This window comes from Corvus kubaryi, unplaced genomic scaffold (genome assembly GCF_017639235.1).
Source record: "Corvus kubaryi isolate FWS band 111438036 unplaced genomic scaffold, C.kubaryi_AGA036_p1.0 37391, whole genome shotgun sequence".
In the NCBI taxonomy this organism is placed as follows: Eukaryota; Metazoa; Chordata; class Aves; order Passeriformes; family Corvidae; genus Corvus; species Corvus kubaryi.
The window spans coordinates 7,436,852-7,503,113 of record NW_024581130.1 but is presented as its reverse complement, the minus strand read 5'-3'; the positions used below and the strand labels follow the sequence as shown (position 1 = coordinate 7,503,113).

Below are 66,262 nucleotides of genomic sequence, written 5' to 3'. Positions count from 1 at the left end.
CATTGTCTTTATTCTCTACCTCCCTTTCTTCCAGGACAGCTCTTTGCTTATTCCCTCTTCAGAAAGGGACTTTTCTGTCACACAGCCTAGCCTGGCTGGAGATTAGGGATTCTCTCTGCCCCTTCATCCTTGAATATTTCCTTTTAATTTCACAGTTTAAATTCCAATTGTGTAATTACATTCTGCCTACCCCAAATTCCTCTGTAATTTCAATTGGACACGGTGTCCTTCACTCTCTAGGCAGAACTCTTGCAGTGCTGTGGGGCACTGTTAATAGGCTGCCACGCTCCACTCTAGTCCCATTTCATGTAAATGGGGAAAGAGAATGGACCTGGATCCCTTTGAACTAAAACTGCTGCTCCATATAGGCGAGACAGGGGTTGCTACAGAGTGACAAGGCAATCTTGCCCCGTGGCAATACACTGGGCAGTTTTTACAATACCTCAGTCTGAACAGATTTTTGGAGTAAAAGTCTAAATCTGTCTGGAAGTATTTCTCCCCCACAACACCATACCCTTTGATCACAAATAAAGCTGTGCAGGGACACCCAAAACACTACTTCACTGAATTTATGTGGCCTGAGAGTACCTGCTCGCACCGTTTAACATGGCAGAAGTGCCATAGTGATTTAATTTAGGTCCAGGCAGTTGTGTAGCAATGAGAGGGCACACAGCACAGATGCCTAGTTCAGTAAAATGCTTTACAAGAACTGGCAAGTCCCATGCATTTTATCACCCAACCCTAATACTTCCTGCAGATTTTGCTGTGTCAGCATTCCCCCTCAATCCTTACTCTGATGGTGATCAGCTGAGTCCCACATCCCAGTTTGTTTTATCACAACATTCCCTTTTTGTGTGTTGGCATCTGCTTCACATCAATGTGAAAACATTTCTACTTCTCCTGCTTCCTTCTTGCTTTCAAGTTCCTTCTTCACTGTGACACAGGTACTTACTTGGTCAGTGTGCCTGTGTGCAGCCCTTCAGGTATCAGAGACATTTACCTTTTATGCTTCCACCAGTTTCTGCTGTGGTCGTCTGTGGAAACTCAGGGAAGAGAAGGGAAGGGAGCATGTGTGGGTTGGAGAATGCTCCTCCTTTGCCTTGTCTCATAGAACAAACTTCCTCTCTCTGTACAAATTCTCTGGCAAGCTCATGGAAGGGAGTTGTTCACCAGGTTTAGAGTGATGTTCTACACAGGTCAGCAAAAGGATTTAGTTTACTCTAGGAGCTGGAATTATTTGATGTTTGATCATCTTCAGCCACAAGCCATATTCTTTTCATCATGTGTACACTATTGTCAGAGGAACATGGGGCTGATTTCGTAAACTGGCAACAGAGTCCTTTAACAAAGTTCATTTCCTTTCACTGCAAGAGTACCCTGGGTAGCCCTCCTACCACAGAATAATAAATCTTAACTTGAAATAAACATCCAGCTCTTGCTGGCAGTGCTGTATCTACACGGAACCTCAGTTACTTTGAATTTTGATGGGACTTCTGCTTTATATATTCCAGACGTTTGGTCCTGCTCCCAAGAGATATCTTTATGCCTGCTCCCGTGTTGGCAGACCCGAGGCTGCTGTTTGCATCTCTAACAGCAGATAGATCAGGTGAGATCAGGGAGACCATATTTCCATGTTTCCTTGCTTAGCTTACACTGTTAAAAGTGAGTTGTTGTTAGGAGGAAACAGAGCATGTAATAACTTGAGTTGGGTTTTATTTGGCTTTGAGTCATAAATCTTAAAGGAAAGGAAAGAGCCATCATGTTCATCCCCAAGTTTGTCATACAATCAGCAAGGGGCAAGGCAGTAGTGTGGGCAAGAAAATGAAACATGTGAAGGTACAAGTGCCAGCGGGGGGAAGTCACTGTTGCTTATTGTCAGTTTTGGTGTGACACAGAAAGTTCAGCTAATCCTCTTAGTTACAGAGACACACGGGTGGGGGGAGATTGTTATCTCAAGCAATTTGCTGGCTCTACTCCTTTTTTCCTTCGACTTTCTTTTCGCCTAATTGAGCAGCATTTCTTCCTGGGACTCGTTTGCAATAATCCTGGGGCCTCATCTGGGAAAACACTGAAAAATATAGAAAGGAGAAGCAGCTCGAGCAAGGCAGCGTCTATCACCGTGAGTTTCTCTCTTCAGAAAGGTATCAGGTTTGGCTCCAAGTGCTGAGGATTAAAAATAAGATAAAGATTCCAAGTGAAACAGAACAGTCTGTTGATCAGGGCAAGTGATCTCTCCGAAAGTTGTATCTCATCCATGCGCTAGAAGGACAGGTAATTAACAGCCATTCAGAAAACGAGAACCTTGGCGGTCTGAAGGTGGAGCAGGGGCTGAGAATTCCACTGCAGTGCATCAGAAATGTGTTGATTCCATTTTCATTGCCAAAGGGATATATCTGCAGTAAATCTAATCAAGAGTCAAAAGGTGAACGAGAACAATAACTGGGGAGGTTTTTTTTTTTTATTTATCCAGGAGATAAGGATTCAACGACAGGCATAGAATGAGAAAAAGGCGCCTCTTTCTGAGCAGACAATTATTCCACCCACGCTCCCTCATCATCAGGGTTTTAATATTCTATTACTAAGGCTATTTAACAGTTTCTCAGCCTCAAGGCTGCTAATGTTTGTGCAGATACTCTGCCAATTGCCACAGGTGTCTTTTTACAAAAGACCTGAATAATTAACATGGGATAGTCCTGAAGATGGCTGTTGCCAAGAGCCATTCTTCAGTAGACTCCACGCCTTCTTCCTGGTGCTGGAGCAGGGTTGGTATTACCAGTAGGATACATTTAAAAACCCGATTTCCATATGCAGATAGAGCCTAAGTCCCTGAAGGCACAGATTGTTTCTAGGGAAATAAAGGCTCTGGTTCCCAAGTCCCAGTGGTTCCCCCTGGAGAAGTTTAAGATACCACTGTTCAGCTGGCTGCATTACTAAGGTGCTGGAGGTAGTTATCCCAAAGAAGAGGTGGCTGAATGAGTGGTGTGGCCAGTGCAAACTGTTTCAGCTCGTAGCCTGATACATTAACTAATGTAAATCTGATTTCAGCTGATACCAGTTTATTGTGATATCCTGGACTGAGAACTGCAGACATGAGTGATTTAATTCAAGATCATATCAATGTATTTTGCTGTGGTGGCTAAAGAATTTATTACTTCTAGCTGTGGAGATGGGTTACCTTTTCAGCTGGAATGGCTAAATCAAGCAGGGACTGCCAGAGCCATCAGATGAGAGAAAAAGGGCCAGAGTGGACATCAATCACAAAGCAGTTGTAAAACAAGTACTATAGTGCTTTCAAGAGAAAAGATGTTCTGCTGATGTCCTGCTAGCACTGGACAAGGAAGTGAGGAGCTTGGTGTGTATGTTGTATCTAGACATCGTTTTTTTACTTTGTCTTAAGTTCTTCAGTCTCTCTCTAGTGTTGCTAATATCCAGGCCTTTGGGATGCCTCTGAGCTCACAGGTCCAGAGGCCATGTCTGGACCTGGCCTGTGACACAAACATGGCGCCTATTGCCGGTTTCCAAACAAAGGAAACCCCAAGTCTGGATCGAACAAGACTCACTGTGTGTTCCACCAGGTTTTTGACTCGGGTACTTGGAGAATAAGGGCCCCAGCATGTGCTGTGTCTTGTACCTTGAGGTCACTTTGGTGTGTTTCTATGCATACCATAGATCATGTTATAAATAAAGTATGTAATTCATGCTATTATGTATAAAACTGGAATATAATCAGACCATGTAGAGACAGAGTTTCAAAATCCCTTCACCAGCCTGGCTGAGAAAATTTTCACAACACTAAAAGAAGTTCTCTCACAGATCTAATCAATAAGTGAGGATTACACCTAGGTGGGGTTGGATCTTATCACCGGGACATTTGCACCATGACGACTTGATCACCACCTTCTGATATCTACATCGTATCTGATAAGGAATCGGACATTCCGGGAACTAAAAGTAACTGTTCTGGGAATGGCCCACTCACCACCCAAGATGGACAATTCATCAGACCCAGGAAAGGCTTTGTGCAGCCCAACTCCAGGACAAGAAAACTTCATGAATATGCTAAAATTATGAGAAGAATAGAGTTAATTCGGACTCTGCCCAAAAACTGTATAAGAAGGGACCAGCCAAAGCAGCAGTCGTGAACTTGGGAGGTCTGGTTGGAGCTGCTTTTCTCGATCGCGGCCTTTGAGACCGATATTTCAGTCGCATAATAAATGTTATTTCTTTATAAATTTTGATTGGGCAATTCTGTTTATCACAATCATAACTGCATTTCCTTATTTCACGCCCATATGGTGAGAATAAATGCATTCAGAAGTGTAATTGCCAGAAGGTGAGAGCATCTTCGGTGGATTTCTTTTAGTTCCTTTGTCTCTTAAAATACATTGGTAGAATTTGATCAAAACTAATATTTGCTTTTTTAAACTGTACTAATTTATGGTTAGATTGTGTGTGGGAGCAGGGGCAGGAAGAAAGGAACTTGTACCTGTGCTACACACAAAGCCCTTGGACCATGAGAAGCACAGGGAATGCTCCGTGATGACTTATCTGGGAGTCTGCAGTGCTTCGAAAAGCACAAGGAGGAGTAAGAACAGGGCAGGAATTGCTGGATTCACGGATCTCTCTCTTCCTTGTGCAGGTCTGCACAGCTAGCTAGTTACATGCAGGACGATAGCATGCTCTTTAACCCTCTCAGTGAGCATTTCAGTTTGTAACACTGAAAATATATGGAAAAGTCATGTTTTTTCTGAATCCACCTCTGTAGTATTAGACTGCAGCTCTGACAGTGAGATAGCATTCACAGTTGCAGAGACTGTGCAGAAATTAGACATTTATAAAATGCATACATAATGAGTTAAAAAATATGTTTAATAAATATTCTTGCAGTTAGATGTCAGATAGATGAGTGTTAGATTAATAAGAAAATGAATGTCTAAAACCACTAAAAAGAAAGACAATTGCAGCTGAATATCGTGAATGAAAAAACATTTACCACTCTGAATAGGACCATCATATTTCCCAACAGCAGAACCCCGTCCTCCCCTAATTCCCCCCTCCTTTTCCCCTCCCTCCTCAAACACATACGCATACACTATGGGAGGAATGACAGCTGTTCTTCATGGAATGACAGCCCAGGGATATTGCATCCTCCCTTAAAAAAAAACCAGGCAAGGTACAGAATAAGGTCAGTGAAGGGAGACAAAGGGGTCTCCCAGAGATGGCAAAGGGTAATTTATTGACAGATGAGATAGACGTTACTACAGAAAAATATTAAATGGATTCTTTTCCCCTGTCTTTAGAAGGGAAGAAACGTGGGAAGGGTTAGGAAGGACAGATGCCAGAAATAGAGACAAATTTCCCAGGAGAGGAAGAAGAAATCCTGAAGGAAATTAGGATCACAACACAGAAAAAAAAGAAATTTTAAAAAATAGTCAGAGCATCTAAAAAGCTATGAAATTCTGTCCTAGAATTCTGTATGGAAACAACAAAAAAGGGCAGCGGAGAAGGAACCCCACCGGTGTTGGCAGCCTCGCTTCAAAGGCATTCAGTGAGAGAAGGAAGTGCGGGTAAAACACAGCACCTGATTAAAAGGCAGTGTTTGAAAAGGGCTGTCGGGAAATTACAGAGCTGTGCATGCTCCCGACGTCAGCAGCGAGGAAGATTCTGGGAGCACGAATCAAAGGGAGGCTGAGGGAGCATGTGAAGCATGGAGATTTTATTAGGGGCAGGAGTGAGAAAAGGTTCGTGTAGTGGGAGCAGCCAAGCTCAGGAGATGGGAGGAAAGGAAAGGCCAGGTCTTCTGGTGCAATAAACTGGCATAGTGCTGTCAACTTTGACAGTATGTCAGTTCTTGCTGCAAGGAAAGAATCCAAGTGAAAGGCTTAAATAGTGGATGCTATGAATATAGTTTTTCTGGCCTAGAGAACTTCCCCTAAAATAATTGCTCAGAAGAGGGCAGGAAAATCCAGTGTACCAGTGCACTCTGGTTGGGGTTCTGTAACTCCATGTTGCCTCTAGCCAAGGACATATTTCTAGAGCTTGTAACTTCAGAAAGTTCATGATTTTCACCTGTAAGGGCCAGGCTGACAACAACAGAGGAGTCACTAAAGAAAATTTTCACAAAGATAAAAGCAGCAGAACAAAAGAAATTTGAAGGAGAGCAGATTTAATTTACATTCACAAGCAGGAATAGATTTAAGCCAAACAGTATTTTATTCTGCTCTTTCATGCAAGGAACATGATTTTCACAGTGTGTAACTCACTCCATATGGTAGAATAAGGGACTAGGAAGACTTAAGTGTGTCCACTGTAATGTGCCACATGCAGTATCTTTCTGATCGTGTCACTGTCTACATAAATCTTGGCAAGACCTCTCCCTCAGAGCAGGTTCTTCTGCCCATTAGCTAACCTCACCTAAACCCCTCCCATTCCAGCAAGCACACATGATGGTCTCTTACCATGTGCAAGTCCAGCAGAAGCACAGGGCATTGCGTTGCCCTGTGTTGTCAGCTGCCTGCTTTCCAAACTGACAGTCAGGTTAAAAAGTGACAGAATTAATGCTAAACACAGGTTTTAAATTATCTAGATGGGGAGCATTCATCCCGTCTCTGTACCTGCCCATGCTCACGGCTGAAGGGAATAATAGCCAGGCTACATTGGATTTGAAGCTTTGATACTCCAGAGGCATTTGCAATCTTTTGAGCCTTGGGAGCCTTTGAGCCTAGGACAAAGCAAAAATAAAAGCTGTCGTTTTGCTGAGTTTCACTGTTAAATGCTAAGGAAGTGTTAAATGCTAACATAGGCTTGTACTTCCAGTAGGTGATTTAGCCCAGCTTTCTGCTGGCTAGGAGGCTGCTGCATGCTTAAGTGCAATCTGCCACACAGAGCCAGAACCAATCTGATTGTTTCTGAATTATTTCTCAAAACAGAAAAACAGAGGTAAAGCTGCCAGTTTTGCCAGGAATGTATGTCCCATCCATGTGATGGCTTGTATTTATATTTGAAACCACCTGTACCATTGGTGTGACCCAGATCCAAAAGATGATTGAAGCACTGTAAAATTCAGTGCAGCATATTTTAGGGACAGTCTGAAATTACACTGGGTTATGATGGATAAACATGAAAATGCAGTGAGGAATTTCTCCCTGAAATTCACAGGCCTGAAGCTACCTTCGGTTCTTACACCAACCTTATCCACAGACAAGACATAGCCCATAAGCAGCAGGTGACAAAAGGCAGAGAGTGGCCTTTTTCAACTCAGTAGCTCAGTGTTCAGGCCATCTCAGAAGACAGCATTTTAACTCACTGAGAGAACCTGAATCTGGGTCCAAGGAAATGTCAGGCTCTTTCCCTGGGCTGTTGATTATTCTGTTAAAGAGTCCCAAATCAACTATCTCCTTTTGAAATGGTTATTTAAGTATTCTTTGGGCCAAAAAGGCACAGCAGTGCTGCTTTGCAAAGTAGCAGCCAGGAGCCATGACTTGGGAGGGGAAAAGCCTGCACTGATGAATGCTTAACTCTTTCATATCACACACTCTGGAAAAAGGCCTGAAACGTATGTCTGCCCCTCACAAGAAAGGCCTTAATCACCAGTTTAGAAAAGTTGTGCTGGTGCTCTCTGGAGGCCAGTGAGTGTGCCACAGAGAGGTGAGTGCCACAGAGAGGTGAGTGATTAACTGTGATTTAATTAGTGATTTAATTGTGCCACAGAGACGTGAGTGATTGCTCATGGAGAACGACTTTGCTAGCAAGATGAATTTAGCCCTATCTTTTGAAATTTCCTGCAGACTGCTGCTGCAGTATCCATGTACAACACTGGGCTCAGTTTCTGGGTCTCACATACACTGACAGATGCAATCTCTTTCTCCCAGCCTGGATCTGTTTCGTCCATTTAACTTGCAAGTCTTTTAGGGTGAGGACATCTAGAATTGTGCTGCATGCTGTACACACTGCTGTGAGGTCCTGGTGCTAGTTAAGACCTCAGGATATTAATGTAGTGGCAGTAAATAACTACATCCTTAGCTAGCTATCAGACCAAAAGGATGCTGAGAAATAATAAGTCATAAAGGGGAAATATTTGAAGGTGTTGAGTATGGGCATGGATATAAGATTTAAAAGATTCTCACCACAAAGGGCAGGAAAAGCACAGCATCTCCCTGCAAGGTTTTGGAACGATTCTCTGGCAGAGCTCTTCTGTAGCGTTGTGACAGGCAGAGGTAGCCATGCTGCTTGTAAAGAAGGGTTGTGGTCTTAAAGGTAAGCTATACCACCATCAAGCCAGTTCTCTGCCAGTTGTGGCATGGAACTGGCAACAGTTCTTGGGGAAAAGTGAAAAAATGAGCTGAAGGCAAATCTCTGTTCCTGCTTCCCATATATAAAGTGGATGTTATGTTCCCTATTAACTTCAGCAAGCAACACTGAAATTCTCTGGCTTCTTCAGATAGAACATGCCTATTTTTGAAATTCAACATTTGTACTTTCTCCTTAATTGGACAATTTTTTTTAAAACATGGAACTGTCTTGTCAGAAAGATTTCTGATGGTCTCTGCCTTTTTTCTTAGTGCTTTTGCAGTGAATAGCTATGATTTTTTCTTTTTTTTTTTTGCAAAATACAGACTATTTCACTGAAAATTTCGAGGACAAAAATCATTTCTACTTAGCAGTAGCATTAAAGCCCTTGAACTGGGCCACATTCTGCTGCCAATGCAGTTTCGAGGACACTTGGAAAATATTTTGAGCAGCAGGGAAGAATAGCGATTACCACCTCACAGTCTTTCAAAGGTGTGAATATTGTGGGTTATTTTCCCTTTGACTGTTTATGGCCTATTTACAGTATAATCACACCAAATCAGGGTTATAACATGGCTTTTTTCTTTTAGTGAAAATAGAATCCAGCATAATTTTTTTTTATTTACTGTAGCTCCCCCTAGAAGCTAAGGCATTTTCAGGCATTAAGCAAGAATGATCTCTTCTCCAAGGCATTCATAACTGAAGGAGAGACAAGGAGAAAGGTGGCTAGGAAAAATATTAGGCAAGTTATTTACATTTTCTGTACACTTGCAATAGCTATGTTGTTGTAAACATGGCCAAAAAATGGAATTATAAAGGGTACTTAATTGTGGACAGAAGAGAGATTTGCCACAGAAATAAGGGATTATTTTACCAAGTGTAGGCATCATCAGACCAAGATGTGGACACATGTATAAGGTTAGTTCAGTGAAATAATGTTCTTATCACCCTATACATACCAGGCACTGGCACTGTGTAACTGGATTAGGAGAAAAGAGTTGTTATAGAAGCATAGAATGTTTGGGGTTGGAAGGGACCATAAAGATCCTCTTGTTCCAGCCCCCCTGCCATGGGCAGGGGCACATTCCACTAGACCAGGTTGCTCAGAGCTGCATCCAGTCCCATCCCCCTGACCTTGAACACTTCCAGGAATGGGGCATTCACAACTTCTCGGGGCAACCTGTGCCAGGGCCTCACCACCCTCACAGTAAGGAATTTTTTTCCAATAGTTAATATAAATATACCCTTTTTCAGTTTAAAATGGCTACTCCACTTCCTGTCACTACATTTCCTGATAAATAAGAACAACAATAACCCCTTTTGTTTTTGTTTGTTTGTTTGCTTAAGACCCTGGCCTTTCTATGATTCAGCTCCTGGTTTGGCCAACCCAGCTCATGCTAAGGCCTGATGTGTGCTGGGAGCAGCAGCACTGGATTGAAGCAGAGCCAGGTAGGCAGGACAGCTGGGCAGGAAGAACTAAAAGGCCTTCATCTAGCTATGGTGCAAATAGTGATTTTAGCTGAATTAGAAGGACCAGCAACCCTTGCCCCAGGGGCTGGACATCTCCTTCCAGCAGAACTGCATCCTTGGGAGGTGACTTGGGAGCCTGCCCACTTCTGATACGTGTCTAACGGAAGCGGAGGGGGTGTGGAAATCTTTAGTGTTGGCCATTAAGACAAGCTTAAATGGTATTACTCTCCAAGAGGTCCTTCAGTGTAGATTTACTGGCAGATTTACCACTATACATCCCAGAGGATAAAAACCAAGGCAGATCCTCAGCTAGAGTAAATGTAAAAGAGCCAACCTGGCTCCGTGTGACGGACAAAAGGGGACATTGAGAAACTTGGTCAGTTACTACTGAGCATAAAACATGATGGAAAATGCGTTTAGAGAAGGAGCTATCTCTGAAATGCCAACTCTCCTTTTGTGGCAATGGACAAGTTTTCCTAATTTACTTCTCATGACCCTCTGGGATCGGTGTTTGGAGACTGGGTGACACCATATGGTTCAAAAGGCTAATAACCAGAGAGCCAGAGCATGCAAGTGCTGTGAGCTCAGGGATATGCCCAAACCTACCAGCACTAAACCTAGACTGTGAAAATTCTGGAAGCTACAGTGGGTGCTACTGCCATTGCTGAGGATCCCAGTCCCAAGATGATGGTTGCAGTTAATGATCCATCCCTACCTTACAGCATTCCCCACTGACACAGCAACCCGGATATCCACAGTAGGTGAGGACACTTACAAAGGGCAGCCTCTGCTTCACAAGCAGTCAAGTTTCTATTGCAGGCCATAATGGGAAACCCACCAACCACCCTCTGGTCAGGGCAAAGCTGATTCTGTCTAAAGGACAGACAATACACCTGACCTTACTTTTGGGTGCCCTTAATATACTGGGCATGAATGTAATGAAGGGTCAGTCTTGGGGGAAATGGGAAATAGGGACATCACCCTTTCTGCCCCAGAGTTTATCTCCCACAGATGAATCTCTGACTGCTAATCTGCTGCAAACAGCTGCTCCTTTACCCCATAGTAAGGCAGTTAATATTCCACAATACACATTACCTTCTGGTGCTATTTGTCCTGTTACTGAATTGATAAAGGAGCTGGAAGAACAGGGCATTATTGTCACGTCTCATTTCCCCTACAATTCTCCTTTACGGCCAGTAAAAAAATCTAATGGCAAGTGGCAACTAACAGGAGATTACAGAGCCTTGAACACTGCCACTGAGCTGCTCACTGCAGCTGTTCCCAGTATGAATGATACCTCAGCGTGGTATCCAGGAGATCAGGTGCGATTTCAATGCCTATCACTTGGAAAACTTCAGATCCCTTTGCCACGCTTTTGAGGGAAAGGAATATGGGAAACTGTGGATATTGTGGGAGTGAAATTAATCATTACTAAGACTTGGATATGATCCAACACCTAGCTCTTCTTTCCCTCTGCCTAGGAATTGTTGAACTCCTGGACAAATAAACAAAAGCTGTCATTCAACCCGCACACAGTTGGAAAGTGTCCCTCTAGAAAGTACGTTTAAGCATTCCCTGGAACTTTGTTAATGCTTTCTGTGGTATAGTGCTATCACCCACGATAATGTTGACAATGTCTAAAAAGCCAAGAGCCTTCATGTGCTGGACAATTCTAATCCTCACCTTGGGGCATCTGGCACTGTGTCACATAAATGTTGATGCCCTATGCGATGGCCAAACAAATCCACAGAAGCTGGGCTGTGCTCGACTTGGGAGTATGAGCAGGCATCTCTGTAAGATAGGGACAAGGACCTAGGCAGGAATATCTGACTTTGGATTCCTACATCATTTTTAGGTAGCAGAAAAATAGCCTGATTTTCATTGGTGTTCAATGTCTAAGAGCCCCAAATTATGCCAATATCTTCTCAGAAATGAGTAGTGAACTTCAGTGCAAGAAAAAGCTCCCTTAGACTATAATGGAATCATTTTCTCAGGACTGCTGCCGTACTTCCACTGCTTAAAAAAAAAAATATATATATAAGGGGAAATATTGATGAACAGTAGTTTCAACCAAGAGTTGACTTTCCTAGTGTGCTCCAGGCTGAAATCTCTGAAAAGCAAAAATGCTCACTTGCAAGCTATCTCCACAGCCCAGATCAGCAGGCAGCAATTAGTTTCCCAGGCACTCACTCTTCTTTCCATCTTCCTGATGGATATTTCTTCTGAGTTTATGCTCTCCTCCCTCGCCTTCTCTTCAGCCTCTCTGCCTCTCTTTCCAATAAGGCTATGATCTGTCACAGACTCTCAATGGACAAGACCTATACATCCCATCACTGTCATATGCAGTTACATGAGACAGGCCAGGATGAAAAGCGGTTTGGAAGGGAGAGAAGCCGTCATGCTTCAGGGCATAGAGTTGAACTCTAACCAAGGAGGAGAGATGAAGGAGGGCTTTGGGCCAGAAGGGGAGAAAATTTTACTCAGGGCAGGTTATTCCATAATTGCCCACTTAAACTTTCTTTATACCTTCTGAGGTGAATCTGGTTCTGGCCAACATCAGAGACACAAGGGGTGGATCACTGGTCTGATCCAGGAGGAGAATGAGTTTCTTCATTCTTTCTGCCAGTGCGCTGAGTTTATAACATTTTCTGAAACCACAATGAAATCCCTTTCCAAGCATGACCCTTGCTCTGCCAGTGATAGCCAAAACTCCTTCCTCTAGCCCCGTCCTTCACACTTCCACATGCAATACAGAGAAGCCAGTACAAAGCCAGGTCAAGATGATAAGAACAAAGCCTTGAAGGCTGCTTTTAGATACCAGCTTTACTTCAACAGAGGAGGAAATTTTCAAAGAGGTGAACTCTTTCTGTCTCTCAGGCAGGAGTCTCCTGGGAGAAGAAGAAAACAGCTTTCATTTTAGCGAGTCATGATATTTATGGCCCTTTTATGGGTTTTGTTTGAAAATATAAAAGTAGATGGACTTAAATCTGTTTCAAAAGAAAGGAGATAGGAAGGGGAGAGACAGAGCATATGAAGGGCACGTGGGTCTGAATCATCTGCCCACGTTCAAAAGAAAATCAAACACCTTCTTTGTTTTAATATGGACCTCTTCTGCCAGTCATGAGGATAATATCTGACCTTTTCTTGCACAGACCCTTTTATCCCTAATGACATCCAAATTTTTTAGGTACACTACCACCAAGAACACTCGCCTTGGGATGAAACATGACAACTATTAAATTATGCAACTGCAGCACCATGCAACAGTTCAGGTGCGATTGCTTCCAGGAAGCAGACTTTCAGATCACATCTCCTGCAGAACTGAAAGCTTTATACTATATTCCTGAGGGGCAACTGTCAGCTTCTGCTTGCTCACATACCAGTCTCATGTGGGCTTTTATCCATCCTATTTGTGGTGTCTGTTCAGCAACTGAGGTTGCACCCTTTGAGGGCCTCCTGTTTTTCATAAGTGGAATCTCCTCTGACCCTTTGCCTCTAGGCAATACTTTTGATCCAATTCACAGACTGAGGAGCACATGCCTCGAAATTATTGAGGGAGGGAAGTTTAAGTTGAAGAACTGGGGTTTGCTTTTAGTTTTGAATGTAGTTAGGCCTGTGGTCATTTTATGCGCTTTGGGAATGAATCTTCATAGGTTATGACAGCTACTGGGATATTTCTATGAGCAAAAGGTACAAAGCTCCCCATTAATTGGCAGGTTCATAAAAAGTTTCATAAAGCTCACCTCTCAAGCAAGGAGGGAGAAATGTTCTGCCCAACTAGTGGATGACTTCTGACTGAATCTGAGTTCTGCAAGGAGTCATTGCAAAGATCAAATTGCTGGGATGGTCCAGGAAGACAGAGCAGTCATCCTATGGTTATTGCCAGCTGGTGTTTATTGCATCTTTCTTTAATATGGTGCCCTGCAATAATCAAATGGAAGATCACAAATAGGCAAATCTTTAAAATCAGCCATGTTCGTGGCAAGAGGTGCCCTGAACTGTACAGCTTTCTGACCAGTTGTAAAAAGTTCTTGCCACCATGGTTGTTTTCTTATATTGCTCAGAAATCCGAAGATTAAGATATTAAGCTGCAGGTCGATGCTGTTGGCAGTTGGGTGATGCTATAAAAATTACCAGTTCCTTTAAACGTTTCTGTCTTCTAATTAGTATCACCTAAGTCTTGTTTCAGTTTTATGCCCACACACATGCCCTTCTGACTGGAGTCATCCTTCCTGTCATGGCTACTTGTGCAGAGTCCTTGGTAAGTTTGAATCAGGTTTTAAGATTTATTGATCTGGCCTTGTCCATTCTGTGGTGTATTCTTTGATTTAATTTAATGACCATAAAGCATTCAGGCATGTTGGCATGAAGGGTGCACTGGAAGAAAAAAAGTGATTGATTGATTGATTGATTATGTAGAGACACTGTTCTCTTCATTGTTAACAATGAAGCTAGTTTTCTATTACACACATTTGTGTCTTCCAGGGCACACATCTCTTAACTAAAAGTAAACCAGTTTACCTGCAGGTATGAATCAGATGTGGAAGCAGTTGCGCTCTTGTGTAAGGATTAAAATTGTCTATTTTAAAGATACATGCAAATAAAAATGAAATGCAATCCAGAGGGGAAGGTTCAAAGCACAGACAGGATGTCCCTTCTCCTTCTCTCTAAGACAGTTTTCACATTGCCACACTTGGATAGTCCTGGGAAGAACTGAATTCATATTGTTGCCTGCTTTTATAAGTCACAAATAATGTTTTCTCTGTGTGTGTTTGTGTGCATGTGTACCCTGTGGCAGAGGAACAACAGTCACAGGAAAACACCAAGCTCAGAAGCTACTGAGTGGTTGTGACAGGAGGATAGATAGAAACAACGTGAAATCAGCACCTGAATATGTTGAAATGTACCAAAGAACAAAAGGCAGCCTAAGCAAAAAAAAAAACAAAACCAGAAAACAACAAAACCAACCAAAATGACAGGGTGTTCATTCGGGCAGATTATGCTGGTATTGGCAATACACAACCTAAATACATGCACTGTGAACCTTTCTCAATTTATTACACGAAGCACAGGGTGACAAATATTATTGACATTTAAATTATTACTTCTGGGCAAGTAAGTTAGAACCTTGATGAAATGACTGGGGCAATTCACACACCATTTAGACCTGTGCTCTCACCTCTCTAGAGAACAGTTTATTTGTTACACATACTTCCCATTCTGGAAGTTTTCTTCACAATTAGAACAGCCAGAGATTTGACCCACTTTCATTTTTCTAAATGACAAGTGAAATTCCAGAGAATAGGCAGGTAGCTCTCAAAGAGATTTTGCTGGATTACATGAGTATGCAGTGTCTGTTTCCAAGCCCTAGACTATATTAATCACATGCTTTCAGTATCTTTGTTGGATTGTCTATAAATTTAGGAAGGTCATGGATATCATGTTTTCACATTATAATGTCTATATTGAATGTATTCCAGCTACACCTTTTAAGGAAAGGCAGGCAATGCAACATAACCTCCCCAAATAAAACTTTTTGTCTCATAATTCACCTAGCTCTCCACCACAGCTAATGTGTAAGCATTTTTCAAGGAGCTGTAAAGGAAGGAAATGGTGCTAAACTCCTTTTAAAATTATCCAGTCTAAGCTAGTGCCGCACGCAATAAATCACATTGTCCTGAAATTCCTAGCTGGGGGAAATGGGCCATGGCCCCGCACCTATCAGTATTACGATGCAAAATGCAGCTCTTACAGTAGGAATAACGTATTTCTGGCACATTTCTGCTTCCTTCAAACTTGCTTGTACCACACTGAATTCCCAGTCCAGCACCAATGTCATTTTATCATTGGTGTCCCACTAATGTCTCTCACTCTTTCCATTTCTCGCAGTCCCCTTCACATTTCTCACAGATGTGTAACTTCTGTAACTCTCCTTTCTTCCCACAGAGGTTGCCTCATAACCTTTCCCCAGATTTTTATACATCTAAACAAATTAATGTTTTGCACCAGCCTCTTTGGCTTACATACATATCTTCCTGTCTCTGACCACTGCAGGTCCCCTTCTTAATTTGCCTATTGTCTTCAGATCTCCTTTTGAACATTTATCTCCTAGCTCTCTGGCTTTCATGACTTTCTTATTTCTTACTTCAAGCAGACCAACATCAAATGGGTTTCTCTCTCATCTATCCCTCCTTAACTTCTTTGCTTCCCACATCCTCTGAGTTTCTACCTTCTTCAAAGGACATTAAGGAAACAGAGTAGCAGAAATGAGAGGACAGCTGTGGAAAAACACAGAAGGACCTACTCTGACTGAGAGACTTAGAACTAAGATGGCAGGTGAAATTCAAGGCTAATAAATGTAAAACATTACAAATAAGAAAACTTAACAAAACAATGAACTCAGAGCTGACCATTGCCACCCAACAACAAGATTTGGTGTATATTATAAGTAGTTCTATGACAACATCACTCTAGTGCTCAGCAACAGCCAAAGAAACATGCAGACTGTTAGGGGTCAATAGGGAAGGAACAGAAAAGAGAAAAAAAAGGTCAATATGCCGTAGGATAAATCCCTGCCACACCTGCACCCTGGATACTGTGTGAGGATTTGGTCCCTCATCTCAAACATGACAAAGCAGAACTAGAAAGGGTTCAGAGAAGAATGGCCAGGATAATGAAGAGACATGGAGCAGCCCCTATATGAGGAGTTAGTAACTCAGGCTGAAAACCAGAGAGCTAAGGATGAGACAGAATGACAGAAGAGGGGGTAAAATCTCATGGGACATGTAGATACTAAACAGATACTATGTTGGCAATTAAAGGCTAGTGGGCAAAGGGCTCAGAACAGGCAGAAAGAAGATGGCTTAGCATTTTGTGTACAGTAACTTGTGGGACTTCTTGCTACAAGAGATCACAGAGGCTAGTGGGTACAAGGCTATAGTGGTTATAACTCAAAAATTACTAGGCAGTTCCATAGAAGGAAAATCTATTAAGGGCTATTAAATACAAAAATATCACACCTGGCTTAGGAAGTCCTTGAGTTGCAAATGATTAGAAGCTGCAAGATCGTGCTGGGGAAATAACACTTTTATCACTGTATATATTCTTCCCTAGGTATTCGCTGTTGTTCTCTATCAGAGACAGGATATTGAGCCAGATGGACCTTTGCTCTGACCCCATACAGCCTTTCTGATGTTCTTGTGTTTATATTCTTAACTGACCGTATGGATGCTCCTTGCACTTTCACCTTCCACTATACAATGCCAAAAAACCCCTCTTGCCTACAGCAGCAAACTGAGAGGGAGAAAAAATATCAGTCCCAGCGCATCTTTGCTGAAAAATCCTTCCTAGATGAATTTGGGTACTTATTTACTCTTTTAATCTAGTGTCAGACTGGTGTCATTGCTGAAAAACCATTCACTCTGCAGCTCTGGTCACCTGAAACAATCTGTGCAGACCTCTCCCCTTTCAGCAATTCCTTATCTCCTTCTAAATTCTCATCTTAAAACCTGACTTTCTAGCCTGCCTTCAACCCCTCCATTTCTGTCTCTCCTGGTTATTGGTCTTATGACTGAATGCTTTAATATTTTCACCATGCAAGGTCTTTATGTCACTGTTTCATGTAATTTATACCTGTGAGCTGGAGCCCTTCCCATCTTGCTTTCAAGCACTGGCCATATACTGCATGGAGTCCAAAATGATCCCCACCCCCTTATTGCTTTGGGGGTTTGGCTTTATTAACAAGGATATAAGCAATAAGAAAATAAAGCTCAGCTATTTCTAAGGCTTCTCCCTCATGGCTGCTCAGCCAGCATCTTAGATGGCCTCTCCCCAGCAAACCATTTTTATCTCCCTTTTACACAAGTGAACTAATAAGCCACCTACCTCAATGAGTCAGCAGAACCCACTTAACCCTTTCTCACAAGGGTCAAAACTCGCTATCAGGATGGTCTGGCTCAGACTTGTTACAGAACCATATTCTGCCCCTCGGTCTTGAATAATTTATTTGTGCAGCAGACCTAGATTAGTGTTTAAATCAAAATGCTGCCCAAACAAAGGCTGTGCTGTATAGTGCAAAATGAAACCAATTACTACATCATCTACTGCTCGTCTTTTACAGCGCGAGATGCCCCCTACAGTACTGCAGAGGACAGGCTTGTCTGCTGGGAACATCCAGGCACAGGAAGCAGCAGAGGGATTTTTCTGAGGGAATCAGCCTTTGATAAAAAAGTAAATTCAGTGCCAGAAGGTATTGCACACTTCCACTTTGATCCATCAAAACTTAAGACCTTTTCTAGGGTGAAATTAAAGCAAGCTCCTAATATGTCTATGCAGAGCTGTTTTCCACAGAGCAACTTCACCAGGGAGGAAGAAAGAGGAAAATGCCTATCCTAACACACACTGCAGAAATGCAATATAAATTCTCAGAATGTGGCTCAAGGCCTGGAATTTCACTACTTTAAAAAATAACAACTCACAGAAATATGCAGAAACAAGGGATGCATTGTATTATATATTATTTTATAGTAGAAGAGCATTATAAACCTTAGAGCATCCTCTGCATGCCTGAAACATTAACATGACCATGTTCCTTATGTATTTCAGAAATGTAATCTGCGTTTACTTAAAAACACCCCAAACCTCAAAACAACTCACACAAGTAAGTTATTTCTCTTATTTTTTCTACCTCTGTTACTGTTCAATCACCTGATTTTGAGCCTCCATTCACCTGACAATAAGTAGCTATCATTTACCCCAGTCCTGGCTGTCAGAAAGAATAATCTTTATCTTCAGAGAAGCAGGGATAATGTCTAATCAGTGAGTTATAGTTGAGAGAAATGATTCTAAGTTTAGGAAAATTGCCAGCTGCATTTTGTTATCAGTAACCATTATTTAGATAGCACTGCTGATGTGTGTAGCGCCATACAGACAGGGACAAAGAGCAGGCCCTTGCCCTGTGGAGCTTGCTGTCTATATTACACAATTAAAATAGGGAGAGGTACTAGCATAATGGTAATGGTGAGCTCTAAGCATCACAGTGGGAGGGAGAAGAGATTACAAGAAAAAGACAAACTTCCTGCGAGAGAGCGCTACTACATCATCCCTCCATTGTCATTTTATATTCAGCTCTGCCAGAGGGCTTTGTTGGTTCAAAATACAGTCTGTACAGAAGAGGGAACTGATAATTCCAGAGTCAAAGTCAGTAGAAACTGCCCTATGTGCTTATAAGAGACAGGTGGAGGATGTTGACTGGTGAGAGCTGGGTGCTGTGGTGTGTGAAGACACACAAGTGATGCTGTGGCAAGCTGGTGGGTTATGTCAAACGAGCTCACAAGGCTCTGCAGGGCATGGAAAGACCAGAGGCTCTTAACCTGGAGTACTCAGTTAACATGGACGCTGGGCTTCTTCCTCTGTAGCTCAGGATACAAACAACACTTTAACTGTAAGGTGCCATTTGAACCCACCACCACCTCCAAAAGTAACCTTCCGGGTGCCACCTTCACAGACACACAGTTTCTTCTTAGGTGCATGGTGCCTTACACCCATGGTCTAATTAAACAATTTTATTATGAGGTCAAGTTTGTGTATAATGCTCTTTTCTTTCAAGGCAATCATGTTGAAAATTAATCTGACTATAAACACAAAAGCCCAGATTTAGCTGAGCTGCATACATGAACCAAAGTGAAGTCAATACTCAGAAACCCAGCCTAAACTAACACTAATCCTAACTCTATCTCTTTAAATACATCAAAAAATGGTTTTTAGAAGGCTGTTAATATTACTGCATTTTTCCTTTGTTGACCAGAAGTTATTAGCAGGAACCAACCATACTGGAGCAGAGATAACTCCATCTAATAGAAAACAATGGTACCACAGGAGTACATTCATTACTGCACTGAACTTCTAAAAAGGAGACGTCTTCTTTTTCCTAGTATTCCACTTTTCTTCTGTTACTTAGTGAAGTAAAACAGAACATGTATTCCCCTGAACTGTCTTATTTCTGTAGACATTTGTAAGGTTCAGAAAATGGAGCCTACCTGGTAATATCTTCTCAGTTGTATAAAGTAAAACTGATTAAGAGAAAAACATTCTTTAAGTTCCTAGAAAAGGCTGTTGGCTTCTTCCATTTATGATCAAAAAGATCCTAGAAAAAATATGTCCAGTCTTTAACGACACTAGGAAATTGAAATAACCAAAATGGGATGTGATTGGTCTTTTGACTTGAGGTGCCACCGTTACCTGCTTTTGCTGCTGAAACATCGTCTGGCTCCTAATGGCTTCTAACATTGTGCTCCTACCTACATTGATCATTTAATACCAGCATCTTCTTTCTGACAAACCACAAACACTTGCAGAACTTGACCTCTTCCCTTCATCGCTTTTGATTAAGAAGAGAGCTACCTGCAGGAAATGCCCTACAAACCACAAAGGATTATCAAAAATATAATGATGAGTGAGTGATTCAGGGACTCTGTGGCTCTGCTTGTGTTCCTGTAGTCTGATCTTGGTCACTCTTCCCTTCTCCGCTGGAGCTTTGCTGTAGTTTCTTCTAGTCGGCTTCTCCAAGCAGCAATAATGGCATCATCATCCATCTCTTCCTCCTCTTCTTTACGCATGCTTCGCCTGTACTGAGAGACCTGCCTGGATGCAAACCTTTCTTCACTTTGCTCCACTTTTGCCTCCTTCTTTCCATCCTCTTCAGACTTTGAAAAGCTCTGGGTGAACTTTCTCTTTGCTCCATATTCTGACACGTCTGACCTGGCCTCCTCTTCACATGCCTCCACATGATGAGCTCTAACTCGGCTCTGTGTAGATGGTTCAGGGGATTCAGAGTCAAAGGGTGGTTCAGGTGACCGGCTGAAAACATGCAGCTCTGGGCTGTTTCCTCTGGAACTTGTCTCACTGACCCTGGACCTTGTGAACTTGTACATCTTTTTGTCCTCTTTTGCAGAAGCAGAGGAAAATCTTGACATGGTTCTCAGTGAATCTCCTGTTGACTCGTAGGAAGAACAGCTATCTAGCTCTTTTCTTTGGGATCTGCAGAATCTGTAACTGGATGTCTCAGAATCCATCTGTCTAACTTTGGATGATCTGCTATATTTCTCTCTAGCTTTTTCAGTCTGATCATAATATGGTGGTGGTTCTCTTTCTGCTTTCAGGCCATTGAGCCACTTGGTAATATCAGTATCTGTCTCTGACTTTGGTGCACCTGAGGGTGCAGGTTGACTGGACAGATCAAAAACTGCATCAGTTCTGTCAAAATCTGCTTGCAAGGGGCGCCTGTGACTGTTTGTTGTATTCTCTATGTCATCTTCTATTTCATTTTCCTCTGCTTTGGTCACCTTTTTTTTAAATAAAGTGCTGCGTTTATTGTCTCTGATCACCTTTTCAATTTGATAGTCTGCCATTTTTTCTCTCATTTCCATTTGCATCTCCTTCTCCTTCCTCCTGAGTTTCTTTAGGTCAACATCATCAGCAAAGAGGCTGTAGAGTGGCTTGCTTGTCTGGGTTGTCTTCATGTTTGAAGTAGCCCCTTCTGTCCTTGCACTCACGGACGTGTTGCAAGACAGCACAGACTGAGACTCAGCCCTGCGCAGATCCTGCTGGTGGAGCTGAGAGGCAGCAAGGGATGAGCCACTCTGAGCACTGAGAAGAGAAACCTTGTCATCATCTGCACGCCTGCCAAGGTCTCCTGACAGGGAGGCCATGGCAGACGATGGACGGGACAGCATCAGGATCTCATTTTGCTTTTGAGCAATGGTTTCACTGACCACGTTAGCGATCCAGTTCTGAATGCTTGCCATGGATATTGTGTCACCTGGGCCAACTGGGAGATTGGGAAGGGGTATATTTGGCATCTGTGGCTGCATTGCTCCTGTACAACGCCTGGCCTGTGATAAAGATGAATGATTTGTTTGCATGCTCAGGGCAGAAGCTGCATCGTCGGCACCACTTGCAGAAGGTGCTGAAGGCCAAAAAGCTGACAGGGGAATACTCCCACTCATTGTACTCTCTGTCTCCCAGCTGCACATGGACTGGCTTTCTTCTAAAATTTTCTTTGAACGTTCAAGGAGCTCTATACGCCTCTGCTTCTTTTTAGCTGAAGCAGAATCCTCAGTTTTGGCAAATTCCACAAATTCCTCCTTGCTGCTTTCACTGCCCACCTTCTTCTGCCGCTTCATTTTCCAAGCCTGGTAAGCAGTCAGATCAATATCTGACAAACTCTTCCCTTCTGCTTCCTCCTGACCTGCCTGGCTGCCATCTTCTGCTGGAGATGGTGCAGACGATGGTTCTAAATCCTTCTTGTGAAAGCCAAACTGGATCCTCTTGACCTTCCACCTTTCTAGAGGAGTCAACTTGTCCTTGTTCTTTTGGCAGAAATTGTAGAAGGAGCTACAGGAGGAGTCTGAAAACACACTCTCCTCATCCACATCCCTCTCCTTTCTTCCCGTTTCTGGGGATTGTCTCTCCCCACAAGTTTTATTCCTAGAATGATACCTCTGAGCAGCTTCTTTCTCAATCTCCAGAAGCCTCTGATTCCACATGTCCCAAGTGCTCTCAGAAGACATAGAGCCTGTGCGGCTCCTCCTCATCCTGCTAAAGCCACTGGTTTCCAGCTGTTTTTTTAGGGTTCGGATCTCAAAACTGCTCACGCTCTCAGCATCACTGAATTCACCTGATGAGTAAGGTCTTCCTCCCATGCCGTATTCACCATCCTCCTCCCTGGCTGTACCCTCCATTTGGTATTTTTCATTTCTACACTGCCAGTCATGGATCCTCCATTCCACATCCTCATCAGATTGTTCCTCTTCCTGATCCAGATGCTTTGGAGATCTTCTTTCATGGCGAACTCCTGTTTCCTTTGCAGACAGGCCTTGTTTCCTCCTCCATTCCTCATACAACTGTTCCTCTTCCTCCTCAGTGATCAGGGTGGAGTGTTTGGAAACCCAGCTGGTTTTTTCCACTGATGAAGAGCTCATAAAACTACCCAGCATGCTGCTGGTGTCCTCTTCTTCTACTGTGATGGAGTGGGCTTTGGCTCCCTTGATGCTCCCTGAGTCCCCAGCTCCAGCCAGCTGCGAAGAAGTCCCTTCATAGGCAAGAGGACTTTGGCTTGGAGTCACTTCCTTATCTCCAGAACGCTCCAGCTCTCGCTCCTCCAACAGCTGCTCATTGAGCTCCCGCAGCTGCTTCAGGAAGCCGTCGTTGGGGTAGATGGCACGTTTCTTCCTCAGGGTCATCAGAGCTTCCAGGATGGTCATGTGGTGGTAGATCATCAGGTAGGCAGCCACCAGCACAGCTGAGCGGCTGATCCCCATCTCACTGCTGACAAGGATTCTCCCTACAGATAGCGAGTATGAAAGGAATCAGCTATTTCCAATAACAGACAGGATGCTCTGGTATGTAGCACAAAAGCATTCTTTGAGTAGTGTTAAAAACTACACAGATTATATGTTTCAGTGACTGAAACCAATACTAAATATTTGATAGCTTTACCTTAATAAAAATCGAGATACATATGAATAAAAAGCACATTTGTTTCAAAAACCAGGGGTGGGCACATTTCCAAACAATCTAAATAGTATTTGTATTTTCACCTATACACTTCACTTACCCAAATAGTCAAAAAGCTTACAATAGGTATTAGAAAGGCAAGTGAGACATTCTTGACTTGCTGGCTGACATGGGGCAGACATTTAAGCTTCCCATGCTTGTTTCTCAATATGTAAAAAGAGAGGTATTAGCATTAGCCTCCAGGAAGGTACTGGGAGGATAAGCAAGTAACTTATTTTTTCTATAAGGCACATTATAGGACTTAAATAACAATTTTATATTAGTTTAATTGTATTTTTGCCAGAATCAAGATCAATTTTGCAAGGTACCTTCAAACAATTACATTGTAGCCTGGCTGGAGGTCAAAGTCCTATTACATCTTAGAAGAGTAGAACCAAGCAACTATCACAAAAGAGCTGATTTTGACTCTGACAAACTGATCCAGCTGCTTCAAACTACTGGGACCCACTGTCCTGCACCAGTGACTGTATGAGCAAGAATCAAAACTCAGGATCTGCTTTATTTTATGGCATTGACTACCTCTTGCAGAAAACCAAGCTTTGGCACAGAAAAATTATTTGGGGTTTAAAGCTACTTGTATAGCAAATTACAGCTAAAGAAAAGCTTGTAAATACAAAGAGAATGTAAATGAGGCTTTGCTAGCTTGCAAACAACTGAAATTACTGTCTCTAAATGTGTGATAAACTCCAGTTTAATCAATCTGTTTGCACTGAAACTTAATGAAGCCAATTTAAGCACCACCGTTCTGACTGCTGATACGTTACCACAAGAGTTTACCTAATGAACCTCTTCCTACAATCCTGAAATCTCTTTTATACCTTTCTTAGCATCAAAAGTCTTGGTTGCCTTCCAAGTGTTTTACCAGCCAGCAAAACCAATCTAACAGCTCACCAAGAGGGGAAGCTCTCCTTCATCTCACTTCTTCTAAGGCTCCTCTGCCTTGGTGCATCCTCCTTGCATTGTTGAGCTATTAAAACTGGCTCAACGCTCCTTGTATACGAACAAAACTTTACACTCTTCTTACTGTCACTTCTACTAGAAGGTAATCTGTTGTCTCTCTACAGAAATTAGGTTAATTGACAATTTATACGAAGAATATCAGTGATATCACAGATCCTGGTGCTTCTTTCAATACTGAACTGCAAAAAGATATTTTTAACTGTCCACTGAATTTGCAACAAAATGACCAGTGTGCACTGGAGGTCCACAGAATAACAGTTGCCATGGAATTAAGTCCAGCAAATCTGACAGCAGCAGGGCTTCTACTCTTTGCCATAGTCGTGGTCTTTCAAAGCAGCTGCAGGAGCTGACTCGCAGCCACTTTGAACCTGAAGCCGTGGGGCTGCTGGGGCTGCCTTCTCTTACCAGTTTGCTCCCTCCTGTTTTGAATGAGACCTGGCAGAAATGGGCAAGAGGTGTCCACTGTAACCGCATGCAGAGAGCAACGGCTCTGCCTTCTACCCCATTACAAATGTGGCAGCAGCTGTTTATCAGAGTAAGGCTTCCCCCTGTTAATTCCCAAGCTGGAACCACTGCAATCTTCTCCTCTTACCTCTGTAAGTCAGCAGGGCTTCGTCAAGGAACTCTGCAGCTGGGCGGAAGTGTTTGGAGATATCCATATCTGGAAAATCATCCACTTCAATGCCCAGGTACTGGATATTGAGACCGTTGTAGAAACTTGGTCCTGTGTAGACACCTGTACCATGAGCTGCATTCAGGACATGGGTGATCCCCAGTCTCTTCAAACGGCTTTTGTTCACTGCAACGCTTCTGCAGAAAGGGAAAAAAACACGTTAGATATCAGTGCTCCTATTCTGGGTGGGAAAGAAGCTGCATGCTACAAGGTCTACACAACTCCCAGCCCATGTTACTCATTCAGCATGAGGTACCATTCAGACCTTAACGTCCTTTGAGAGAGTTCCGCAGGTATTTCTTTCCAATACTCACCGAAAAAGGAAAACAAGAAGCCTGTATTCACCTGTAGAGCTGTATGTTCTGTTTCCGTTCCAGTTTGATTTGAAACTCGTACTGCCATCCTAGGTTCAGGCTGTGTACTTATTTATCAATTTTTATCACTCCATAATTGATGCTTTACTCTGTATCCTCTTGTAATTCTGTCTGGTCACTTACCCAGGTGTCTCAGACAGTTGTACCATGGTACAAAAGACCTAATCATGTTTACTTGACATTTGCTATGGCATTACCTTTTTAACTCCCTTTTACGTAACAATGACTTTAGTTCCAATTTTAGGCCCAGATTCCAACCAGAACAGTGGAATTTGGGCTTATTTGTCTTTTCCTCTCCTAAACTATTGAAGCATCTAAATAGCATAGGAGAGCTGCTGATTCTATTCCAGAAGTATTTACTTTCCAGTGCATAGAGATTTCTGTGAGCACAGTCTGAAAAACACTTTAGGGCTCTCTAGGGATGAAAGGTATTAGATGCATGTAATACATGTTATGCCTTCAGTGGTTCCATTTGACCCTTTAGTGGGAATCTCACTCAACTTGATGACAAAAGCCGACACTCACTTTTCTGCTATGAAGACATTAGGCCAGACTTCATCCACAGCATCCCTGGGGGTCTCCAGCCTGTCCTTCACAAGTGCCCTCTGCAAGTCCATCACACACGGCGTGTTAAACAAGCTGGTGTCATCAATCTTTTCCTTAACTCGGTTGTACAGGTCTTCCACCATCAGCTGCTGCGCAGACTCCAACATCCTGGGACACACTGAGTCTACCCTGATGTCCTTTGTCTTCAGCTCTGGAATAAACTGACATTGTAAGTAAAAGCACATAAAAACAATGCAAATATATGAGCTGTCATTACCTGTGCCTGGGACAAGCCTTGTGGCTTTTTTCCTCAGAAACATCACCCCGTTCTGTCTGCAATGTGGGCATGTACATGCTCACCTAGCAACTGCCTCAGGGTAGCAATTAGCAATGAGAAGGGCACGCTGTCCTCTCAGTCCCACTCTGGCCAAAGGCCTGGGAGTTAAGGGCACCCTTTTTCCAGGCCCAGAAGAATGCAGCTGCTGCCTACACCTTCCTGAAAAGGAAAAGTGGAGAGGGAGCTGCTGAGCTCTTCTTCCTGGTATCCAGTGATCAGACATGTGGGAATGGTTCAAAGCTGACCTGGGGAGATTCAGACTGGACACTGGGAAGCATTTCTTCTCTGAGAGGGTGGTCAAACATGGGAACAGGCTTCCTAGAGAGGTGGTTGATTCCCCATCCCTGACAGTGTTTAAGAGGTGGTGGACAGCGCCTTAATAATATGCTTTAACTTTTGGTCAGCCCTGATGGTTGGACTTAGATGATCATGTATATCCTTTAAACTGAAACACTCCATTCTGTTCTGTTCTATTCCATTCTACTCTAATTTAGTTTGTTGCAGCGAGCAATCAGCACTCAAATTGTATTTACCCCTGCAGTACACAATTCTGCCACAGATTCATTGCACAACTTCAAAGGAAGTCACCAAACCTTTCTGTAAGTCGTTATTTCTCTACTTCAGGTGGAATTTTCTCTTAAGGGCTTTTTTATCATTTAGGATCTGTAGATGAGAAAGGCAAAACAAGTGTAAGTCAGGTCTCTATAACTTACATAGTTCTCTTACCTTCCTTGATGATTTGTTTGGCAGCCACAGCAGATGACAGATGGATTGGCTCCATGAAGATGCTCTCTGTATCAGTGTCTGATACCACCGAGTACCTGCCAACCAACCACACTGTGTGTTAGGCAAATGCCCTCCACTGGGATCCCATCCCCAGGACTTTAGCCCTCTTCACCCATTCCAGAGGGGAACAGCAGGGAACTGGAGCAGTGAGCATCCTTTGATTGTAGAAGGGAAGTCCCAGCTCTTCTCCCACCCCTCATTCCCACCCTGCTCGCCAGCATGGCACTACAGGCTTCAAAGATGCCTTTGCATCCAGTGTTTGCAGGATGCAGACAGGTCTCACGGGGAGAAGCTACAGGGGGCTCTGAGTGCAAACCAATTGCCTGGTGGAGGAGTTTATGGGTAGAGAAGATCAGTGTCTGGTTTGAAACTGGGAGGGGGATGGATCACAAGAAACAGTCTCACAAGTAACTCTCACTTAGACAGACATAAAATACGGTCCTAACTAGAATTTATTGAGTAATTCAAAACAGATTACACTAGAAAACTGTTGGGTTGTCTTTCTGCCAGTTAATTGCCCACAAGCATCCTTTAAGTTACCACAAGCTGCAGTGCAAGCACTGAGATTGAAGCCCGTGAATCTCTCCCTCAGTACTTTGTACACTGGGCACTTCAGAACATGAACCTGTAGTCAGTCTCTCCACTTGCTCAGTGTTGTGTAACTGTGGGTCAGAAACCACTGTGACACCCACAAACAGCTTTGAAGGGAGTTATTTGACATAGTGTAGTAAATTTTTGTTAAGAAAAAAGCGGCCACAATCTCAAAAACAAATGTATTTGCATCTGGATTCGCCTATACAGTCCAAGAAAATTCAGTCTCTCAGTTAGACCATCTTAACAAAGTACTTTACAGAGCTTTTTCCCTGACCTACATCCTCTAAACCTCCTTCCAAAGAGATGGTACAAATCACTAGGACAAGTTTGCTGCCATCACAGAGGCTCTCTGGCAGTGCAGGCTTGCAGACTTGCAATACACTGTTTTTGTTCAATTAAAGCAGGAGAGGGAGGGTGATTAATATGCAGTCAGGGTACAGCAATGTCTGGAGAGCTGAACCGCTTTCAGGCTCCAGAATCAAAGCAGGGGGCACAGTCATCGGAAACCACTTAACGGGCTCATCCAGGTCATTTAGTTGAGTTCCAGCACTTGTCAACCGTGACGGAAAGTAATCCTTTTCTAGTTCTTCAAAGGAGTTTACGAGATGAGCAAGGGGAGTTTCAGTCTCATTTACAGGAGCTGACACAAATTTGCAGTTACACCCTGCCTTCAATTCCTTTTGCTGTAAAGGTTGCCTCCAAGCTCAATAAAAAGGTAACAGTAGGTAATAATCTGCCACCACAGCCTCAACACATTTTACCTGTAGCTGCCCTGAGCATCCGTGAAACGCAGAACTGCCCAGGCCTGGGTCCTTCAACAACCCCCTTCTGGCTGGGAAGGATCTTGCCATTTTCATCACTGTATTTAGTCATTGACAAGGGGAAAGGGAGGAAAAAAAGGAACAGGGAAGGGAAGGAAAAGGAAGGCAAGGCAAAGCAAGGCAAGGCGAGACAAGGCAAGGCAAATAAACTGGAGAGATGCTTCTGTTCATTTTGAGTGACTGATGAGCAGCAAGAGAGAGCTGAATACATCATTTTACAACACATGATTTTACTTTATGTGTGCTCAGTGATCTTCCTAAACAATTTTGAAATACATGTGGTTAAATGAAGTAAGTACTCCATCTTAATTTTTCTGCAGTGTCCCACAGTTAGCAGGAAACATTTCATAACCTCCTACTTGTTGAGGGCCACTGGGGCAGGTTCTTTTCAAACTCAATCCCTACTCCTTGCTTTCAGCTAAAGCATCTCAAAGGATACAGAAAACCCTGCAGAGCATTTGCTTTAGGAAAAGGGAACAAAGGGGTGTATTTTTCCTTGTATTAGGAGAAAACACATCTAATCATGCTGTTTTGCTTGAGGTAACTCAATTTCTGCTTGTGCTGTCGCAGTCTCCTGTTCAGTGCCTGAAGCCTGTAGCTAAAGTTGGTTCTGAATCAAACCCAAATCCCAAGACCCTTGGCCTTTCTGGGGCTGGAAAAGCCTAATATCAACATTAAAAAATCCACAAGTCCTTATAATGGACATAAAGATGAAGATGAATTTGGGGAGAGTTGAAATTAGATCAGAAGTTTCAGCATAGGTGTATGAGACGGTGAGACAGGGAAGAGGGACAACACCAGCCCACAGTAATCCTTCCTGCAGTTTATCCCCACTATGCACTTTCCCAGTGGGGTGGATTAATTAGTGCAGGAGTCCTGTCTCTGCAGGCTCTCTCGGTGCTGGCACACTGACCCCACCTTAGGAGGGCAGGGAATCCCCGGGCTCAGCTTGGCCCAAGTGCCAGCATGCAGAGGAAGGAAGGGAAAGCAGGGAAGGGCAGCACTCCCCACGTGCTGCCAGGAGGCTGTGGCAGTGCCTGTGGACTCACCGGCTGGGCGAAGGGCTGCGCAGGTAATGGGCCTGCACGGCCTTCACGTCCGGGCCCGCCTCCTCCTCCTCCTCCTCGGGCACTGCCGGCTCGCTGTCCGAATCTCTGCCGCTGGCCATGGCGGCTGCCAGGGGATCCGCTACAAGGGGAGCAGGGCAGGAGGGAGAGCCATTACACAGCTCTGCATGGGAGGCCATTCCCCGGCCGTGGGGCATAAGTAGCAGGGGGGTACAGCAGAAAGGCTCCCACACTTTGTTCCTGCAAGGAGACCTTTCCACAAGAGCTACACTGGCTCCCCTACCAGGGCGCCTGCCATTCCCAAGGCCTCATGCAGCTCCCTGGCTGCTACCCAGCGAGCGCCAATGCTCTTTTGCCTGTGAGTAAGGGTGCAGGAAGGCCAGGAAGGAAGGCCTGGCGGGGCAGAAACTCTATACTCCCCTGACCGCGCATGGTGGCTGGAAGCAGCCTACACAGCCCGAGCCGGGCTGGAAGGAGGGTCAGGGGCAAGAAACATGAGACCTCGCCTCCCTAAAATGAAATGCTCCTAAAGCGTAAGGCCAAAGGAGCTTGAAGGCTTGGGACTTTGTCCTTGTAATCTTTTGTGTGGAGGCTGCTGTTCTCACCCTGGGTGTGGGAGAGCGAGGGCACCGTAGCTCAGTTAGGAGCATGGAAACACAGCAGCCAACACTTGCCCTGGCCCAGGCAGAGGGACTCTTGCCTCAGTACCACAAGAGCCAGTGGCAGCTCCCACGGGCCCGGCAGCTGGGCTCAGGCTGGAGGATCATGGCTTCGTGGTCACTCACGGGGCAGTGAGCAGGGAGACAGGGCAGCAAGGAAAAGGAACTTACCCCCTGTGCCTGGATGGCTCCACTGGGGGTCTCTGCTGGAGGCACGGCAAAGGAGTCCACTGAAGACAGCAAGGAATGGTACCGGAGGAAAGCAATCAGCTGCTCCCCTCTCGCTCTCTCTACAGCTTCTTCATCGAGGGGCAGGACAACTGTTGGCACCAAACCTTTATCAGCTTTCTAAATATAGCTGTCCTGACACTGGCTGCTGGATTGCACGGGAAAGGAATTCAGTGCCTCACAGACAGCAGCTGGTCAAGCACTTAACTCCTTCCCTGCTGTGGGCTGGATCCTCGTTTCTCAGTTACAGGAAAGAGTCCAAAGCCAGTGAGGCCGGACCTCTGCCTTCAGAGAGCCTCCAGGTAATGGGGATCCCACCAGGCACAAACTGAAATGCAGGTATGACCTCTGATATCCTTAGGAAATGCAGTGCAGGATGAACCACTCCAACCTAACAGAAAGTAAGCTACCTGTCAGCTACCTGGACTTCTGTATTGACTTTGGCATGGTCCTACACAGCATTCTTACCTCTAATTTGGAGAGAGATGGACTTGATTGATGGACTATTTGATGGATAAAGAAGTGGCTGGATGGGATCCAGTTACAGTCAATGGCTCAGCATCCAAATGGGGATCATCAACAAGTGGTGTCCCTCAGGGTCCTGTACTGGAACCAGTACTGTTCAATATCTTTAATAACGACACAGACAGTGAGACTGAGTCACCTTCGGAAATTCTGCGAAGGACATCAGGCTGAGTGGTGCCCTGGATTCAATAGGGCCAGGGATGCCATATAAAAGGAGGAGTGGGCCCATGTGAACCTCACAAAATTCAACAAAGCCAAGTGCAAGGTCCTACATCTGGGTTGAGGCAGTCCTCAATATCAGTACAGGCTAGGGAAGAATGGGTTCAGAGCAGCCTGGAGGAGAGGGACTTGGGAGTACTAGTGGATGAACAATTCGATGTGACCCAGCTGCACTTGCAGCCCATAAAGCCAACCATATGCTGGGCTGCATCAGAAGTGTGACCAGCAGGTCAGGGGAGGTGATTGTCCCACTCTACTCTGCTCCTGTGAAACCCGACCTGGAGTATGGCATTCAGCTCTGGAGCCCCTAGCACAAAACATGGACCTCTTGGAGTGGGCCCAGAGGAGGGCCAAAAATCACTCAGAAGGCTGGAACATTTCTGTGAAGAAAGGCTGAGAGTTGGGTCTGTTCATCCTGGAGAAGGTTCTAGGGAGATCTTATTGCAGCCTCTCAGTAATTAAAGGGGATCTTACAAGAAAGAAGGAGAGAGACATTTTACCAGGGCCTCTAGTGATGGGACAAAGGGCAATGAATTTAAACTAAGAGGGTAGATTTAGATTAAATAAAAGGAAGAAATTGTTTATGAGGATAGTGAGGCACTGGAACAGATTGCCCAGACAAGTTGTGGATGCCCCATCATTCAAGTGTCCAAGGCCAGGTTGGGTAGGGTTTTGAGAAACCTGGTCTGGTGAAAAATGTTCCTGCTTGTGGTAGGGAGGTTCAGCTGGATGATCTTTAAAGGTCCCTTCAGACCCAAATGATTCTGTAGTGCTATGGTTGTATGATCAGCTGATTTAAGAGCTAGGACTGAGCCACACTCTGTCTTCTCTGACTTTTTTTTCAAAAAGGAAGCCTCTAGCTCCCATCTCTTGACCCCCCCCAGCAAAGCTCATGGGCCAGGTTGGCCCGGGACAGAACCAGATGAAAGTCTGAGCGCTGTTTATCTGTACTGGGGGCTCCACTTGTGAGTCATGCAGAAACATCCCACTGTTGATTCCCTTCACTAACAAACAAGCTCACCTATCTCATACCACAGATACCTTTGGTGCTGCATCATGCTGGGCAGGGCCTCCACATCCCCTCCTTACTTGAATGCTGCATCCCCACACAGCGGTGGGAGCTGTGTCTGTAGGGATGCCACATCATGGCAGGGAAGAGCTGTGACACAGCCACTCAAATCTTGACGTGCTCACAGCCCAGACTTGTGTTAATGCAGGTACAGGGGTGAGCAGGGAGGGAAAAGAGAAGGTGGTATATTGAATCATGGGTGTCACAGCAAGGGGAGAAAGGGATGGCTGATCACTGGCTTGAAGAGACCCTAACAGTTTCATGCACAAAAAGAGGATGAATTGTATTGATCCTGCAGATGCCTCCTCTGGGCAATGCAATTTCTAGCTGCTTCTGCAAGGCAGTGACACGTGTTCTTGTTAATTACTGCTAATTGTGGCGAGAAGCGATCTAAAGATGTTTGCTTATAGACTGCCTTAAATTGGAGAACAGAGCTTTCAAAGGACCTAGATGCTGTGGGAGCACATATACCACTGGCGCCCAGTAAAAACAGATGCTTTTAAGTCACTGAACTGCTTCTGAAAATCCTGTTTGTGAATCTTTAGGATACGACTGCAGCAGAGGATGGTGAAGGCCCTGCCATGCCCACCGCAACCCTTCAAGATGTAGAGATGCCGAGAGGATCCTGTAGGCTGCAGACTTGTGGAGAACACTCAAAGCAGGCAGCCTGGCAGCTCCTCCTCACTGCTGGCCACAGGCTGTTGGGTTTTGGGATTAAGGTGACCATACAGAGTATAGGCAAAGATGACAGGAATCTTTGCTAATGACCGTTTGCACGTGCAAACATAGCAAAAAGAGCTGTGAGTTGTTGGGCATCTGTCACTGGTGGTTAATGTATTCCTTCACAGATGAACCTGAACTGAACACGGCCAGGTTCTGTCCTCTTAGGAGGGAAAGGTGGGATCTTGTAAGATTCCTCTTTCTCTTAACTGGCAGGAGTTGCAAAGCTTTATACAGCTATATAGCTATATGCTACCTCTGCCTTATCAGAGAGCATATTTTTGGCAACACGATGAAGTCACCCTGCTTTCATATTAAAGCTTTTCATGTCAATGGCAGTTTCATTTAAATAACATAATAATATCCCCTAAAAATCCCATATATGAGCAAAAAGATTTCCCCAGAGCTGCAGCCGTAAGACTTCAAGGGTTTGCATTGCCCACAGGTGAGGGATGAAGAACCTGATATGGAAAGCTTTGGCAGTCTTGCCTGTACCTATGGCAGCTCTTTTAGCTGTGGTGCCAGTGCTTGTGAGTCTTGGCAGCTCATGCTAGACAGGGAAAGAAAATCAACCCAGAAACAAATACAGAATCTCTTAAACTGCCCACATTAAAGCAGTCTGCTCCTGAGAACCCCAATGAGAACTCTCAGGGAAAAGTGACAGGATAAAAGTGCCTAAATACCTTTTCCAACCTAGGCTTAAACAACTAACAAAAGCAATAAATACAGAGTATGTAAAACAAGCATCTTAATATCAGATTTATGTAAGTATCAGATGTTGAGGCATATGCTCTCCACGATACCTAGGAAACCAGTTTTAGCCAAGTCTCCAAAACAGAATATAATCCATCCCAGTGCAAACGTATTTACTTGTGATGCAACAGAGTGGCTGACAGAGGCAGGGTAAAAGTCTCCCCATCAGTCAATCACTTCCACACCATGAGATGAGGCAGTCCCTGTGACTACTCACTCTACCGTATTTCCCTGTCTCCCTGGCTGCACAAAAGGTGAGACCCATCATGGTTGCATCGGTTGTGAAACCACAGATTCTTGGAATGGAAGAAAATTAATGCCTATTAATTATTACTAATTAATTAATTTTATTAACACCTAAGAGGTACCATTAATTTAGATTTCTCTCTTATTCCAACTGATTGGGATTGCTGATTTTTATGAGACTGATAGAAGTTCCCATCTTTAAGATTACCATATGTCCATCACATTTAACTGAAATCAGTCAAGTGGGTTTTGAAGTTACTGGGAAGAAGAGAGGAAAGAGAGGTTGTAAAAATGATCCTGAGAGGAGGATAACAGCAAGCTGACCAAGTTAGTAAAGTGCAGAGACTGTAACCAACTTCCTTTGGTTATGTGAAGCTGTTACGTGAAGAACTGAGAATTAACACGGGAAGCGTGGGCGGATGGTGTACAGTGATAGCATTTCCGTCACTACCTCTGTTCATCAGCCCCAAAACATTAAATGGGAGCAAAATTGAAAGTGGAGGCTGGAGTAAAGATCCTGCATGTCTCTTCCTGGAGGACATGGGATAAAGTCACAAGGGTCTTAAAGTCTTTAAAGGAGATAGACATTTAAGAAACTCATCTTTGTGAGGAACCTCATCTTTATGGGCTCCAAAGACAGGAAGGGAGACTACTGGCCTTGCTCCAATTACTTACTTGTCTTAAGTAATTTGTAGTTAACATTTTGAGGTTAGTTAACAAGCTGTTTTTGGAAGATGTCTCTCCCTCTCTTTGCAGGGTCCTTGTCATCTCCTGCAGCCTGTCAAAGACGAAACACAACAGGATGAATTTTTCTACTGGCTGTCCTCATTTGGAAGATTCCTGAAGAAACAAGTTTTTGTACTCTTATGTGCTTTACTTTGGTCTTTGCTAACAGTTGGAAGATAACTGAGGTTATGCATCAAGCACAGAAGTATAGATAGATGGTCCTTTCTATCAGAGGAATTGGATTTCCAGTCACTCCTAAGTTTCATTGTCTTGGAGGTATTTTGAACAACTGCCATATTGACCAAAAGGCAAATCTTCAGTGTGGCTTTTGGCAGGTCTACCACACAAGTCTGAGGTCAGCACAAGAGCAAGATACAGATCTACTTTACTGGACTAAACACAAGTATCTGGTGTAGACAACCACTTTTGAGGAATTCTCCTTCAAAAACAACAACAAAGTTCATCAATAATGTACTGCATTATATGACTAATTTCAGCTGAAAATGATGTCTAAGAACATGATGTCCCCATCTAAGATGCCTAAAATGATCACTCACTGCCTAGAAGTGACTCTGTCCCTCAAATGGCTAGAAATAGAGCATAGATGACTATCCCAGATGGAGACATCCCTTGCTGCCCAGTGGCAATGAAGAGTTGAGACGACACACTGCCCTCAGTTAAATGTAATGTCAGATGTTTGCCTCAGCTGCCATCAGTCCCCCTTTTACTCTTCAGTCAATTATAGCAGCAGTTATTTATGCCTTCCACATCCAGAATGTGTGAGCAGTGTTGGCCTTGCAGTGCCCATGCCTCGACAGACACGTCGCCAGAGTGCTGCAAGCCGTGGGCTGGGTTATCCCACAGCCTTTTGCAGCAGAGAGGGAGAAGTGCCTTTGGTACCTGTGGCTGTTGTGCAAGCCACACTGGGCAGTGGAACAGTGGGCATAAGAGAGTAAGAATCTGGCTGACATGCATCTCACTTATATTTAGATAACCCATTAGTCATCAAATTCCCATAAACTACATATTCTTATTTAAAGTAAATGGAGTTAGGCCCCTCAGTTCCTTAAAGCCTGCATGTGGGCTGCTGCCTGCATTGTGAAATGCTTTAATACCTTTTTAAACCTGTTCCTTAATAAATATTTGAGAAAAAATGAGGTTTATCCTCCCCTGGTTGCCTGTCATCACTTGCATGACTTCAGCTGCACTGCACACGCCACTCCCAGTCCCACCACACCCTTCCCTTGCTTTATGCACCTGCACGTTGGGAGAAATGGGGAAAGGCTGTTTAATTGTGGGGGAAAGTTCACATCTGGGGAAGGAGTCCACAAGTTTACTGAGAGCAGCAAGTGATGTCAAAGCCCACTGGTGATGTGGCTTGTCATTCTGGCTGGGAGGGGAGTGGCAGGCTGGGGCAGAAGCACTTTAAAAGAGACTGAGGAAGTGAACCTGTGATGCCACTGCAAAGCAGCCCTTCAGCGAAAGTCAATTACCTACCCAGCCTCCTGGAGGTTACAAGGAAGAGCACCTTGAGGTGAAACAGAGGAGACATGAGGGGGACGGCAAGGAAAGGACTTGGGCTGTTTGTTTTCAGTGCAAGTGAGTACTTAATTTGGTTATGTCCTCAGGTGTTGGGTGGAAGGAAACAGCACAACAGCACTACAAAGTACAAGGACTCCAGTGCACTTTGTGTGTCTCTTTTTTGTTTAGTGAAGGTTCCTTTGTGTTTATGGCCAGACAAGTGTGTGTACCATCTCTGTGCTGAATGTCCAGACACACAGGCATCTCCTAAAGCTGCAAGATATGTTAGGAGTGGGGGAAAAATGCTGTTCTTCATGAAGCTGGAAAATATTTTTCATAAACAGTTTTATTGGTTTCTGTGAATACAGTATTTATCTCTGAAGAAGGAACTTCCTCCTCTGGAAGTCTCAGTTCCACTGCTTTTTATCCTGTCTCATCTTGTCATATCAATGTTCCTATGCCTTATTCTAGGCTTCAGACCAAGCTTTGTACATGGGAATTGCTTGGGGTTTTAAAACTAAAAATCCTGAAAACCTCACTTCAACAATAAGACCCACAAAAAGGAAATTCACAAAGTTTAAAGTCATCAGAAAAAGTGGATGGGATCCATATGGAACAAATGTGATTTGGGTCATGGTTTGATGATCATTATGTGATTTGTGCCATGCCATTGGTATTCACTTCCCTTTCTCATTATTCTCACCTTTCATGCTATGCAAATTAAGTATGGGGAACTTTTCAAAGATAAATAAGTATGTAAAATGAAGTTCTTTTTTTTTGCTTGATCAGAATCGCTATTTATTTCAGCAAACAAAATATTCCTCTAATTGTATTAATTGCCCTTCAGTCTGTTAACACTCAGTAAGGAATGTGAAAGTAGAAACATCACTTTGATTTTCTTCTTCCTTTGTACAAGTACAAATCTCTAAGTTAAGCAGAGGGAGATAAAACCTTTCTCAATTTCTTAAAATGTTATAAACATACAAAGTGATGACACACAAAAAAGTAATTCTAGGGCTTAAATCTAGGTGACACTGTCTCTCTAGTAGTATGTAGGCTATTTGTCCTCCCTCCTTTTCTGGAGTACTTTCAGAATTGGCTTCTCCTCCCTTCAGCCATATTTTGAACAGATTCTGTTTTCCTTCAGAAAAAAACCTCCAACCTTTGCAGAATAAACCACAATTTTTAGCCATGCTGACTATGTAGTGAAACGTGGTGAGAAGTGGGAAGGAAGAAATCAGCCTGAGTCACTGACATGCCAGAATGAAACTGCACTGCTTCCCCGAGAGAGGGAAGCTCTTTCTGGGATGCAGAAAGAGATGTGGGTGACAAACGGAAGAGCACCAGAAGCAGTGGGACATGAGGGTGACAGCAACAGATGAATAAGTGCGTTACAGGCTGTGCCTCCCGCATGCAGTGTTGGGTTCAGCTGCTCCCCAACTCCGCACCAAGTCTGGAAGAAAAGAAAGATCTCATTTATTGTAGGATTTGACTCATTCAGTTGGAAGACAGAAAAGAAGTCTTAGGGTTGGGCAGTCTCTTCTCTGCCTCAGGGCTGCGTTAATGACCTGTCAGTGAACCCCAGCCCAGCGGAAGCAGTTTCTGAGTGACAAAAAGATCAGGAAATGGGTTTTGCTCCATCTCCTAATACAGACAGCGGTGCTTTTCACCTAAATGCAGGAAAGCATCTCGATCCAGTCACAACAAGCAAGGAGAAAGCTTTCACAGGTGTCTCTCATTTGGAGAGCATATGAAAGCAGCAGTCAGAAAGAGCCCCGGGGCTATGCAAACATGGGCCTTGCCCTGGGTGCTCCAGAGCAGGGAAAGATCTGGGAGTGGCTGCAATAAAAGCATGTTAGAAATACTTTGCCCTGGTTTCCTTCTCATAACTGTCAGCAGTTGTAAATGAAATAATCCCCGAGTGAACAGAAGCCACCCCTGCCATGTCACAGAGGAAGAGGTGAAAACACACCTCGCTAATGAACTGTGGGAGCCCACAGAACAAGTCGGTTGTGAGGCAGGGCACGCAGAAAGATGGGAACTCAGGCTAAAAGCAGATCCCTGTGCCAGCTCCCACGGCACCCTGTGTAATTACCTGAATTGCCACCCTAGGTTCTCAGTGCAGTGACAACACAACCTTTTGGGTCCCAGCACTGTTATTTTCTAAGGGACCCTTGTTCACAGAGAGCCAAGGATCTGGCAGTGCTCAACTTGACAATGGCATTCACTTTCTGACCTAGGGCATGTGGCTGTGGGCTTTTCCTGTCTAAAAAAGTGGGTATTCACAACCACTTTGCAACTCAAGGTGGAGTCTAGAAACCCTTTGCTCTCTCCCTTATAAGCTGCACTTCCTTATAGATCTAACCTGGACAAAGATATGGCAGAATGAGGACCCAAAGTATGCCAGGTGGCAACTTTTCAGATGAATCCTCTCCAGGGAACAGTGACTCAGCTTTCAGAAGCAAACCTTCACCACCACATGCAGCATGCCCCTCATGGGGGAAGCCCTCCTCCTCTTTCCTCCTTACTGCACCACGTTCCTCTTTGCCATGGGAGCACCTCTGAGCAGCACTTCCTTTCTTGCCATTTACAGTTTTCCCAAATGATTCAGTTTGGTGCCGTTAAAAAAAAAAAGAAACAAAACCAAAACCTCAAACAAACAAACCCAAGCACAGAACCCACACAAACTGTTAGGAGAAAGCAGGTATTTTTAACCACGGATTCCTACAGGCATGAAGGTCACCTATGGCAGGACAGACATAAATGTCCAGTTCAATTCTGAGAATAACAAAGACCTGCCCACCAGGCAGTTCTCAGACATGATGAATTAAGAGCAAGTCAGAGGGAATTCAGTGTAAAAGAAACACCTGCCCTGCGCCCTGCGTGCTTCCCCAGGACACAAAGGGATTTCTGTTTTATTCAACTCTCAGCTATTCCTGTGCTCCAGAGGCAGGAGCTGGAGTTCTTGGAGAAAGGTGACTACTACTACCTTACTCTTTTTTTTTTTTTGAACTAATAGCTATTCTTCCCTTGTTTCTTTCAATCACTCTTTGCTTTTCTAGGTTTTTCTGTTTTCGGGGATGAAAAACATGAACAGGTTTTGATTCCCTAGCACAAAACGTCACTTTTCTGTGGATTTGGATTGAGGCAAGTTATTTGACAGTTTTCCTGATCCTTGAAATTTGACAATACCAGTTTGTTAGTTTAGCCTGAATCCTTAAGACTGCTGATGCACTTGTAGTATCTGTTTATCTGTCTCCCTCTGTACATTCTGAGCTGTCAAAGGGTGTCAGTCATGCTGAAGGAGTGCTCAGGAAAAAAGAAAGCATCTTTCTAAACTCCATGGCAATATATGTGCAGGTGAAAAAGAGAGAAGCAAAGAAGAGAGAGTAGAGTTTAGCTCTAAGCCATCCTGTGCAGACGCTTCCCAGAGCCAATCAGCCCCAGCACACAGCACCTCTTGCTCAGAGGGGAATGTCCTGGATGACAGGGAATGGGGGGTTACTGTGGCATGTAAGGGAGCCAAAGAGACTATCATGGGACCCAGATGTTGTTATTTTGGCTGAGTGCAGCATTTATTCTCTTCGTAGTTCTGGTGTCTGCTCATGCCCTCATTGTGGAAGCACCTGACAAGCAAATCCAGGTGGCAAGAGGAAGCAACGTTACCCTGCGCTGTAATTTTAAAACAAACACAGTCATTGACAGAGGAGACCTGGTTGTCTGGAAGAAAATCAATAGCAAGGTAAATTGAGCTGCATAAAGAAACAGATGAGAGGGCATCCAAGAGGGGCGTAGGAGATGGAAGCTGGACTGTGGGTGGGAATGGATGTTGGAAGAAAGAGATTTCTTCCAGACTTTTTTAAATCCCAGAACTGTGCAAATGGAAATGCTGATTCTAGATGCAATTTATCCCAATCCTATTGCACAACACTAGGGAAGCACCCATCCTGCTTCTTCCTCTCTCTTGGTCTTACAGCTGTTTACTGAGGATACCCCACTGTACTGTGGGGTTTACATCTATTAAAATACATGAAACACTCAGATAATTTCTAAAAATATTTGCACATATAAAAATGCATATGTCTAATACACATATCTTTGATACTATATAAAAAGTTCTAAGTTGATGGTAACAGCACATGGAGAGATTCTTGAGGTCTCCTACGTCCACTTGGAGTATTTGAAGGTTTAGAAACTGCTAAAGCTCTCCTTGACTTCTTGGGAATTAGTGAGAGGGGAAGCAGCCTCTGGAGGTCTCCTTGCAGGAACTGCCAAGGGTTTCTTCTCTGGAGGTCCTGGCTGGGAGAGTTTGTGTAATCATAGGGCAATTTGACTGACATGGGTCTCAGCCAAGTCTCATGTTGTCCTCTCCTCATGGAGAGGAAAGGTGAATAAGCCCCAGCAAAAGAAATCAGTTGTCTCTGATTTTAGATAAGGTGTGAGAAGGGGATTCCAAATAGAAACAGAGATCCTTTTGAATTTCTATGTTTTTCTTGGCTTTTTCTCAACCTGGTGCAGTTTAAGGTCCTCTTTTCCAAGCTGCTCTTTAAGAGTGGGCTGATTCATCGAGTTACACTGTAGACTCACACAAGAAACCGAGACTGATCCTGTTCCCTCCCTCTCTGCCAGGAGGATGCCGTGACGAGGTATTTTGATGGGCTCGTGCAGTACGGGGAGGGCTACGAGCACCGCATCCAGTTCAGTGGCAATGTCGACAGCGGGGACATCAGCATCACCATCAGCGCCGTGACCATGGAGGACAACGGGACCTACGCCTGCAGCGTTCGCCTCCGGAACGACCCGCCCCGCCAGGCCGCGTTCCTGGATCTCTTCGTCCTCGGTGAGGGGACAGAGGCAAAGCCACGCCCCTGTTAGACACAACTGCCCTCCCTCTAATGTCCACATTGGTTTAAGCAACCGATTTTCTAATAGGAAAAAAAAGTTGTCATCCCCAATTCCACCTTTGGTCTTTTCCTACTCCTATGGAAGGATGCTGGGAGGCGTAGAGCGCGCAACTCCCTCAGACAGCTGGCTGTAGAAAACAGCCTTTAGGGCTGTACAGCTCACTTTCCTAATAATCCAGGCATCATTACAGGGCTTTCCTCATCCCCCCTGTGGCCTGTCATATCCTAGTTATCAAAGGATGGGTTATCTAGCACTATTAGACATATCCCAAAAAGTATCTTGCTATTTCTTCTAGGCTTTCCAGTGCCAAAAAGGGAGAAATAAATTAGATACAAATTCGCTTTAAGTTCCTTTAAGAAGAAAATGGCAGGTGCAAGACCAGCTTCTGTTTGCAAGAATAAAAACCACACATGCAGATGGGCTGAAACAGAAACTGATCCTGATTAATACAATTACTTCCTTTTTTCTTCCTTCAGTTGCACCATCCAAACCTGAATGCAAGATTCTGGGGACACCACAATATGGACAGACAATCAACCTAACCTGCGTTTCTCATGAGGGCTCCCCAGAGCCCAAATACACCTGGAAAGGCTTCAATGTACAAAATGAGCCCCGTGTGCTGCCAAATGCAGAAGGTACGGGAAATTCAAAGACATCAAGTCATTGAGGTCTCTGCATATGAGGGCTGGAAAGATTTTAAAATGCAAGTACAAAAACACTATTAAGGTTTTTTCTAGGATGTTCTCTGAACAGGTTTCTGAAAAGTTGTCCTTTTGATACAAGACATGCTCAGGAGTAACTAACTTAGCAGGGGGAAAAGGACTCTTAGCTGAAGTAAGAATGGTCAGGAAGATTTTAACTTCAGCTCTCCCCTGGTGACAAAGCTGGATCGCTCTGGAAGCGGCCAAAAGTAGTTATTTCTCAATTGCTGGGAGTAAAGGGGGCATAACATGAGAAACAACATCGAGTTTCCTAAGTGTCTTTACATCCCAGCTTGCTTGACAACGTGCAGATCTCTTTCTAAAGTGAAGGAAACAAAAGTTGGCTCTGGAAGCTACTTTCCTGCCAGAGATGACTCCTCACCTAGAGGAAGAGGGTATGAGAAAGTTACACCATTCCTGCTTCAAGCATAAAGAAGGCTTCTTTAGGACTGACACACAGGCCCTAATATTTTATTTGCTTTCATTTTAAGTCAGAATCTGGAAGGAAAAAGGACCTGAATTCCCACAACAGGACCTTGACAGAACTGTTTATACAGAAATCAGGGTTTAATACTGTTTTAAGTGTAGCAGTGACAGAGGACTCAGATTTATTCCATTAAACAACTTTGTTTTTTCCTGGCCTGTCCAGCTTCAGGAAGACTGAGTGGCGGTACCTACCCTTCCTGGTTTAAGGGAAGTAAACCAAAGATGGTGAGACTCTACAGGATATTCCACACTCACGAGTCGATTCTTGCATAAAATATGCAAAGGACGAAGCATCACCGCGGGCAGGAACTTCACTCATTTCATTGGCCACTAAGTGGTGCCAGCGCATCACACACAGCCCTGAGCACATCGGGACGTGTCACAGCAGCAGCTTCTGCTGTCACCCTGTCCTTCCCGGGGACAGGAGTCTCTGCTGGCCCATTCCCACCTCATTTCTACTTGGCCATGGGTGCTGTGATGAAAGCAATGTGACGACTGTCCCCTGGTGCCCCAGGCTGGCTGGATGCCCTCCTATCACTACGGGCAATTTCCTTCTGTGCTGAGCAAGTCCTACTGCTGCAAAGTGTGCAGAACCCCCTCAGGAGACACTCCAGTGCTGACAGTACCTGACCCACATTTTTCCCTATTTGACCCACTCAATTACTTTTGATTTGATAGGAGGATTCACATTCCACTTCTAGACTGAGACTTTGAGAGCTACAAACATCACACACACACACACCAAAAACAAAGGAGGGAGACAAGCAAGTACAAGGAGTATACAGAGACTAAAAGAAAATGAAAATTTAAAAAAAAAAAAATCAAGCCCATGGTCTGTCACTTCTCAGTTTGCATGCTCTTCTAGTATCTGGCACTAGGTGCCAGCAAATACTAAACATAAAAAAGTGAGATCACAGGGAAAATAGGAAAGTCACTGAAAGTTTTCAGGCTTTTGCTTTCAGAGCAGGGATCTGGACCTTTCTCACAAGCAAAAAGCATGGACTACACATAACCAACATCAGCTGGAGATATACCAAACAAACTGACTGCCTGAGCAGACAGAGCTAAGCTTCAGCCTGTGGTTCGGAGCTGTGTGAGGTTGGACAGAAAGCAGCAGCATCACTGTAATCATGTCTCTGCAGTTCTTTTCCATCATTTATTTACACAGCCTCTGTGGCCTCTCCGAGACTAGAAAACTTCCCCCCCCACTGCTAAATAATTCATATCTGAAATCATAAGAGCTGCAGGATTGAAGAGCTTTCTCTTGTTTAACAAGTAAATTCATCAGTTCTCAGAGCCAGGGGCTGGTTTGGGCATCTGACATTTCTCAAAATCCAATGCCAAAAAAAAAAAAAACCAACTTTCTCAAGCACAGACACTTCTTTGCCCTCCACCTACAATTTTCTTTCTAAAAGGAATGTTCAAATACCACATGTTCCCTGTAATCAAAACAGCACACTTCTGTTTATCCTCCCACAAATCACACTAAAACCTAGAGATGAGCATGGCAGCTCCCAAGCAAGACAGAGCAATCCATCAGCTTTAATAACCTCTCATCACTCCAACCACCCTGGGCTGGAACTGGAGGGCTGCTGTTGCTGCTTCCTTCCCTGCTTTAATTCTTTTTTTTGGGCCTGATTTGTGTTTCACAACAGGGCAGCAAATAACTTTGACGAACATCTCAGCAGACACCTCTGGCTTTTACATCTGCACTTCAACAAACATTGTGGGAACAGAATTTTGCAACATGACAGTCAGCGTTGTGCCACGTAAGAGATGGGGCTGCCTGGGGGAAGAGGAGTACCAGACAGAGTATCTTAGCTCAGAGTCAAAGCTTTAATGGAGGGGAATGTTGGTATCTGCTTTCTGCACACCTTTAAGAGAGACCCTCTCCACTGGTTTACATGCTAGTAGAACACTCACCAACTCATCGGGTTAGTTCAAAAATGACAGAAAAGCTCTACAGAGTCAGACAGCACTGAGTTTGCAATGCCTGAAACTAAACTTTATAAAGAAGAGCAGTTGTTCAGATGCCGGGGCTCCTCCCTGTTAAGTAGCTAATTAACTGCTCCTGTACTACCTAGTACAGAATTATTTCCAGGTGCTGTAGTCAAATAAATGTGGCTTCTACTCAGTCTGGATCTGGTGTGGGGATTTGAAGTCCAGTGATTGTGCTGATCCTATTTGACATCATCTTCCCTGCTAATTCCTCCCTTCCATGCAGCATCCATGAACATAGCTCTATATGCTGGCATCATTGGGGGAGTTGTTGCTGCCATTGTGGTGATTGGGATCATTGCCTACTGCTGCTGCTGCCGGTCAAGCAAAGACACTGACTACGAGATGACGTGAGTACCTCTCCCTGTAGGAGTGAGTGGAACAGGTGAAGGGCTCTCCTTTTCCCTCCAGCATCAACAGATGGAGTGGAAAGCAGGGGAGAAAACAGAAATTTGGGAAAGCATGCACTGCTTTCTCCTTTCAGTGCCTACCCCAGTAACTCCCATCTCTCCTCATGGGACATGCCCAGGAGCCCCAGACACCTTTGTGTCTCTGGGTAGAACCAAAGTATTCAAACCTTGGATCACACATGCTATGAAAAAACCAAGCAGCTCATATACATCTTGCATCACCAGCAAGACTGAATTTGTGGACTTCAGTTTGGTACAGCTCCAGATCAGCTTAGAGCAGTGCAAAACTATTCTAACACAAAATCTCTTCAGTGAGGTTTCTGGCTGGTTTTGATTAACATCTCCACTCCTGAACAATGTTTCAGGGTGCAAGAAGACAGAAGTGAACCCTCCAGGCAGACGCCAACGAGGCATGAGAGGCATGAGAGCACAGAGGAGGACGTGGAGAACGTGTGAATAAAGAAGCCACTGCCATCTCCAGGATCTGCTGAGGTACAGACATCACTGTAGAAAAGAAATCAACCCCTTTCTTACTGCAAGAAGTTGAATTATAAAATGAAAGCCAAAGGCTCTGCCTTCAAGTTCTGTGAGAAAGCATTCTTGCTTCCTTGGAAAGAAGTGCTTGGTGTACAGTGAGCACTACCGCACACTCTCATAGCGGAAAAATGCACGTGGAGCACTGCTGCACCCAGTCATCCAAAAATAACCAGTCTTCCAGACTTCCCACTTTCTGAAAAAAGAAACCAGTCAGGTCTATTTGGAGAACAGAGGAATAGAGTTGCTGATGTATCCCCAGATCCACAAAAGGTTTCAAGGTCACCAACTGCGACTGATCAAGGAAGGGTGATTTTGTTCACTGTGTCATGCAAATGTCACAGCTTTCACCGCGGTCCAACACAGAAACTTTTTTCATGGAAGTTGAAGCAAGACGATTTTTAAAGGCATTTTATTAAATGGGTTCTTTGTATATATTATACATGCACACAGAAATAAACATATGGAAAATATTAATAGATGACCAGTGAGTCTCCTGTTTGGGGCAACAGTGCATACTGAAGTCACAGAAAAGGTAAGAACTTAGATGGGGAGCTGATTAGAACTAGAAACAGTCTAGTACCTATTTATTGTCAGACTCCTGAATTCTGAGTTCTAGCTCCCAGAGTTCTTAATTTTCATTACATTATTCTTTCCTCCTGATTGTTGCATGGGCATGTCAGAAAGAGTCCCTTGCTCCTGCTGCTTCTGAAAAAATGACAGTGTGAGAGCATGTACATGACAAGTACCTCTTTAAAAAAAAAAAGGCAGGGGGAAGGGGAAGGAAGAAGGAAAAATCCATTTTTATTCAAAACCGTAGCAATTTAATCAGAAGCGCTCTATGTGCAAGATGTGTGCAAATGTGGAGAGAACTCCTGCCACTGGTATCTTTGGAAGAGAATGGACTGTCCATCCCCAAGGATGGGCATTAAAGCTAAGTAACAGCTGGTTTAGGGTTGGTTGCCTTCTTTGCAGTAAAATATTTATCCTTTCAAAACTCCTTATTGCATCTTCAACTTTGGGAGTTTCAGAAACTTACAGCAATGCCTCCCACATACCCTTTAGCCCCAAATAGTTACTGTAATAAAAATCTAAAATTTAACTTCAAAGGAGAACCAGCAATCCTCCTACACATGACCAGCATTTTCTAGATTTCAAACTATGAAAATCACCCTACCAGAACTGTAATTCTGGCTTGCTTTCTGGCTGCCTTTGTTTTACATAATACTTAAAATACAATTACTCGTTTGTAGTGCAATAACAACTGCAAAGACCAACAACAGGAGTTCTTTACAAAGAACACACAAATCTAAATCTCTCTGGCAATGGACAGCCTGAAAGGCAAGACATCCTGAGGACCTTTTCTCATGATGTGTGACAAAACACTGCAAAAATGGATGGCTAAAAAAGAACATTGCACAGAGAAGCTGAAGGCAGATAAAAATGAAGTGCATAGCTCAGAAGCAGAGCTGGTATGCATTCTATTCTCATTGTAACAAGCAAGTATAGTGTGAATTATCTAATTACCACTGTAACACACTTCTACTGTGAAACAAAAGCTACTTCTTTTATAAATGTTACAGACATTAGTCAGCACAACCCGTTTCCTCCACTAAAACCCTGTGGCTGAACAGGGCTTCTGCTGAGGGATGGATAACTCTGTGGATTCTCAAAGATCTTAACTGGAAAGTCCAGCAAAAGGACTTGAAAATTATCACCAGAATAACGCCAGAATATAGCCAGAAACTGTCTGTGGCCACTAAACCATTGTAATACTGTGCTACATGTCCCACGCTCTTCACTTTTAGGATACATGAGGCTTAATTGCTGTTTGTCAGCTGAAGTCTTCAGGTAACACTTGCACAGTGGTCATTTTAGGCACGAAGGAAAATGCAGATTAGCAAACCTACACTAAGTTGTCTGAAGAAACCAGCCACAAAATAGAGAAGAGTTTATATAATGACCCCCAAACCTCCAATTCTCTGTGAGCAGATTCCATAAGAACTAGCAGAGGAAAAGCAAGAGAGTTCAACTCAACGACCTTTAAAACAGAACTACTTGAAGTTTTGCAATGCTAAGCTTAGTTCTACACTGAGAAATAAACTAAGTGATACATGGAGATATGGCTGGGATAATTCAGTGCTGCTTATCACTTGTTACCTTTTTAAAAATACCTTGGAAGTAGTGCATTTATCAGAATGCTTTATGTGTTTTTCCTCAACGAATTTGTTCAACGCCATCAGCCAGAAACACACAAATACACACATTCCAACTCATACCTTATTCCAGGGTTTTCCTGCGACTGAATTCATTACTTGCCTGTCTTGTGTGTCTTTCGAAGCAGGAATAACTCCTGTGGTATAGGCACAACCTTATGCAAAACTAAAACCAGCAATAATGTATTTGGAGGGAAGATAAGTTAAGCTAGTGATACTTAACTAATTCCAAGGAGTTTATGTATACCCAACTTCAATAACCACTTCCCTCAAAAGGGAGGAAGGAGGGACAAAATGTATGACCAGGCAGAAAAGTAAATTCCTACTTTATCCCCTTTACATAGCAAACAGTAAACTTCTGTTTAGTTATGGTTCAACTTTCTCTATTCACAAACCTATCACAGAAAGCAAACAGGCTGGTCAGGCGTGATTTAGCACTGGCAAATCCATGCTGACTCTTTCCAGTCCCCCACTTCTCCTTCATGTACCCAAAAACACATTTCAAGAGGGCTTGCTCCATGACTTTTCCAAGGAGTGCAGTGGAACTGAGAAGCCCAGAATTTCCTAGATCACCCTTTTGACAGATGGGTGCAGTATTTGCCTCCCATCGCTGTGGATTTCCTGTGCTCTCTGTGACCTTCCAAAGGTGAGAGAACAGCCTTGAAAAGGTGTCAGTCAGCTTCCTCAGCATCCTGGGATGCAGCCCATCTGGCTCTAGGGACTTGGCACGGGTCTGGAACTCCTGCTGCTGTTCTCCTCCCTGAACCCTTCCTGAGTACAGATTTAAGAGCCCCTCTTGGAAACGACTGAAACAGAGAAGGTACTGAGCACCCCAGCCTTCCCTGCACTACCCCAGTCACATTACTAAGTCACTCACCCCATTCAGCACCGGGACCCTGATCTTTTGTTCACTCTTTTACTGCTAACAAAGTCATAAAAGCTCTTCATTTTGACCCTGATCTCTTGTAAGCATCAACTCCAGATGAGCTTTAGTTTTCCAAACAACATCCCTACAGTCCCAGCCAGTGTTTATGGATTCTTTGGAGCCCAAACCTGCTTCAACCTCCCTTACACTGCACTAGGACTAGAATACAGCCACAAGATCCCTGTAAAGGCAAGAGAGTCTTCCCAATCAATCTCCCTGCATTCCTGGACAGCTCTTGTTGTTTGGGAGACACCGTCCTTAATGAACAGCCAACCTTAATGAACTCTACCCTACACAGTTGCCCTCAAGGATTCCACCCTTTCCCATCTCCCACACAACCCCCCAGATCTGCTCTCACCGTCTTTTCCACTCTTCTCAGGATATTGGGAAGGATTTCCAATATTACACACAAAAGCTGGTGCTCCCACAGCCCACTTCAAGACTCAGTACAGTGCACAATTCACAGCTTGTCAGAAAGACAAGAGTTAATTATCTCACCATCCTTGTTGCTAGAGCAACTGCACTCTTTTTCTGTTTATTTGCATCATCTGTTCCAGGAAAGACACTGAGGCAGTGTTCTGGCTGATGAAGTTCACAGTACAACGATCAAACCTCCAAGATTAATTCCGGATGTGCTGGAGCTACTACTAAATTTATTACAGCTCAACGTAAGGGAATTTGTAACTTCTGCTGCATTTCACCTGTTCACTAGGGATTGAAGGGAATTATTTGAAAATGGCAGTTAGAAAAGTTTATGGGAGTCTCTAAGACAGAACCACGGAAAAGTGAGGGAACAGAGATAATACAGGGTTAGATTAATAGAAGTGTTTGCCAATTTCTTCATTTTACTAAATCATTGCAATAAAATTTATTGGCTGGCTGTTCTAGGGTGACAGTGAGGGATGATAATCCTGCAGAAGTCATCAGGAGGGCAGAAACTAGATAACAAACTTGTTTTTCTCCTGCTCCACTACAGTACATTTACTCTGCCAAATGGAATATGTTGTTAAAGCCTCTGCAGTCAGCTGCAGCTACTTCTATCAACCAGAAAATAAACCCAGTTTCACACACATACTTGAGTCACTTCACTTTTGGGCAAAGTTCAAGATCCTTGCTAGCAGAAAGGGTTAGCACTTTTTAATTCAACTAACAAGTCCAAAAGCACAATTCCTCTGTGATAAATATGCAGGTTTTTTTACAGGTATCAGGAAAAGAAAAATACAACTATTTTACAAGAAATTCGAGACAGGGTTTCCTAGAATAGAGTTTTTCATTCACCCAAAACAAGCACTTATTCAGAAGAATCTGACCTTCAGCACACCACTACTTGACTGTGACTGCTCAAGACCCAGAATCACTGAAATGGCAGCAAGTTTCCTAGTTGGGAATGACTCAGCATGGACCTCACTCAAGGCAGCTGGCACAGGACACACCCCAGGGAATGAGCATCAGCTGTTGCTGTTTGATCCAGGATCACAGCACTGCTTCCTCCAGCCTGACAGGCACCCCAACAGCACAGTCCAATGCCTGACACCTGACAGACCCTCCACACAAAAAATCCCCACCAAATCACTGCCTTGTTTCTATCTTTTAGGATTTGGATGAGTAACACATTGCCAAGGATGCAACAAAGATTTATCTTACCTTAGACACAGCAAACACCCTCTGATAACATCACAGTTATAATGCAGATCCCAGAACCAGCACAGGCATCAGGAGTCAAGAGATAACGTGGCTTCCCTTCCCACACATCACTCACTGTCCAGCTTCTTTTCTCACACCTGGGAGGTAAGGAGGGAAAGCTGCTCTCCATGTGAGAGAGCAGCTGGAATGCAGAGCTCCACCTGGGAACACACAATGAGCCAGTTGGGAGCTCTCGGGTTGGACACAGAGGGCAGGCCAGTGTGGGTGACATTGCAGGGGATGTCTGCTACAGGCAGTCCTGCCAGGATGAAGCTCTCAAGGCCTTCTTCACACCTGTGAGGAGCCTGACACTTGACAGAAGTGACCGAGGAGCCAAGGAGCAGAGGTGCTCCCTGCTGGATCTCATCCTTATGGATAAGAAATAACTGGTCAGAGATGTGAAGGCTAGGGGGCAAATTTAGCTTCAGTCACCACGAGATAGTGAAGTCTGGCGTCCAAAGAGGGAGGAAAACAGCAAAAAAGCAGCACCACAGCCCTGGACCTCAGGAGAGCAGTCTGGCCTTCTTCAGAGATCTGCCTGGAAGACTCCTGTAGCACATGGTGATGGAAAGAGGGCCAGGCAAGACTGTTGATTTTTCAAGTATTACCTCCTCCAAGATAAACAGCAGAACAAGCAGAGGTTAACCAAAGGAGCTCCTGACAAAACTCACCCATGAAAAGGAAACATGCAGGAGACAGCAGCAGGGAGAACTGACTGGGGAGAAACACAGAGGTGCTGTGTGTGTGCAGGTATGGGAAAGAATAGGAAAAGGTTAGGTAAGAATAGGAAAGCTAAAGCCTATTCAAAGCTGCATCTGGTGAAGCACATGGAGGGCACAAAGAAAGATTTTTGTGGGTGCATCTGAGTGGGAATGGGCAGCTGGTCATAGAGGGCACAGCTAACGCCACCTTCACCTCAATCTTTACTGATAAGACCAGCCTTCCAAAACAAAATTCAAATTAAAGATGTCAAAACCAGGTTCTGTTGTATCTACAGTATAGATGTGTGCATGTAAGAGAATGCTGGAGCAGAGACAGTGTTCAACAGGAACTTCTGCCACATCCCTCATTCCTGCACTTTATTGAAAGGAGAAGGTGGACAAGCCAGCAGTGAGTAATAACAATTAAATTAGAAGTAGCAGCAACTGCTATTATCTATGCTAACATGTTTTATTTTTCAGTATCAGTTACATACTTCAAATAGAGTGTAAAAGGAATGGTTACAGGTCACTATCCTGATGAAGACTAGATCAGCAAAGCTGTCACTACAGTCATTGTTTTCATGACCCTCAGACAACCGTTCTGGCCAAAACCTCTAGAGTAGCAATACACAATTCAACCATTTGTCTACTATTGTTATAACAAGGGCACAAACACCTATGCAATGTGTGTGTTAAACCAGGATGACTTTAACCCTTTCCTTTCATGGGAGTGAACCAGCTACGCCAACAGCAGGGCAGGAAGCCAGGTCTGATAGAACCTATCAAAAGTCTCCTTGACAAAAACAACTCTTTAGCCAGTTCGACACATGTGGTACCAAACGCCCACACGCAGAGCATTGCCACCATTACTTTTACCGTGTGGGAGGTACATGTTTAAAGCTCCCAGGCTGCACCAATCAAACTCTGCTCAAGAGCCATTCTGCCCTGCCTTGGTTTTGTGTCCCCTTGAGAGTTTTGTCCTGATTTTGACACACTTCGTGCCTTGCCAGTACTAGTCCCTGCACTTAGGAAGTGGGCTAGGCTTGCAATCCCTCATCTTTACTTTCCTTTACTTAAGGGAGAGAAGCATTACTTTATTGTGCTTGTTTTTCAGAATTTATTTTTCCAGAAACCAAACAGAGTCACAAACTGCCAAACAGCCAGGGACACAGACCTCCAAAATGCAAGAATTTTCTACCATCCTTCAACAGCTGTTAGGGTTCCCCCTCAGTAAGTGCAGAATACCAGTATGAAATGGGTTACTTTAAGTTGGTGTACTCATTCTAACCACATAGATCTTATTATTTTCACTACAAAAAAACCCAACTAGAGTTGCTGGCTGTTACAGTAAGACAGTTACTGCCCCAGTTAACAGCCCACTGCCTGCAGCATATAATTAGATCATCTACAGTTTATGTGCTATTTTAATTTACAGGTGATAAGGTACAGATATGCCACGGAATCCTAACGGCATTTTCCCACTTCTGCTCAGATTCTTTGTCTCAGTCTTGATATGCAATAAGGTTTAGTAACAAATGTTCTTAGGTTTGTGTATTTAACACTAAGTATTTTAATAATAATTTTTAATGAATTCTCTCCTACATAATAACTGAAACAAACTTTTATTGCAACACTGCACTTTGAAAAATAATTCAAAGACAACAGTTCTGTATGTCATGAAATATCAATGCAGCAATGGCTGTCAGTTAAGGAACTTGCACAACTCTATACAAATGCAGAAAAGACAGTCTGTTACAACATTCCTGGGTGCTTCATTGGTAAATTTCAGACTTAGAGGTTTATTGTCCCTTATTCTGTGGAAATTAAAATTAGCAGGTAGATCAGCAGCCCCAAAGGAAGGAAATACAGAATCAATTGAAGAAATTCAGTGATAGAGGTGAACAGTTAGGTAAGAATAGAAATGCCTCAGTGATCCTAAAATACTAGAACAAAGGGCTCAACTGGCCTTACAGCAACTGTAACAGGCTTCCAACTAAACCAGCGATGGCCTTTTCTGACACACCGATCAGCACGCTCAAATAAACCTCTTATTTTGGCTGCATTTTGGGTTTTGCTTGCATTTGTTTTGTTGAGTTTTTCCTTATTCAAGGGAATGAACCACCTCATCCTGAGTTTCAGTACCTACATGGAATGAAATCTTCACACAGTTAGTTGCTATGGAAATAGTATTTCAAAACTGGACATCTGTTGGTACAAAATTTAGGAACAGCTTAACAAAATAAGCTCTTAGTTCTGAGAATCACTTGCTTAGGAGACACATGGACTAAGCACAAGGCTCAGACCGACAACTTTTTGGGGACTAGTCTAAGCACTACCTCCACAAAAAGGAATAACTAACTTCCCTAGAAAATATCAGGCGTCTCCCATTTTTTTATGTGCCCCCAAATAATATGACTGGTATCTACCCAGCCCGACTAAACTCTTGTGAAATCTATCAGTTTGAATTTGATATTCCTTCCAAAAAAAACCAAACAAAAAAAACAACAAAAACCAACCAACCCCGTAACACCTACACTTCTCTTCAGTCTCTAAGTTTGAGGGACATGCATTTCTCAAAAAGAAAACAGATGCAAATTAAAAAAAACAATCTATGCTGTACTTGTCCCCAATGTATATAACACAGCCTGTGCCTCTAAGTACATTAACAGATGGATAAATCTGCCACAGTATTTCTTTCCAGACATTTTCTGTAAGGTCTGCTTTTTTGCCTTGAAAGACCACTCAAATTCTTCATGGCTAAAACTAATATATTACAGCAAATCTTTGGGACTATTGACCTTTAATTAATTCCCCTAGGGCAGCCCTTCACACCTTCAGTGCTTCCCCCCCTGCACCAGCTTCTGAAGCAAGACTGTTACACACTGAAATTCTATCTTCCACATGCAGGAGATGGGAAGGCTATTAAAAAGGAAATAAAACAAAAAGTCTAAGTTGTCTAAAGTCACACTGGTCACTAAAGAATTCTTCTAATTCAATTATATTGATTAATCAATCTTGAAACTGCACTCCATTCACTAAGAAATGCAACTAGTACAGCAAGTATTTTTAAAGATGTGACTGTCAGGTTCCTTCAAAATACATCTTCACATAGATAATGAACAAGATTTTTTATCTTCTTTAACTCCAGTCAATAGTGTTATTATTCTAACAAGAACTTGAACTGTCAAGGTTTGCACAAAAGATGAAAAACTGAAGTCTGGAGAAACTACTGGTTATCTTAGGGAAACAAAGAAAATTAGGATTTACAGCTGTCCTGGATGTGAAAGAAATTTTCAGTTACTGAAAGACTTGGATAGACCAGACGCACTTCTCAGCAATCGAGTAACTCCTCTTCCTTGTACAACACTTGTTCCACAAGGGAAGGTCTTCACACCACATGGAGAATCACCTATTAAATCAAATACAGTTCGCACATCAAATCAGCCTTTAAAGCTTGCATAGATTAATGGAATTGTTCTTTATATGCTGTGGAGCTGAACCTATTCAACAGCTCTGATACAAGAAGTCAGGCAGATCGTGTCCTCTACAAACACCAAGACCATAAGATCATGATTTCCAGGTGGAACAGAGTTTAATTTAGCATTAATCTGTGCACAAGAAATCAAGCTGCAAACTCAGAATTCTTACACTTATTTATCTTGCAAACCTGATTCTGTTCCTCTGAAGATTAGCCATGAACTGCCCAGAGAACTGAGCTCAGAGGCCTTCTAGGGAAAAAATCCTGTCTGCAAAGAGACTTTAGAAGAGCAGACTTTATAACTGAGTTGCGACAGAACACTTGCAACAAGGACAAGCTCAGCCTGTACATAAAATGATTTAAGAGCAAGGAGAGCATTTTAAACATGGTCCTGCCTCAAAACACCTGGGCACGAGAATGGCTTAATGTAACAGAAAAGCACAAATGAGAGAGCAACATTTGTAAGAAAAACTAAATTTGCAGAGATGTTTTTTGACCCTAAGATTCTGCCCAGTAAGAAAAGGGCAGCTCTTCATGCTTGGGTCTTTAGAAATTCAGTGAAATCCATACACAAGAATAAGCACAGCTCATGCAGAGCTGTGCACCACTTAGAGGCAACATCTAAGGCCAGAAATCTGAAAAAGCAACAACTGGGTTAAGTTTAAAGATCTCTTTCCTCTTAAAAATGTGAATGTTTCGAACTCACGATTAGAAGGGACAAACTCTTGATCCTGTCTTGGAGAGCCCAAAGGCTTGTCACACCCAGAACTTTCAGCTTTCATTTTCTGTATGAAAAAAAGAAACATTCAAAATAACGTACGTGTGTCTGCTAACATGAAATATACACCACTAATCCATCAAACCTATGAATTATGGTCAAAACCCTGTGAGTTCATCCCTCTGCCCAACATACGTCACAAAGGACAGCATCCAAAGACAAAAGAGATCACCTGAAAATGGCAACTGGAAATAAATCAGGGTGTCAACTGAAAGAATCTGACCTGGGTATGTCCAGCATTCAGTTTTACAATCCTGGTATTTGTGCTTTGATCACAATCAGAGTCTTGCAGAGGCAGGTGAGCTGCTGTTAGTGGGACTCCATACACACTAGCAAAAGATTTACTGATGCAGTAACTTGACCAAGAAAAAAAAGGAAAACAAGGAAAGTTTGGCTAAGAGGGCTATAATGCTTATGTTTAACAGCACAGCATTTTCAATTCTTCAACTGGCAAACAAAACCAACCAGGGCCTGAGATGCACAGAGCAGATACCAGAGGACAGAAGGACTTTACATCAGCATCACTGCATCCTTCCAAGACCACCAGTCTGTTCTACAACTACACATGAAATGAAAACAAACTGCTTCCCCACATTATCAAATTCAGCACTTGGAAGTGTGAAAAGCAACTTTTTTTTTATCAGGGCACGGCAGCCCATGGTGAGTTTTTTGAGTGAAAGACTATTTATTATTGTCTCTGTAAGTGCTACTACTGCTGTCAACTGAGATCATAAACTGCATTTCCTCGTTTCCCAACTATTTACTTTTCCTTTCTCCCCTACAAAAAGATTACAGAACCTTATCTACCTACATCATGTCAGACAGTACGAAGTTTCCAAAGCAGAGATATCCTAGAGTATAGTGAGTATACCTCTGAAGCAAAACAGTGAATTCTAATGCAATCAACACTTTTCTCAACATTGCAATACTAACAAAATAAAAGCCATCATGCTGGAGGCAACTCCTTAGCAATACTCACCTGATTTTCTTACAGGATGCCAGAGCACAGCAGATGATATCATTCTCCTCATGCCACTTGCACCTACATGAAATTAAGTTCAGGCTTATTTCAGAAGCACCTACATTGTTAATCAACAAGAGTAGTTGGTCTGGTCGGATGAAAAGGAACAAATATTAAAGATGGTATCTTTTTGTTGCAGTGACCATGCAGTACCTTTAAAACTTCACAGAGTTCAATAGCTTTGCCCTAAGTAGTTTATGAGGAGTTTAAAGGTTTGCTTATCAGGCAACCTGCTTCATACTGAGGTGGGAGGCAGGGAGAAAAGAGAACCCTAAGAGACAAATGGAATTTAAACCATTTGAACCATTTCAAGTTTCCCATTAATATGAAATAGTTTCTCATAGCATAAACATCCTCTTTCCTCTCCAAATGTGTGTTTTAAAGCAGATTTTTCCATTCTCCTTAAGGTTCCCCTCTAGTGTGAAGATACTCATGGAAACAGAAAACTGCCTGACTATAAAAAGACAAAGTGACACCGATGAACCCAATGGATCTTAAAACCCATATTCCAAGCAGACTTCCAAGAATAATTTATATGTTTTTTCTACTGAAATTTAATATCAAATTATTGGTTCTTAAACCAGTAGCAGAGGAAACATTAGTCTATTTCTAAATTAACTGCATAATCACCCAATATGCTCCTGCAACACTGCAAGCAAACACCACTTTTTGTACAAACACAGAAGAATCTGAAAGCAGGCACATTTACACAAAGAACCACCCAACACACCTGGTATTACTGGAGAAATCCCACAGGCAGACATCCAGTTTTCTATATACCCAGATCTTGGATGGCTCCTTTTGGTATTTCTTCTGGTACAGTTCTGTAATCAGGTCTTCTACAGGAAAAAGCTCCCAATGGCTCTCAATGCCTACAGTTCAGTGAAAATCCAGGCCAGGAGAACAGGAGTCAGTCAATGTCCTGCTCGGCTCATTTCTCAGTCAGTCCCTGCTCCCTGCCCAGCCTCTTATCAGAGCATCAAAGCTCAAAGTTATTCCACCAGTGGTTTTAATAAAACCTGGCTTCCTAGAAAGCGGCAGGAGAAAGGAAGAGGAGGAAGCATGCAAAGCAGTTCTAGCTATCAGCACCAGCTTTTATGAAAACTTTGAGACACGTTTGTCAGACAAATACAGCTGTCCATGATTACACAGCCCTTATTTCTGGGGGACGAGAGGAAAAGGAAGGACAAAAATTATCCATTTCCTACCTGTTATGCTGGCCATTCGACCAAGACACCAATTAATTCGGAATCTGTCATTAGACTGGAGGAAAGAAAATTTCCATCACGTCAAAGGAGTACAGTATATAATTCTGACACTTGCATGACTTCTGAGTAGGTCTGAGAAAGTCACCTCCAAACCAAAATTGTTTCTGGGACTGAATGTAATCTCCCTGACAACTATCTTGAAGAGGAACCAAATTTCATGCGTATTTGTTCAGAGCTCTATATTTATGGATGGAGCCCAAGATCTTGTCCCTCCCTACCTTTTTGAGGATTAATATTAGCTTTGAATTGAATTGAAACATAATATACCTGTTATGAAACTTAAACGCCTCTGAATCCTAAGATTTTGTTCTGTTCCCTGGAAAATGGAACTTGAGCAAAAATTTAAGGCACATGTTATTCTCAAGGGTAGAAGAGTCATGAAAACGTAAAAATATCCCTTCAAAAAAAGCAGGATTTATGACTATTATTGAGCACAACCAATTTAAGTCAAATCTTAGGAGCCCTTAACTAAAGTCATAACAATGTCAGAGAACAATAGACCCTGTTCATCAGTAGATTAGAACCAGAAGTGCAGGCTGAAAATAAGAAGGCAGAAAAATTAGGTCTCTGCTTTACAAAAAGGTTGGCTTCTAGAGGCCATTTCTTCTTGCATGGAACTGGGACACTTTGGAAAGGGTGTCTTTTCCCACTTATATGCACACTGATTAGGTTTTAGGGTGAAGTATCTCCTTAGTCACCCAACAGGACTTCAAGCTTTGATCTTGACCATACCCTGCAGAAGAAGCGAGGCTGAGCACCTCTGGCAGGCTGGGCAAACTCAAGAAGTTCCCGTAGGACAACGGCATAACAAGAACGAGGAAGGTGAAATCCAGATATGGGGATCTTATGAGTTTCATCACCTAATTGAGGGGGGAAGGGAGACGGGGGGGGGAAAAAAAAGTCAACAAAAACCCACAAAGTTATGGGAAGTCCAGTTTCTGTAAGAGATACGGTTCCCTCCTCCTTTTTATCTTTCTATGTACATATGTATAAACACACACAAACACACACACTCCTCCACAGACAGGGCCTGTGATTAAGCAATCGAAACCTTGCTTCTGTCAGCAGGTCTGGGCTGGGAGCAAACACTCACACTCTTAACCCTTTTAAAAGGCCATTATCCAAGTATGAGCTGTAGGAAAACACAGGCCAAATTTGGTCCCTCTGTACACAAGGAGAGGAAGTGTCCTAATAGAAACAAATTGGAATCTATAGACATTACTGAGAGTCACAAAGGAAACAGGCAGGCCAAGCCAGACACAACAATGGTGTAGATATTTTAATTCTGTTAATATATGCCAAGCTGCTAAACATAACTTTTAAATATCAAGCAGTATCTTTGAGTTACCCTGTTACTAATTATCACTACATGCTGAAGATACACACAAGGATTATCAAGACTTAAAAAACGTTTGGCTAGAGGTCAGATAAGCTGAGTCTAAAACTGCACACCTTTGCATACCATTCTTTTCTCCATTAATACTCACCAGCAGTCTGGCAGTGGTACCGAAAACCACGTGGTGGTACTTCTGCAAAAAAGAGGAAATAGTACAATCATCATCCAACACCAACAACAAGAGATCCTTAACTCTCAACTCCACACCACAGCTTCATATACAGAAAGGAACAGCTTCATCTTCCCTTGTGGCCTTGTAAAAGTGCCACAACTATTTCTGGGGAAGTTATTTTCAGTTACGTGCATTTTAAAAAACAAAGTGCATTGTATAGTGTGTTTAGGTCCAACCAAGAGCAACAGTCACTGACACGAAATATAAAGCACAAACATGTGCAGGTCTTCCTGAATTTAGCCTACCCTCTTTGAAGTTACATGCAGTTCTGACACTAATTCTGCTCAAAAACAATCAGCACTGCTCTGATATTTTAAGAAGTCTGACCACTTAAAGTCAAAGAAATACTTTTTTTAATACCAGAAGTCTAATCTGGGCAGCAGCGACACCAGAAATCCTCCCTCTCACCCCAGGTACACTTCCTGGAACACACCTGGATCTATGAAGTGGTGGAAATCAGCCATGATTCCATCCTGTAAGGAGTACTTGACACACCCAATCTCACAGGGAAGGAAGCGCTGCTCGCACTGGGGTGGCAGCTTCCCATAGCTGTAAATGTCCAGGAAGTAGAAGATGTCTGAAATCACATCTGAAAGAAAAAGAACAAAACCACCTTCAGACAATCTACCAGAGGTTACAGATGCCATGCAGGTCTCCGCCTCATCCAGGGAAAGCTTTGGTGAACTTTCTCCTACGACTGGGTGAAAAAGGGTAACGATCAAGCAAAACACACAGCTCTTCTTCTGTATCCAAGAGGACAAGATAACAAACTTATGGAGAAGTCAGGCACACTGGTAGTGCTGGTAACACCTTCCAGGGATGATGCTGTGTGTAGAGATCAGGCAAAAAAACCCAACAAATAAAAGCAACTACAAAAAAAAAAAGCCAACCTCCAAACCCAAAAGATGTTAAGAGGCCTGGAATCCAACAGGAACTATTATTCTTTTTAAGGATAGGTCTCTTTGCCCTTTCAGAAAATAAGGTTAGGGGAAAACCAAATCAGTAGCTGCAAACAGCCTCACAAGCTCGATTTACAAGCTCACAAGCAGCTTACACCACTCAAATGAATTGGTAGCAATCCTGTGGGGCAAGAAGATGAGAAGTTAATTAAAAGGATTGCTTCTCCTCCACCAAATGAGCTCCCAAAGAAAGCAGCAAAAATACCCAATACAAACATTAAGAAACAGATTTATCATTTACTAATTTTAAAAGTATCCAACTATGAAAAATGTTTTACAATACACCTTAATCCTTCTCTTCATGACTGTCACAATGTCCTCACTGAAATTTAACATAGCTATTTTATCCTTACTCTAAACTTCTGCCCCTCACCAAAAAAAATCCTGCTTGCTCCACTAAATAATAGAGATGTGTAACTGTCTTTACACATAAATAATTTTGTATGCCAGACTTTAGGACATTTAACACCAGTTGCCCTAAGCTTGAATGGCCATGTTCGCTTATGTGGGTCTTAAACTGCACAAGCTGTGGGGTCAAAGGAAAGACACCTCTCCTACCTTATGAAAAAATGGATATAGCTACAGGGAACCATACAGAACTTTAACTGAGAAATATTAAGAGCAGCATCATGAAATGTACCTCAATTATCCTTTATCATTATGCCTCTCATTCAGCTGAAAGATCAATTGTGTCAACTCAAGCCAGCATTATCAACCCAATCAAATCTGCATCACAATGACAGGGGAGCATGACCCCTGGCACAGAGGGCACTAGTAAGTATTTCACTTTTTATGCAGCTACTGTTTCTTGTTCCCCCATAACCATGACAACATGAAAACAGTTCAAGAGACTGAGGTAAAACGCTGGAGCTGAGACTTAACCACACAGCAGATACAGCTTGTATGAACTGGCTTCTTGACTTACCTTGTAAGCACTGCCTTTTATCATTCTTCAGAATAACATAATATTAATTGGGTAGAAGATTACAAATGTGTTCACTACTCAACTCTAATTAGAATATCCATATGAAGGTAGGGTACAGGTAAGAAAGATTTAGTTTTTGAGAATTCTTTCAATAAGGAAGCAAGTCAGGGTGTTACAAAGGCACTGACCAAGTGCGTATTCCCTCTTTTATTCTCCCAGTGAGGCCAGGCCCTTGTTTTACCTAGCACCTGTACCATACAAATTTTGAACTTTGATACCTAGCAATTCTTCACCCTTTGAAATTGGTACAAGCATTCTTTTACGCTGAACTTGGATTAGGCCTTGTCAAATCATAAATGGAGGGCTTGACAAATTACCTTTTCCTTAAAAATCTTGAAATAACTGTTACGAAACCATTAGTGGCTATATTCCCATTGAGCTAAAAAACAGAGTATAGAATTCTTGGAGTTTGGGAAGGAAGGGTATTTGTGCTGACTTCCCTCTACCTTTTACAGCAGTAGCCCAGTAGTGTCAAACGAACAGCTGATCCAGATGGCTTTTAGCAAAATGTAAAGATTCTTTGTAGAGGTACCACTGAGAACATCCTCAAAGGGCAAACTCTCATCTACCAGGATCAACTGCTTTAAGATCACCATACCCTGGTCATTCTTCCAAGACAGAGCACAGGCATGTGGCAAAGGAGTAACACTGGGCATCTTTGTGGTCAGAGGGGCAGGAACTGGATCAGGCAGATTACACGTCTGGAAAAGATGAGAAAGTTAAAAAAAAAAAACCCCAACAACAAAAGAGTCTTCTCGCCCCAAATAAAGTCCTTCAGCTCCTTATATCAGAGAAAAATGCAACATCCACTAACACCTGTGGTTAGGTAGGACAGTTTATATATAAAAAGTGCCTGTATACCTGTAGGCCAGGAAGGCAGGATTTCTCTTCAGTACCTTTGTCAACCCGTTACCACTTTAAAGAACTACTGCTAAATTTACAAAATGTAATATAAAAAAAATATTTTTTTAGGTTCAACCACTTGTCACAGGCAAGGAACTCTTCAAACTGGAATTTAAAACATTTTTCCATAAGTTTTTTGAAAAAAGCACCTGGCACATGTGTTAATTGTCTTTGACTAGGAAACAGGTTCATGAAAATCTGATAAAGCCCCAAGGAAGTCATTGGATTGCTCTGAAAATCCATTAATGAACAATAAGCTTTTAATAGGACGGGAAAAGAAACCTGGCAGGCTTGCAGAATTTGATCATTCAAACCCAAACTGGAAATAACATCCACACCCAGGTACACTGATTGCAGATAACCATCTTAGCCAAAGTTAATTGGTTATCAGTTTGAACCGTCTAAAACAAAATGAGGAATTATTCCCGTCTAAATAAAGTCTGGCCACCTCCAAAAGGGGAACATGACCTTTCACCACACAAAGTGACTGTGGTTGTCTGTGTACACGGCTGGGATTAATAAACTGAGATCACATAACCTCATCTATACACATTTCCCTATTTCCACTGACAAGCAGAAAGGATGGCGATCTTTATTTTGGCAAAGCAATTTTTCCTGTCCCCTACTACAGTCTTCTAAAATGCTACAGCTTGTGGAAGGAAATACAGAAGCCTCCATTTATGGCTTACCTGCCATTTCACTTAGTTCTCTACGATAGATAAAAATGGAGTTTCATTAATTACATCCCCTCAGCCTGCTAAATGACACAAGGGTGATCATTTTTTAAACAGCTTTTTCCCAAACAGGCAGACCCCCCAAATCAGAAAACATTGCTTAACACCTCCCTTCCACTATAAATTGGCTAATTCAACTAATCCATATTTACTAGTTACTCCAAACTACAATCATTCTGCCACTCCCTCTATCACTATGTAAGTGTTTCGAAGTCCTGGAATTTATGCTCACCATTAATTCACAGTTCATAGTCATTATCTAGTAATAGAGCATGAAGGAGTAAATGCAGTATTATCCATGTGCTCAGTCAAGCTCTTTCCTTGGACACACAAGTTTTTACACTACCAAGAAAGACTGAAATAAAATAAGCTTTCTGACACCTCATAATTTAAACTCTTAACTAACTCTGCTTCAGGGAAGTGCTGGAAGAGGAAAAGAGACAGAAACAAAAGGGACACACACACCTTTCCAAGGCAGCAAATAGTAGAAATGATCTGTTTAGCACCATTTCCAGCCACAACCATACACACTCAGCTTAACCCAACCGCCTACTCCTGTATTGTCCTCCACAATAGTAGTACTACTCTGTCCAATATCCAACCAACCTAGAAATAATGGCAGGGGGTAATTATTCTATTTGTGCATAGGCTGCAACATTTCATTGACCTGGTTCACCACACAGCTCCCCGAGAACAAACGAGCTGCCTCTAAGATGTGCTTTCAAGCCATCATACAGGAACTACCTAAACCATTGACACTCACAAAGCAAACGCAACATGAGCCTATGACACAAAGTAACACCAATTTACAGTACAAATTAAAATGAAAAAAACCCAACTAAGTCAGGCACTGCAAAATACTGTTAAAACTAGGGTGTTAGAGAAGTACATTTTACTTGGTAAAAGAGCGCACAGGAACAAGCTGTGCTGGTTTAAAGAGGTATATTTTTACCTTCAATTCAAACCAGAACAATTATCCGCATAATCTTCATAAGGGTATGAACTACTACTGCAGCCATAACCTCCAGAGGCTGGAGGCTGTGGAGAGCAGGTGGAACTTTCACAGCATCCTGTGGAACCCGCCACACGTAGCCCAACACCATTTACTCCTCCTCCTTAGAGGGCGTTCCATTCTCAGCATTTACCTCCTTTACTGTAGTATTCTGAGAGCGTTTCTTGCTATTCCATTTACGAGCCTTCCCTGCATACATTGTCTTTTCTTCCTCTGTCAGGGACTTGAAGGAAAATTAACCATTATTAAAAGGTTTCTAACACCTCCTTCTAGTAGTCCCACAAACCATTTCCAAAGGACATTATCGATGGCTGCCAAGACTGACTCAAACACTTCCAGTCCTTTTTTCCTAACAACGCCGTAAGCCTTGCTTCCAAATACACAGCAAGGTACAGGTGAAGGACCTCCGAGTGAGGGCAAGCCACGAACAAGAGACCCCCTGGACCTGCTCCTGCCAGCCAGGGTGGCCACCACGCCGCCCACGGCACACGGACCAGCGCTGCCCCCGCACCGAGAGGAGAATGGCGCAGCCACCTGAGGCCACCTGAAATGGCGCCGAGCCGCCTGCCAGCCCGCCCTCCCGCAAAGCCCCGCCGACATTCCGCCCTCACCCCCCATGCCGGGGAGCAGTAGGGGATGGCATCCGCCACGTGGGCCACGGGCAGCCCGTGGCGCTTCAGCTCGGGCAGCTGATCGTGCACGAAGCACAGAAAGGCGCTGCGGGAGCGGCCGCGCTGCGCCATGGCCTCGCCGTCGGGCGCTCCCCTCACGCGGCGGCAGCGCGGCCCCTCATGAGGGGCGGGCGGGGCGGCGCCCGCGCGCTGCGGCCAGACCGGGGCGGGGCGGGGCGGCGGTGACCGCAGCGGCTCCGGGGCCGCCTGTGCCCGCGGTGAGGCGGTGAGCTGGGGCCCTGTTCCCGTGTGAGAGCTCCGCGTACTCCTCATCAGCGACACGGGAGACTTGTCTGCGGAACAGACAGCGGCCAACAAGCTCTAAGGGTCACAAGACCGTAGGACGTTGAGGGGTTGGAATGAACCTTAAAGATGATGCAGCTCCAGGGACACCTTCCACCAGACCAGGTTGCTCAGAGCTCCGTCCAGTCTGGCCTTGAACACTTCCAGGGATGGGCAACTCCCCTGGGCAGCCTGTTCAGTAAGGAATTTCTTTCTAATATCCAACCTAGATTTCCGTCGTTCATTAAGTAAAACAAGATGCTGTATGTCAGTAGAACCAGATGGTGCCCTTAGTCAAGGACATCCTGCAGCTAGCAAGCGCTATGGATGAAATAAATCAAGGTGTTGATGTATATATTGCCACTTTGGAAAAAGACTCAAGGTCTATGTGTCCTATATAATCCTAAAATCATCATGGTTGGGAGAGACCTTTAAGATGATCCAGTCCAACCATACAGCACTGTCACTGTAACCCCGAGGCCACAAAACCCCATCATCCTGTGCCAGATACAGATGCCTCTTGAATGCATCTGGATATAGCTGAACCGCCTTCATTATAACATTAAATATCACACCTCCTGGTCAGAAAGTTTCCTGCCCAGGTGAAGATCCTTCCCCTGAGCATGCACAGAAATTAAGTGCGATTATGTAATTTGTATGGTAATTATTAACCAATCATACTTGGGAGGTTACTAACATATTTTTGTGTATAAGTAATGCCATGGAAAGCCCAGTGGGCTGTGCTTGATTTGTGGAATACTGCCAAGCACCCAGGCTTCTGCGACTCCAAAATAAGTAAATAATTAATGTCTCTCTCTAGTGTGTCATTATTGGCTTGTTGCACACCATGTAGATGAATCTGAATTTTGTGGACAACAACCTTACAGCAGGTCCTCTTGAGAGTGTGGCATGGCTGCTTTTTTGTCAATCATTATTTTTTTAATGTTCTTTGGGTGCTGAAGGATTAGAAATACCCCATGGGAACAGGAGCTTGCACCAGGTTCAGGACAGAGTGAGGGAAAAAGTGGAGACCAACTTCAGGTAAGAACCCTGGGTTTGGTTTTGAGATGTGTGGCAGAAAGTGGAGGAGGTGAGTGGGCATGTGCACACTTGGAAGGGCAAACTTGCTTAATAAAATTATTCGGGAGCTCATGTTACACAAAACTGAGGCTGCTGTTCAGACTCACTTTTTGTGGTTTTGGGTTGCTTTTTGTGGTTGTCGAGGTATTTCCTTTCATCTGTCTCATTGACATAACTGACACTTCCTTCAGTGAAAGTGCATAGGGAACCACAGTTCAGATAAAATAAAAGCTGGAAATAATCTGATCTGCATCATTTTGATAAGTGGCACAGACTTGCTTCCTGCCTTAAGCTTTCTATTGATCTCTCTCAAAAATCAAATGATTTCCACTGGCCATAGTAAAAAAATAAAGAGAAGTTAGCAGGGCTATAATCACAGCAGGTCAATAATCATAACTGGCTTTCAAACAAAGTTTAATCAGTTTGCAGAAATCTGGTTGCCTGGAACAGAGGACCCTACATTTGACGTGAGACAGGGTTACTGAAGTGGCAATATTGGCATGGGCCCTGATTAACTTTTGGCCTGGTTTTCCTTGTCTAGGGCATGTGATGTCTCCCACATTCCTCACTGTTCCCCTGTCTGTTGGGGAATCTCCTTCAGCATCCATCTGCTCTTCCTGCAGCCATCTCCAGTGGAGTTATCCAGACAGTCTCAATGAAAATAAATGGTGCAGCACTGACTTGGGAGATTCTGTGCAGTTCTCCATCTCAGAATCCTCTTGAATTTACTGTAAACTTAGACATGAGGATACAAACAGTGATGAAACACATCTGTGCATTTCCAAATCACTGGAAAAATCTGCCTC

General features: G+C 43.4%; 3 protein-coding genes across 3 annotated transcripts; 1 reads left to right on the top strand and 2 right to left on the bottom strand.

Moving 5' to 3' along the window:
* Positions 1-1,696: 1,696 nt before the first annotated feature.
* On the bottom strand, positions 1,697-30,405 carry STYXL2 (serine/threonine/tyrosine interacting like 2). Its single transcript, XM_042037962.1, has 6 exons — positions 30,323-30,405; positions 29,475-29,613; positions 26,951-27,045; positions 25,867-26,098; positions 24,887-25,104; positions 1,697-23,101 (listed from the first exon to the last, which is right to left on the bottom strand). The coding sequence occupies exons 2-6, from the start codon at positions 29,591-29,593 to the stop codon at positions 20,268-20,270; spliced, it is 3,498 nt and encodes a 1,165-aa protein (XP_041893896.1). The 5' UTR covers positions 29,594-29,613; positions 30,323-30,405; the 3' UTR covers positions 1,697-20,267.
* A 5,704-nt stretch (positions 30,406-36,109) lies between these two features.
* GPA33 (glycoprotein A33) lies at positions 36,110-45,669 on the top strand. The gene is made up of 7 exons (XM_042037964.1): positions 36,110-36,236; positions 39,749-39,900; positions 40,788-40,998; positions 41,540-41,698; positions 43,906-44,019; positions 44,475-44,598; positions 45,024-45,669. Exons 1-7 carry the CDS (start codon positions 36,188-36,190, stop codon positions 45,112-45,114), a joined length of 900 nt encoding a protein of 299 aa, XP_041893898.1. The 5' UTR covers positions 36,110-36,187; the 3' UTR covers positions 45,115-45,669.
* A 6,651-nt stretch (positions 45,670-52,320) lies between these two features.
* Positions 52,321-64,221, bottom strand: MAEL (maelstrom spermatogenic transposon silencer). Its single transcript, XM_042037963.1, has 12 exons — positions 64,035-64,221; positions 63,557-63,646; positions 61,373-61,475; positions 59,264-59,419; positions 58,750-58,791; positions 57,995-58,122; positions 57,203-57,257; positions 56,725-56,866; positions 55,953-56,015; positions 55,197-55,329; positions 54,902-54,980; positions 52,321-54,126 (listed from the first exon to the last, which is right to left on the bottom strand). The coding sequence occupies exons 1-12, from the start codon at positions 64,164-64,166 to the stop codon at positions 54,011-54,013; spliced, it is 1,239 nt and encodes a 412-aa protein (XP_041893897.1). The 5' UTR covers positions 64,167-64,221; the 3' UTR covers positions 52,321-54,010.
* Between the last annotated feature and the right edge of the window lie 2,041 nt (positions 64,222-66,262).

What these genes read in the sequence shown, in the direction of transcription:
- GPA33 (XM_042037964.1), top strand. Translation starts at nt 36,188, where the DNA reads ATGAGGGGGACGGCAAGGAAAGGACTTGGGCTGTTTGTTTTCAGTGCA. An exon ending in GCTGTTTGTTTTCAGTGCAA is followed by an intron (nt 36,237 to 39,748) that starts GTGAGTACTTAA and finishes TTCTCTTCGTAG; the next exon opens with TTCTGGTGTCTGCTCATGCC. An exon ending in CCTGGATCTCTTCGTCCTCG is followed by an intron (nt 40,999 to 41,539) that starts GTGAGGGGACAG and finishes TTCTTCCTTCAG; the next exon opens with TTGCACCATCCAAACCTGAA.
- STYXL2 (XM_042037962.1), bottom strand. Translation starts at nt 29,593, where the DNA reads ATGGCCAGCGGCAGAGATTCGGACAGCGAGCCGGCAGTGCCCGAGGAG. An exon ending in CAAACAAATCATCAAGGAAG is followed by an intron (nt 26,099 to 26,950) that starts GTAAGAGAACTA and finishes AGTTTATTCCAG; the next exon opens with AGCTGAAGACAAAGGACATC. An exon ending in AATGTCTTCATAGCAGAAAA is followed by an intron (nt 25,105 to 25,866) that starts GTGAGTGTCGGC and finishes CCCTTTCTGCAG; the next exon opens with AAGCGTTGCAGTGAACAAAA.
- MAEL (XM_042037963.1), bottom strand. Translation starts at nt 64,166, where the DNA reads ATGGCGCAGCGCGGCCGCTCCCGCAGCGCCTTTCTGTGCTTCGTGCAC. An exon ending in GCATCCTGTAAGAAAATCAG is followed by an intron (nt 55,330 to 55,952) that starts GTGAGTATTGCT and finishes TTCTTGGTCAAG; the next exon opens with TTACTGCATCAGTAAATCTT. An exon ending in TGAATGCTGGACATACCCAG is followed by an intron (nt 54,981 to 55,196) that starts GTCAGATTCTTT and finishes TTTTTCATACAG; the next exon opens with AAAATGAAAGCTGAAAGTTC.